The following is a 72,089-nucleotide window of genomic DNA, read 5'->3' on the forward strand; positions in this document are numbered from 1 at the left end:
GTTATTCTGGTTTTTAATGGCCACAAAGACTTGAAATTTACATGGACAATATCTTGAAGCAGTACGGATAAAAGCAGGGAAGCATGTACAAGTGGCTTAAAATCATTCATTTAATGACTGTTAAAAACTACACTGCCACTGAAAAAAGTGGTGTATGACCAGTCTTCACACTTCATAACCATTAAAGATTCCCCTCGCACGTATGTGCTTGTCGTTTCTGGCTATAGGAGGCAGTACTCATCTCCGTTACAAAGCCGAAAAGCCAGCGCTGTCCAAAGATGTCTCCATGGTCATGTGGTTGGCACGACTAAACGCCAAAGGCGCACGGAACACTGTTACCAAAGTGGTTCCTATTTTTCTACTTGCATTTTTACATGCTTTCGAGCTGCTAGGTTGGCAGGAGCTGGGACAAGCAACAGGAGCTCACTCCATTGTGTGGTGCTAGGGATTCGAACCTCTGAACTGCCGACCTTTCTGATCGACAAGCTCAGCATCTTAGCCACTGAGCCACCACTTCCCCCTTCATAACCATTATAGCATCCTATATTATCAAAATTCTGGCTCTAGGCAACCAGTATGTGTACACCACTGTTCCAGCATCTTGGGGATCTTGTGATCACCATTTGGTGATCGTCCCAGCCCTGTTCCAAAAGCAAAGTCAATAAGGGAAGTACTACTACTATATTTGTTTCAGGAGCAGCAAAGTGCTTCCGAGTTGAAAAGATTGAACAGTGATAGCACTGTTGCTCACAGGACACTCAGTTGGAGAACTCTTTTCATGTCCCCATTAAGTTGCCCATCAAAATGGTACCCATTTATTTAGTTGCAGCTGCCTGCTTTCAAACTGCTGAGTTGGCAAGAAGTGGAGCATGTGCTGGGAGCTCACCCTGTCCCACGGTAGAAATGGGATCTCAAACGTGAGCCTGCCGATCTTCAGCCCAGCATCCTGTTGGAAGAAATATCCATCTGGTTCAGTTCCAAATGGGGAGAAAGACATTGGAAACATGGAGGCCAATTGGAAAAATGGTTTATTAGTGAACAGGACCACATGGGTTTGAGGTCCTGGGCAGCTGATGAAGTGGATAACAGATAACAGATAATCAGAGTTGGAAGGGACCTTGACAATGGAGATGCAAATGCTCCGATGGTCGGTAGGCCTCACCCTACTCGATCGCGTCAGGAATGAAGAAGTGCGCAGACGGTTCAACGTCGTGCCCATCCCCACGGTCATGAGGCAGTCCCGGCTACGATGGTTCGGCCATGTGAGTCGCGCAAGGAAGAATCCATCATCAAATCTACGATGAAGGTGATTGTCGGAGGAGCGAGACCGCGTGGTAGACCTAAGCAACGCTGGATGGACACGATCAAGGCCGATCTAGAGACCGCGAAGGCAGACCCGACATACGTGGCAGACAGAGAGGCGTGGAAGCAGTACTCAAGGACATTAGCGGACCTCGCCAGAGCGCGAGACAAACGCTGAAGAAAAAGAAGAAAGAAGAAGAAGAAGGGACCTTGTAGGTCATCTAGTCCAACCCCCCGCCCAAGCGGGAGACCCTACTCCATTTCTGACAAATGGCAGTCCAATCTCTTCTTGAAAGTCTCAAGTGATGGCGCTCCCACAACTTCCGAGGGCAACTTCTGTTCCATGGGTGGATTGTTCTCACTGTCAGAAAGTTTCTCCTTATTTCCAGGTTAAATTTCTCCTTGTTCAGTTTCCATCCATTAAGTGGAGAGTGAGGGTTATTTATACCCTCTCTTGGGCTTTGCCCTTGAGCTTCCTGTTTCTGTGCAAGAAATGTATCCTGTTGGCTGTAGTCAGATTCCCATGGGACCATGTGGGGGTCATGTTCGTCTTGAAGTCAAGTTTGATTGAAGCTTGCTGGTGCAATGAAGGGGCTGAGGGCTAACCCTACCTTTGTTTGACCTTTGCTGCTGGGAGTAATGGATGATCAAATCTGCATTTCTAAAGGCTGCGCTCAGCTTAGTATCTGCTTGAGGGCAGGGAGCTGAGGCTTTGAGTTTCTGTCTTTAGAAACTTGATTCTCCTATAGGGAAATATAATATTCTGCCTTTTTAAATATTTCTCAAAATACTTCATTCTTCTAGGAGGGGTGGGTGCCAGAGCTTGTATTCAGCAGATTCTGACCAGTTCTGGAGAACCAGTAGCGGAATATTTGAGTAGTTCGGAGAACCGGCAAAAACCACCTCTGACTGGAGATTTTACAGTATCCTTCCCCTGCCATGCCCACCAAGCCATGCCCACAGAACCAGTAGTAAAAAAATTTGAATCCCACCACTAGGTGCTAATTTTCTATAGTCGTAAACTTGTGAGCCATTGCGCTCATTATAAGGGGAAGCTGAATTGGCTTAACTACCATGTGATTCACTTAATGTCATGCCCCGTCGGAGTCTGAATCCGAGGAAGATGAAGAACTGACAGGGAGTGGGAGTGAGGCTCTGTTGGCTATGGGGGAAACTGGGGTAGGGCAAAGTCCAACTGGGCAGAGCAGGGAAGAGGTAGAACAAGGGAGAGGGAGTTCAGAGGAAGACCCAAGCCCACCCACTCTTCATCCTAGGGCACGCAGGGAGGAACGGAGAAGGGAGGAACGTGGGTTGCGTGGCTTACGGGGGAGGAGAGGGCCCTGATTCCCTTCCTTAGCCACAGCTGGGAATGAGAGTTTAAAAGAGATGCGTGCTGAGTCTGGCAGCTGCTGGGAGCAAACATGAGCTTATCTTGTGTTGATTTTGCTTATCTGTGTTCCTGGCGTCTTCCCAACCGTATGGAGTTATTGCTGTGTCTTCACATCTGGAATTCTTGCTACTGCCCTGCTGAACTAATTACCTCATCTTGCCTTGATTGGACTTATAGTTCCAGTTTTTGTTGACCATGTTTTGGCCTTGATTCTCTGCAGCCAAAGGCTGTTCCTGGGAGAGATTTTTCTCCAGCCAGAAGGTAACCAGGACATTGGGGGCAAAGTTGGAGCTAATAAAGGGACTCCAACTGATTATCTGACTGTGTTGCTTTTGTGCCATGCCCCTTTGGGTCATCACACTTAACAACCATGAAAAATGTTTGTAAAATCAGATGCAACTCACTTAGCACCCACCTTGCTTAGCAATGGAAATGTTGGCCATAAGTTGAGGACTACCTGTATAGAACTTTATTGATTTACTTATTTCCAAAATGCATACTGCATTCTGATACTTTCAACTGACTACTAATCCAGAGAAGGCTGGATTAGAGCATAGAAAGCTGGTTACCAGTCTCCCCACATTCCACCCAAAAAGGTGATCCAATTTGAGACCAGCTTGATGAAGGAATCTAGAGATCTTAAATATTAGTTCCCCATTTTTGAGTGGTTCTAATTATTGGTACTGCCATTCTGAAATTTAGCTGAGCTGTTTATAGTTTTCAGATCAATGGGGAAAAATTCCTACCATGGCTGATTCTTCTTTCTCTCTCAGATAAACCCAAAAGGATTTGGCTAACTTTAAAAGCAAGTCATGCGATGCAGAGGATTTAATTTTGGGGAGCTGATTTCTCTGCCTCTTTCCTGCAGCAAAACTCTAGCTGAGCCTATCTCAAGCAGCTTTAAACTAGCTGACGACTAAGCTCATTTGCAGCTACGATTTTATGGGGAATGATTACATTACACAACAAAAGCAGGGGTTGAAATGTGCTACAAAAACTTTTCCCTCCATTGTTAGAGACCCCACACACCCACTTCACGGTCTGTTTCTGTTGCTCCCTTCTGGGAGGAGGTTTCAAAGTATTTCTAGCAGGACTACCAAATGCTGTAACAGCTTTGTTCCCTATGCCATCCATCTGGTAAGCTCGTTTTTCTCAACATGTACATGTATACATCTGAACTGGAGTGTGGTGTTTCTGTGTCATATAATATACATATTTTTGTATTTATTTTCTCATGTTTATGTAGTGTATATTGCAGGTGGTGACTTTTGAGAGCTGTATGCAACAAAATTTCATTGTAATGTGATTAGTGTACATTCAAAGTGACAATAAAGCTATTCTATTCTGTATTCTATTCTATTCTATTCTGTATTCTGTATTCTGTTCTATTTTATTCTATTCTGTATTCTATTCTATTCTCTATTCTGTTATATTTTATTCTATTCTGTATTCTATTCTATTCTGTATTCTATTCTGTATTCTATTCTATTCTATTCTCTATTCTTTTCTATTTTCTGTTCTATTTTATTCTATTCTCTATTCTATTTTGTATTCTATTCTATTTTGTATTCTGTTCTATTCTCTATTCTATTCTATTCTACTTTATTCTATTCTCTATTCTATTCTATTCTATTCTATTCTATTCTATTCTATTCTCTGTTCTATTTTATTCTATTCTCTATTCTATTTTGTATTCTATTCTATTTTGTATTCTGTTCTATTTTATTCTATTCTGTATTCTGTATTCTGTATTCTATTCTGTATTCTATTCTGTATTCTGTTTTATTCTATTCTGTATTCTATTCTGTATTCTATTCTATTCTTTTCTGTATTCTATTTTATTCTGTATTTCTATTCTATTCTATTCTCCTTACTTTTGATGCTTTTTAAACTCTGGAACAAAGCATCTGAAAAAGAGCTTTTATCCATTGCTCGCAAGCAGGATCACAATCCTGGGCATCGTTGAATTCTTAGGGTTTTTGAGAGAGAGAGAGAGAGAGAGAGAGAGAGAGGGGGAGCTCCAAACCAGGACACAACGGGTTAACAAACCAGCACATGACAGCATGAAAACAAGACATGCAAAACAAGACCTTGTGTTTTCCAATCTTGGTTTATTTATTTATTTATTTTATTTATTTGATTTGTCAATTGTTTACAAGATAATAAGTACAAGTGTATACATAGTTGTAAATATATGAAATGGGTACATATAAGAAAAATAAAAGAATAAGAGAAACAATAGGACAGGGACGGTAGGCACGTTGGTGCGCTTTATGCACGCCCCTACAGACCTCTTAGGAAAGGGGTGAGGTCAATAGTAGACAGTCTAAGGTTAAAGTTTTTGGGGTTTGGGAAGAGACTACAGAGTCGGGTAGAGTATTCCAGACATTGACCACTCTATTGCTGAAGTCGTATTTCCTGCAATCAAGTTTGGTGCGGTTTACTTTGAGTTTGTATCTATTGTGTGCTCTTGTGTTGTTATGGTTAAAGCTGAAGTATTCATTGACAGGTAGGACATTGCAATGTATGATTTTATATACCATGCTTAAGTCGGACCGAAGATGGCGTAATTCGAGGTTTTCTAGTTTTAGAATTTCGAGTCTGGTGGCGTAAGGTATTCTATAACGGGTAGAAGAGTGGAGAACTCTTCTTGTGAAATACTTCTGGACTTTCTCAATTGTGTTAATATCACATACGTGATAAGGATTCCAGACTGATGAACTGTATTCGAGTATTGGTCTAGCAAATGTTTTGTATGCTCTGGTTAGTAGTGAGATATTACCAGAGAAAAAGCAACGTAGGATTAGGTTAACAACTCTTAATGCCTTTTTGGCTATGTAGTTGCAGTGAGCTCTAGCACTTAGATCATTAGAGGTGAGTATTCCCAGGTCCTTTACAGAGCTTGGGTCATCAACAAGATCTTGACTATTCAGCTTGTATTTTATTTTCTGATTTTTTTACCAATATGTAAGACAGAGCATTTATTTGTTGAGATTTGGAGTTGCCATATGTTAGACCATTCAGATACATAGTCTAGATCTTTTTGAAGGGTAGTTATATTGTCTGTGGTATTGAACAGCTTTACATCATCAGCGAAGAGAACGCAATTGCTCTTGATATGATCACAAAGGTCGTTTAAGAGTTGGTCCTAGAACACTGCCTTGGGGAACACCACTATTGACAGGTACTGGATTTGATAGGGCGTTCCCAATTTTGACCATTTGTTGTCTGTTTGACAGGAATGCTTCTATCCAGTTATTCAGTTGTCCAGAGATACCATAAGATTTTATTTTTAGGAGTAGTTTGTCGTGTACCACTGAATCAAAGGCTTTGCAGAAGTCTATGTAGATTGCGTCTATTGCTTTGCCCTGGTCGAGTTGTGTCGTCCATATGTTTTTTGCAGTGTAAGAGTTGCAGATTACAGGATAGTTTTTTTCTGAAACCAAATTGTTTATTGGAGAGTAGGTTGTTTGTCTCTAAATGGAGGATGATGGATTGGTTAATAATTGATTCCATGACTTTACAGGTGACGCAGCATAAGGAGATTGGTCTGTAATTTTCAACTAGGCTTGGGTCTCCCTTTTTGAAGATGGGAATGACTGTGGCTTGTAACCATAGGTTGGGCAAGGAGCTGGTTCTGAAAGATTTTTCAAAGATTATGCTTAGAGGTTTGGCTATGGCAGCGGATAGTTTTCTTAAGAAGTAGGCACATATTCCATCCGGTCCAATAGATAGAGATGGTTTTAGGTTGCGTAGTGCTTTTTCAACATTGTCTACTGTAAAATCGATATGTATTAGATCATTATTGTTGTTTGTGGTACGGCTAGGAAACATTGGGCATGATCCATTACTGTTTACAAACACTGAGCCGAAGAATGTGTTAAAGATGTTGGCTTTAATGGTGTCGTCGCTGCAGTCTTTACCATCAGGTCCTATCAAGGAGGGATGGACCTTGAGTCTTTTAGTTTGTTGTTTACAAAATTGTAAAAAGCACGGGTGGAATTGGTGCTTAGAAGGTTTTCCTCTTGTTTAATGTGGTAATTGGTGCATTCGGTCTTTATCTGGTGGCATAAATTTTTGTATCGGTTTTTGAAATTAGCAACGTGACCAGATTTGTTTTTCCGCCAGAGTGATCTCTTTTTGGATTGAAGTTTCCTTATTGATATGGGTAATCTGCTTTTTTGTTTTGTTTTTGGAGTTGTTGTTGGAACATATAGTTTGATGACTCTTTTGACTTCAAGTAAAAATATGTTGTAATGGTCTTCAACAGTATTGCATCCAGTGAATAGAGATTGCCAATCGAGGGATGAGAGATCGTTATCTATAAGATCATAGTTGCCTTTTTTGAAGTTACAACTAGGGATGACATCGTTGTGGTGATTTTTGTGTGGACGTATGTTGAGGCAAAAGTCAATCATATTGTGATCACTACTGGAAAAGGGTTCTTTGGTTTGTATTCGGTAAATTAAATTCAAACTATTGCAGAAGATGAGATCGAGGCAGTTGTTCAGTCTAGTGTTGTTGGTTACTAGTTGTTCAAGACCTAGATTTGTAATAGCATTGTAGAAGGTTGTGTGTATGATTTCAGTTGTACAATTATTTAGGGTCCAGTCAATATGAGGTAGATTGAAATCTCCAAGAAAGATAAAAGGGTATGGGCAGGATGTAGCCCATGTTAGTAGTGTATTTAGCTTGTTTACATGTTCGATGTCATAATCAGGTGCTCTGTAACATAGTAAGAATCGAATTGTGATATTTAAGGATAGTTTACAGATGATGGTTTCAGGAAGGGCAAGCTCCTGGGTAACTTGGATATTTTTTTAGATGTAAGGATTTTTTATAGAATATAGCAACACCACCTCCTCGACGATTTTTACGATCTGATCGGTAAACATGATAGTCTCTTACTGTGGTAATGGAGTCGGGAGAGATGCATTGAGCCATGTTTCACAGACAAATATAATGTCGAAGTTAGCCATATTTAAGAGGATGAGAAATTCAGGTATTTTATTCACGAGGCTTCTTGCATTGAGTAGTTTGCATTTAAGTCCGGCAGCAGTTGGGATTGAGGTAGTTGGGGGCGTGCGTGCCTAGTCTTGGGTGATGGTGGGTGGTGGGTAGTTTTGGGTGATGGTGGGTGGTGGTAGGTGGTTGAGGTAGGGTAGTAGTTGAGGGTAAAAGTTGGGTATTGGGTTGCGTGTCTTACTTTTGATGCAGTCAGCATGGTAGTCAATGTACAGGTCCTTCTCTCCATTGTCTAGACGGGTTTTGAGTTCGATGCGGAGTGCACGGGAGCGGGCACGTTGCTGTATGGTTAAGTCAGGGCGGCAACGGAGGTTTTTGTGGTTGGTGTTGGTTTTGGCAAGTGAGTTTATAGTGTAAATGAGTTTACGTTTGCTTGATTCATTTTTGCAAATGATCCTGCACAAGCGGGGCCACAGAGCCGTCTCTATTTTTGAGCTCTCGGTCAATGCGGGAAATGTCAAGTATTTCATCGCCGGAGATGGTTGATGCTTGGTAATCGTTGATGATGTTTCGGACAGTTGTGATGTCATCATTGACAATGCTGTCTTCTAGTCCAAATAAGATGGCGTTTGGACGTTTCCGTTCACGCTCAACAGCTTCTCTGATGAGGATTGGGATATCAATATTTGTCTGGGTTGCGTTTATTTGTGGATTGGGTTTTGGATTGGATTGTGGTTGTTGGGTGGAGATGTGGTTTGTGGCTATTTGATGTTCAGGTTTTTGTGTTGTGTCTTTTTTTTCAAGGTTGGTTATTCTTTCTTTTACGGCGTCCAGGGATGCTAATATGGTTTACTTTAAGAAGTAAAGTAACAACTCCCAGAATTCCCTAGCCAAACGCTAAAATTAAACTAACGCGAACCTTAAAAAAAAATTGCACTGAGGACGCCTAGAATAAAAACAAAATAAAAAAAAACAGGAATTCCCAACTCCCTACGGGCGCTCCAACCAAAATCGCATCGACTCGATCAACGATCGATTGTGCCCTCGGGCACAATCACACACATACACACAAGGCAAAGAGAGCCGGGTTCCCCCTCCTCCCTGCTTTTCCATCGATGTATCCGCTCTCAACTCGCCAATCTTGGAAGGCTTCCAGAAAGAGGCGGAGGAAAGGTGCGCGAGGAGGGAGAAGGAGGGGCTTCTCGGGAACCACCCCTCTTTTGGCTTCTCATTGGTTACTAGAAAGCCGGGGAGCAGCGGATTGGCTAGAGTCTCTCCTTTTTAGCAACGACCCGCCTTCTTTCGGCGCGTTCCGCTTCATTTCGGCTTCGGAGGTCGAGGCGGGCGGAGCTCCGTCGCTTCTCTTCCGTTAGCGCCGCGCTCGCCGGCGGGGCGAATCCGAAAGCGATGGGGCGACCGACGGCCGCCTCGCTGGCCTTCCTGACGCTGCTCCTGCTTGCCTCCCAGCCGCCTGCCGTGGCTCCGGGACCGCCCTGGGGCAGGACTGGCCCCCCGGGGCCCCCCATCGTGCTGGGTAAGGGGACGGAGGGGGGATTAGGGTTAAGTACTACAGGAGTCCCCCCCTTTCTGGATCAGCGGAGGCGGGTTTGCAGGTCGTGGGGATGCCGAACGCGTGTCGGCCCCCTCATTGGGTTGCTTTGCAAAAGGGGGCTCCCGACGTGACAAAAAACAACAACACCCACCCCCGCACCAAAAATAAGGAGTCAGGCCAAATCCCACGCGTGTGCATGGTGAAAATAACTGGACCGCCTCGTCCCCGGGGCCAAAACAAAGCTGCACGCGGCGAAGGGGAGTCGTGGGAAACGCGCTCCGACTGCAACCGCCGCGGCTCTTTTGCAAAAGTTTCAGGGCTCTTTGCGGTGGCTTGCCGAGAAACAGGCTGGGCGGGAGGTATCTGGGGTTTTGTCTCTCTGGTTTTCTCCCACCTACGTAACCGTACTTGCTGGGGGCCGATTTGCCTAATTTGGGGTTGTGGAATAATGGAAGGATGGGCTTCTGGGAGTCGTTGTTGTTGCAACCCTAAATTAATGGGAGCAGAACTGGAGGGGGAACTCACACACACACACTTTTTTTTTTTTAACAAAAGGAAAGTCGGTGGAAATGCAGTAATAGGTGCATTAAATTTGATTAAATGTCATCTTCTATCTGAAGTGGTTTATGAACTTTTTTGGGGTGGGAGAAGAGAAACCAAGAAACAGCTCAGGCTGTCTGTATAGAATTGGGCTGAGAGATGGGGTGATTGATATTGGGAAGGGAAACCAGCCAGGGTTACTTAACTGTACCAAACACCTTGCAGGTTTTACAAGTCATTTATTTCTTCTTGGGAGTACCTTCTACTTTTCTGGATTCAGAAATGGGATTCTTTAGACAATGAGATACTTTTCTTGATTGGCAAAACCTGCAGGACTAATTCTAGCATTAAAAACAGGTTCAGGGCTGGACTTGAAGACCTCCAAGGTTGTTTTTCCAGCTCAGTTCTGATTTTGACCCTGGCCTTTTAAAATACCAGTTTTGCTTTTGTGCTTTAAGGCAAAAGCAGAAATAAAATAAAAGATCTGTTTATCTTTTGAAACTAGGAACAGATGTCTCTAAGTCTGCTAATGGCTATAATCATTATTGATGCAAGAAGACACTTATCAGTGCAAAATAGGAGCCAGTCTCTCTATGGTATCTGGGTATCAGTGTAACTTCTGTGTCATGTTAAAAAGGCTGCTAAACTAAACTCTTTAACTTCTCTTATGGTCTACATCCAGGCTCCTATGTTTCCAAGAGAAATAATGGATTTTTTAAGAGCATCCAGTCTATCTGGGGAAATTCCTATCACACCAGTTTTTCTTTGCAGAAATTTGTGACGCCTGTTGATTTTCAGACTATGACACTAAAAAGAAATCACCCTTTTTATTTCACTTGTAGGCGTTATTGTACTGAGATGAATAGGAAAAATTAGCAAGTTTTTTTTAGCTAATTACAATGTGTTTTACAGGAAGGGTTGTTTTCTTGCTTAAGAAACTAGGTATAACAGGAACTGTATATTTAAATTGTGAGCTGTTGAATTCATGAAAAAGAAAAAAAAACATGGGTGCCTTTTTTTCAGCTATTTTGCCTTCATGGAAAAAAAATGCTTTGGCGTTTAATCTGAGGCTGAAAATGAGATTATATGCATCATGTGATAGGCAGATGTTCAAGATAGGACTGTAATTCAATAACTAAGCATTCTGTTATGAGTAAGATTTTTTTTTAAAATTAACTGGCTTCTGTAAGAATTCCAAATACATAAGTTTTATACTCATTTATGGGACAGTATTAGTTTCTTTTCTCTCAAATTTTTTGAGTAGAAAACACTTGGTAGTTGAGTGCCCAGGAGAAGGGGTTGGTGAATGCAAATATGTTCCAGGTGCAAATAGCGGAACACTAGACTTCTAGGTCTGAAAGTTTTGTCCAAAGCTTAAGCCCTGAAAAGCAAACCTGTTTTTTTTAGGTTGTTATATTTTTATTTAAATTAAATGGTTCATTAGGAAAGTTATGTTTCATTTCTCCAACCAATCGAATGTTGGAAGAAAAATAAGAGAACTACCATTAACAGGTAGAACTACCCCAAAAGAGAAACAGGATCAACTTGATTTGTTGGAAGAAGGTATGGATTTCATATGAAAAGGAGCTGGATTTGAGGGAAGAAAAATTTCAGACAGCTTCCTCACTGGAGTGGGAGGTCCACAATAGTGCCAGAGATTTCTGAGTCCCTCATTCTGAGTACACCACATGACCACAGAAATGTCTTCGGACAGTGCTGGATCAATGGCCTTGAAATGGAGCTGAGCATGCCACCCCCTAAAGTTTGCAGCTTCTAGCGGAGTAAAATCTGTGGGGACTCCTTTTATCTTTTTTTTTACCTGGTTGCCATGGCAATGGAGACCCGAGTTTGTCACTGAGCACAGCAGTCGTAAAGCATCACGCGACAGCATGGCTTAGCGACAACAATCCTGACACGTCTCTACTGTCATTAAGTGAGTACCTGACATGACCGCCCACTTGTGATGTCCTCCCAGCTTCCAACAAAGTCAGTGGAGAAGCCTGCTGGAAGTTGGAAGTCCAGGAGAAGTAGCTCAGGAATGGGGCATGGTAGAGAGGGAGCTGTGGTATGGTGTGAGTCTGGCTGGGCATTGGGGTAGGGGGGCTTCTCAAGAGAAGAAGCAGGAGTTGGCTTCCCCATTGATTTGGCTTCGTTTATCCCTGTTTATGGAACAAAGTTGCGTTTTCTTTTTACTCCGATGAACACTTCTTGGTTGCCTTATTCTGCTTGCTCAGACCTTAAAGGGGAGGAAAAAATACAGGTAGTCCCTGACTTATGGCCACAATTGAGCCCAACATTTCTGTTGTTAAGTGAAACATTTAAGTGAGTTTTGCCCTGTTTTACGATCTTTCTTGCTACAATTATGTGCATCACCGCAATTGATGACAATAACATGGTTGTGGAGTGAATCTGGCTTCCCGGTTGATTTTGCTTGTCAAAAGATTGCCAAAAAAAAAAAAAAAGTGATCACATGACCTTGGGACACAGCAACGGTCATAAGTATGAGTCAGTTCCCAAGCATCTGAATTTTTGATCACACGATCCTGGGGAGGCTGCAGAAGTGGGGAGTGAGAAAAAATGGGCCCTACGTCAACTTCTTTCGGTGCCATTGTAACTTTGAGCACTAAATGAATTGTAAGTTGAGGACTACCTGTACTGGAGATGAGCATCACAGAAGGGGGCATGAATGAATGGCTAAGCACATCATTTTAGGTTACTTTAATGTAACTCTATTCCCACATGCAGGTTTATTCAGCTACCATGTAGTTCTGAAGCAAAGGTATCTCTATTTGTATTTTCTTCCTAGCTAGATGTTGCTTCTTGTTGATACGTTTTTCTACATGTCCCATGCTTGTCCCCGAGTTCTAAAAATAACCTCCTGAGTAACTGTTTGTTGATTCACATACGTAGTTTTGTGAACTGTTCTTGGACAGTGAGGAGTAATGTTCCACAATTCTTGGAAAAAACAGACTTGTGGCATAAGTAAACCTCATTCCAGGGGTGTGTTCCAGGGGAGAATGAATTTAAAGAGAGGGAAGGACAAAACCAAGGGAGACAAATATGTCCTGAACTTTGCAAAGGGATCCAGAAGCTTAAATTCTTAATCAGTTTCAAGATAATAGTTGTCTAAAATTTCTAATGATCTGTATCAGGTTTCTAATTAGCTAACCGCATTGGAGTTTTTCCAACCTTCCTGAAAATAGTTTTCATGAGTTATTCTCTCCAGTTATAGCACAGCTTTTCTGAATATCTGTAAACAAAATGCCTGAAAGTCTTTAGGAATAATTCATATCCACCTTGCTTTTGCTTGAAAGAATCAGAATAGAGCTGGAAAGGACCTTGGAGGTCTTCTAGTCCAGGCCCTGCTAAATCCTGCACCACTTCAGACAAGTGGCTGTCCAGTCTCCTCTTAAAAACTTGCATTAATGAAGCACCCACAGCTTTTAAAGGCAAGCTGTTCCACTGGCTAAGTGTCCTAAGTGTTAGGAAAGTGCTCCTTAATTCCAGGTTGCATCTCTCCTTGATTAGTTTCCATCCATTGCTTCTTGTCCTGCCTTCTGGTGCTCTGGAAAATAAATTGACCCCCTCTCCTTTGTGTCATCCCCTCAAATACTGGAATACTGCTATCATGTCCCCCCATCATGTCCTTCTTTTCTCTAGATTAGCCAAACCCAAATCCTGCCACCGTTCTTCATAAGTCTCCATGCCTTTGATCATCTTAGTTGGTTAGTTTTTCCAAAGTCTCAACATCTTTTTTTTTGTAGCGTAGTGACCAAAACTGGATGTACTATTCCAGGTGTGACTTTACGAAGGCTTTTACAAAGCGGTACTAATACTTCATGTGATTTTGATTCTATGCCTCTGTTTAGAAAACCAAGGATTGTATTAGCTCTTTTGGCTGCTGCCGCACACGGCTGGCTCGTATTTAAGGGATCATCCACTGGGACTCCAAGGTCCCTCTCACAGTTAGTTTTTGAGCCAGGTTTCGCCTAACCTGTACCTGTAGCCTTGGTTTTTTTCCTTCTCAGGTGTAAAAACCTTGCTTTCCTCCACATTAAAATTAATTTTGTTGGATAAGGGCCCATTGTTCAAGGCTGTCAATATATATATTTTGGATCCTGAGCTTGTCTTCTGGGGTATTGGCCATTCCTGCCAGCTTAGAGCAGAGGTCCTCAAACTTGGTGACTTTAAGACTTGTGGACTTCAACTCCCAGAATTCCTCAGCTAAAGTCCCCTAGCTAGCTTTGATGACGAAGGTAGAACTAGGACTCAGTTTCCTGATGATTGGCCCAAAGTCACCCAGCTGACTTTCATGCCTAAGGCAGGACTAGAACTCCCAGTCTGCCGCTTTCTAACCTGGTGGCTTACCCCTAAACTAAACTGGCTGTTTATTAACTTCTGACTTTTGAGAAGCTTCTGTTAGTAGCTTTTGGAAGTACAAGAAGAAACCTCCAGAGCATTCCTTATGACAATTTGTATAAAAAGGTCTACTAAGGAAAGATTTGCAACAGGGTATTTTCTAATGGGATGAGTTGTGTGTTGGTGCTTTGCTATTTGCATAGTAATACGTGGTGAGGCAATGTTCTCTTAACAGAACAGATACATTAATGCCATTTTCTGTTGGTATAGAAAGCCTAACCTCTCTTCATTCAATTAGTTTAGCTGAATGTGCACTGTCCCAAATCTTGAAAAATATAAGGGGAATCTGGCCTGTTTGTTAAATGGATTGGAGGCCACCAGGAGATTTATAAAGCTCTAACCTGGATTGGGACATTACAGTCCACACGGGAGGCGGTGAATTGCCTCTCCCTGCTCACCATTTCTGTCTTCCCTTTGCACACATAAAAACCACAACTCCTGTGTGGGTTTCTGCAGTGTTGAAATCCCATTGACCTGTGTGTGGGAATCCAGAAAAGAAGTATCGGATTGTGACAGTCCCACTTGGTTGCTGCTGTCATCCTGTCAATCCTATTGCTTTGTTTTCAACATGACAGGGATACCCATAAGTTCTCCCATGGAAGCTGTTTATACTGCTAATGTCACTTAGATGTTTTATGAGCTCTGGTTGCGCAGTGGTTATTGCAGGCTAACTCACTGCCGAGCGCCAGCAGTTCGATCCTGACTGGCTCAAAGTTGACTCAGTCTTCCATCCTTCTAAGGTCGGTAAAACGAGGACATAGATTGTTGGGGGCAATAGGCTGACATTTGTAAACTGCTTAGGGCTGTAAAGTACTGGGAAGTGATATATAAGTCTAAGTGCTATCGCTATTATAGTATGTCCTCCTTGGCAGAAATTTTTGGCTTCTAATCACTTTCTGGATGCCATAAATATAATAGATTTCCATTGGAATATTTCAGTGGCAGAGAGAAACACATTGTTGACTTGTTGCCCATTTTCTACTTTGTTTTGTGTTCACGTACACACAAACACTATTTTTTTTAATGATTTTTTTTATCAAAGGTAAAGACGAATATAAAATAATATAAAGTGAAAAGAAAAAAAGTGCAACAAGAAATACGAAGTAGCTTCTGATATTTTTTTTTGCAACAGTTATAAATATGAATACAAAAGTATCTTTTACTGGAAGGTTACAAAAACAACATTTTTTCCTTTTTGTTATATTATTGCAAATCTTGTTACATTATACTGTTTCCAAAAAAACCCCAATGATGTTTATACTCCTTGAAAATAGTCTTGCAATACCCAAGTCTTTTTTCCCCCCTGTTTCCATGCACAATTATTTCTTGCTTTATTCATAAGGCACAATTCGAGTAAATCTGAATTCATTCCAGCAAATGATAGGTATTATTGTAGGTGAAAACCTATTCAGCAGAACCACTGCAATTTGTACATACTGACAGTGACAGTTTTAAACGTAACTGCATGGTATCTGCAATCTGCACAGGTAGAATTTACAACCCACCCTTTTAGTGAACGTTTGACGTTACAATGGCATTGAAAAAAGTGACTTATGGCCAACCTCGCCCTTATGACCATTGCAGCATCCCTACAGTCGTGTGATCAGAATTTGGGCGCTAGGCAGTAGACCTATAGGGTTTTAGTATCATGGGGGGTCCCGTATTCACCCTACCCTATTGACACTGCTTGGTGATCATTTAATTCTGGAACACTGCAAACATCATCAATAGATTCCAATTGCTAAGCCCCTCCCCCCAATTCTGATCACGTGACCCAGGGTATATTCTGCAGATAATACTTTTTTAAAAATAAACTTTGTTAATCTTTTATAACTTTAAAAACAGACAAAAAGTGTACATATCTTGACATTAACAGTTTGTGGCATTCATCTTATACTCCTGTTTTGTGCATTATTTACAAATATATACAGTTTATGCAAATGTAAGAATTTAACCTATATATTGCTTATCGTTAATCTTTCCATCTTCCATCTATCTTAGCTCAATCCAGCTCTACCATTTTCCCCAAATTCTATAATACTCAAACTCCTCTTTCTCTTGTAACATCAAGGTTAATTTATCCATCTCAGCACAAGTCATTATTTTTTGGATAATAAATTCATCTGGTGGTACATTTTTAGGCTTCCAACACTGGGCATAGGCAATTCTAGCTGCCATTAAGATATGTAACATTATATGTTTTATATTTCTCCCATAATTCTTTTTAAATATCCCCAGCAAGAATAGTTTCCGTTCCAGATCTATTTGTTCATTAGTGATCTCTTGTGGCCATTTTTTAAAATTTTTAGCCAGTATTTTTGAGTCTCCAGGCAGGACCACCACATATGGTAGAATGTACCCTCTTCTTACATTTCGAACATGCTGGATTCACGTTGGGATATATCTTCGCCAATCTCGAAGGAGGCAGATACCATCTATAAAACATCTTATAGAGGTTCTCTTTAGACCTTTGTTAAAATCCTAACAGGACTTGTTTTGCCAGCAGAGAATGTGATTCTCTTTGGCTCAAATAAAACACAATCCACTTTGAACCCAATAAAATCCACAGACATGCTTAGGGAATAAACATGGGAGATTTATTGCTGGCCCAGTTCTTTGTTAAGTGTGCCACCTGATTAGGAATGGGGGTGGGGTGGGAAATGCTAAGCTGAGATTCTAAATCTGGCTGGGGAATTCTGGGAGTTGAAGTCCAGGTTTCTTAAAATGGGGTCAAGTTTGAGAAACACTGTTTTGAGGGATACGGGTAGTCTTCGACTGAACAACCCACAGTGCTAAGTGAAACTTCTTGTTATAAGTGAATTTTGCCCCATTTTGCAACCTTTCTTGCCACAGGGGTTAAGTGAATCACAGCAGCGGTTAAGTAAGGCTTCGCTTGTAAGAAGCAAAGTCACTTAACCTTTCCCTATAGACTTTGCTTGTAAGAAAGTCACACCAAGGGATCACGTGACTTCCCCTGGACACAGCCACCGTCATAAACATGAGTTGGTTGCCAAGCACCTGAATTGTGATCACGAGGATGCTTGCAACGGTCGTAAAGTGTGGGAATACGGTCATAAGTCGGGTTTTTCAGTGCCGTTGTAACTTTGCATGGTCACTGAATGAACTGTTGTAAGTCAAGGACTACCTGTATTGCTGGGAATCCACCTGACTGATTTGCTTTCTGAGAAGCCTTCCCCATAACTTTCAACAATTCTACGGTGTGTCAACTAAAAAGATTCTCCTTTGGTCTTTTCAGCTGCCAGAAAAAGGGAGTGGGAGAAAACAGTGCATTCCTTAAGTGCCTAGATAATCACCCTGTCAGCCCAAAGTTGTCGGAGCGCAAAAATATTGCTGGAGAGCATGATTTATGACTCCTGGGGATGGATGTGTCCCATTGGAGAAGTCACATCCAGGGGGTGGGGGAAAGACCAGGGTCTAGGAGGAAATGAAAGATGTATTTTAGTATCGGCTGCACCCAGCTAACACCAACATGGCCACTTCTAATAAACCAACTTTCTTTTCTCTGAGATGTGGCTAGAGACTTATGATTTGAAAGGGGGTGGATTTGTTGGAGTCCTGACACGGCGCCCATGGAGACCAGAAAGAGTTTTACGTAGGAAAATAAAACGCGATGTGTTCCCAAGCATCTAAGGCAGGGGTCTGCAACCTGCAGCTCTGGAGCCACATGCGGCTCTTTTGGTCCTCTGCTGCGGCTCCCTGTTGGCTGGCCCCTCCCCTCCCTGTCACTCCTTGCCTGGCTTGAGAAGGTAAGGGTGATGGCGCGGGACGGAGACTCGCTCCATATTCCAGAGCAGGAGGTGACTGGGTGGGAGTGAGTGACGTCGAGTTGGCCACTCCCACCCAGTCACACCAGTTGTTAAATTATTGGCTCCCGGTGTTTTCTGTGGGAAAGGGGCCCGAACGGTTGTTTAAGGTTGCAGACCCCTGACCTAAGGCAATGTTTGAGAGAAAAAGGGGCTTGGATTAAATTGACAGAATTTCATGTTTAAGTCTTCCTGTCTTGTATAATTACAGTGCCAGGAGATTTGGGAAACCAGCTAGAAGCCAAGTTGGACAAACCATCCGTGGTGCACTATCTCTGCTCTAAGAAGACAGACAGTTATTTTACATTGTGGCTGAATTTAGAATTGTTGCTTCCAGTGATCATTGACTGCTGGATAGATAATATCAGGTGGGCCGCACTGTTGTTTGTATCATTCAGTCAGATACCGGTAGTTCGGGTGGTCATTTGGCCCCTGCCCCTGCCCCGCCCTGCCCTTTATTTCCGTGTGTTTGCAGCTCAGCTGACTTGCACGGCACAGTTCTTTTGCCGCGCCTCAGCTGTTTTACTCACTGGGGCTGCCGCAGAAGGGTAAGTATTAGAGCTGAAAATGGGCGGTTTTCAAACTTTGCATGTGCCCGCAAAGCGCGCCCTCACCAAACCGATTGTTACACTGCTTGAATCCCACCACTGGGGAGGGTGTATGTGTGTGTGTGTGTGTGTGTGTGTGTGTGTGTCAAAAGACTGGCTAGAAATTAAGAACAATCCTGAATTAAGAGAAAAGATTCTTTGCAACCAGTAAGTGGATTTATTTAGGAATTTACAGGTTGTCCTGATTGATTACGAGTCTGGGATGGGGTGAGGTTACCAAGTACAGCAATATTGTAACACCTGATGATGTTACCTAGTTTGGTAGTGAAATGCCTAGTTTGGTAGTGAAAACAACCAAGCTCAGAGAGCATTATTATAAATTAGTTAAACCCTCCAAAGTCTAGAAAAAAAAACAATCATTGATCAGAAAACACTGCCAAGGGTTCTATTACCCACTATAATTCAGGGCCTGGGGATGGAGAAGAGCATACTGAGCAGGGTGGATAAAAATCGATTTAAAAAAAAACCCAGATTTTTTTTTATTTTAAATCAGATTTTTTAAAATCAAATTTATTTTAATAAAATGCTTTTAGAGTAAAATATATATATATCTAAAGATAGTTTTCTATTTAAGATACATTCATAATTTAGCACGAAGTGGGGCTTAATTATGTAGCCTGAGGCTGTATATATTCTGCAATATTTACATTTTTGGGAAATTCATTCCGTGAATCCAAGCTCTGCAAGCTAAATAGGAAACCTTCATTTTGTTTGCAAATAACAATGTTAAAGATTCTAACTACCAGCAGGAACGAGTCCTTGCGTTTAAAGAGCACCTGTCACTTCAGATCCATCATGGCAGCGTCCCTCCCCTTGTTGTGTCCCTTAAAAGGACATTAACATTCCCATTAAAGGGAATGGGACTGTTGGTGAGTCCACAGTCGTCAGAGGAGGAGCTACTGTGGGACAGTGGTGACGTTGCTCTTTAAAAATTATGATTTAAATCCAGTTGATTTTAAATCAAGCCTTTTTTACTAGTGGTTTAAATTGCGATTTAAATCAAATCCACCCTGATACTGAGGGATCCATCATCCCCAATTCAGGTCCTGGAGAGAGAGCCAGATTTTAAGGCTCATGGGAGAATGGTAACTCCAAAAGGATGTGGCATTATGGCAGAGGATGCTTAAGGTTTAAATTTTGTGACATTACATGGATAAACCGTGGCCAAGACTCTTTGAGTTTTCAATAGTTACCCATCTTGCACTGTGCTTTTTAAGCATCTGACTGTGCACGTTAGCTACAGAGTTAATGATCAACTCGGTTGCCACAAGAACATTTAATACTTCAAAAAGAACAAACAATACAGTTGATGTAATGTAGTCTTCCCCCCACCCTGCCCCTAACCAGAAAGTAGAAGCAAGATAATAAATATATTGTTCATTTACTGGTCAAAATGACCAAGTACAGCCATTATGCAATTGATGTAACTAATGGCGTTGTCCAGAAAGAGACAGATTAAGTGAAGCCATTAAAATGGTGAGATTTCAGGATTGATAGGCCATCCATGCTTCTATTGACTTGGATTATAAAGGAGTGGAGAGCACCACTGGCTAAGAAAAATGACCTGGCAATTAAGTTGAACCCAATTAACTAACAGTGTTGGAATAATAATTCCCAGAATTCTTACCTGTAAGACCTGTTGACCATGGTGATTACGAATTCTGAGAACTATAGCTTTGATTGGGAAAGGTGAACTAACGGTAATTCTCAGGATCCTTTTGTAATAGTTAAATTTTAATTTTTTTGGACTTGCAGTGTTAAATGAATACATTTCTTAGGCTACATTAACTCTTCTAGAAAAACTTGGTTAAACTACTCTACTCAAAGCTGACTGACAAATGTCCCAACTCTTTAAGTGGAATGCGCCAAAAAGCAGGCTAATGTTTACAGCGCATTCAACTTACCAATAAATTATTTAAGGAAGCCAGCTTATTTTTGCCCTGCAATGGTAGGTTTGCTCTGATACTGGAAGCCGATGTTGAAGACATGAGTTCAAACAATTCCATTTAACATGTACATTTGGTTTACCTGATAGCTACGGTGTGTAAGTATTAAATAGAATATGGTTAATTTCAAACAATTTTACTTTCAGCTCAGAACAAAGCACCCCACTAGAACATTGTGATACCACTTTTTTCAAACAAAATACCAATGCATTCTGAATGTTTTGACCATTAGAATTCAAACAAGCACCTTGCTCCCTATTGTTTATAACTTAGAGCCAGAACAGTAAATCCATAAAGCCCATGCTGACGGCTACCAGCTAATAAACTTCCAGAAAGATTGGCCTGGGGGATGAAAATAGGCTACAATACACGATCCGATAGGATTCTGTTTCTGTTTGAATTAATGCTGATTTCTCTCTCCAGGCTAGTGTACAATCGAACTAGTGGCGCTACTGTTCCCCCAGATGGGGTCGATATCAAAGTCCCTGGATTTGGGAAGACCTTTGCATTGGAGTTCCTTGATCCTAGTAAAAGAAGCGTTGGTACGTAATTTGTTTTCATCAAGGTATTTGGGTAGCATCAAGTAGCCAAAGCCCGTGTAGCCTGTTCAGAGTATTGCAGTGTAAATTCAGTGCCAGAAAAGTAAACACAGATGACTGAGGCTTCACTTAACTTCTTTATAAACATATAAAGTAAATTTTACAATACCAGTTGTAGATTTCTCCAACATGGAACAAACTCTAAACAGAAGCAGACATCAGTTTCACTTTAGTTCAGCAGGCAAGCAAGATACACAGCCGAGGAGAGAAGCAGTTTCATTTTCAATAGACAGACTCAGAGCTCAACATAGCTTCAGAGCTTCAGAGCTTACTATAGAGCCACACCTAGGCTACTTCTAGTTTCAGTTTCCAAACAGTCCTTATTGGCTGACTTAGTTGCTATGCCTATTCATTGGCTGACCTCTGTTACCATGATCTATTCCAGTTCGTAAATATACTCTGACATAGCCCATTTTCTCAGAGCCCTTTTTTTGTCCACCGTTAGCTTTTCTTGTGCCTGATTAATAAGAGGAGGAGCAAATGAGCACACCTGGAGGTCTGATCATATACAGTTAGTCCTCAACTTACAACAGTTCATTTAGTGACCACTCGAAGTTGCAACGGCACTGAAAAAAGCGACTTAGGACCGATTTCCATGCTTACGACCATTGCAGCATCCCCAAGGACACGTGATCAACATTTGGCCGATTGGCTGTGGACTCATATATTTATGACGGTCGCAGTGTTCCCGGGGTCGTGTGATCCCCTTTTGTGACCTAACAAGCAAAGTCAATGGAGGAAGCCAGATTCACTTAACAACCGCGTTATTAACTTAGCAGCTGCAGTGACTCACTTAACGACTGTCTCACTTAGCAACCCACATTTTGGGCTCAGTTATATCCAACTCTAGGGGGTGGCCTTCACTCGTGTTTCCTAACTGAGGGAGCCAGCGTTGTCCGAAGGGATTTCCTGGGGTCATGTGGCCAGCATGGCTGTATGCCAAAGGCCTACGGAACGCACATACCTTCCTACCGAAGTGGTACCTATTTATCTACTCGCATTTCCATGCTTTTGAATTGCTAGGTGGGCAGGGGCTGGAGCAAGTCATGGGAGCTCACCCCGCCACGCAGCACTCGGGACTCGAACCCGGACTGTTAGCTTTCCAGCTGACAAGCTCAGCATCTTTATCCACTGAGCCACCGTGTCTCGTCCCATCCCCCTCACTGCCTTCAGCAACTAAGGAAAGGTTAAACTTACAGATAATGCCACCTGGTGTGGACATTTGCAGAAACTGAACATTAAAAAATATTTTATAAAAGCTATATACATAAAAGCGAAATACCACTCACGCATCGTCACAAAATCTCCAGAATCGTAAAGCCTAACAAACTTGAAATTTGGCACGTATGTTCGTCTTGGATTCTATGTGCTCACTAAGAAAAGATTTTTCGAAATGACCCATCAGAGCTATTAGTATTTCCTATATTATTATTATTAACACGCTCTGATGCTAAGGAGTTCTACTCTCCCTCCCCACCTGAAAAGAAATCTGTTCCAAATGCAAAACATACGCAGAGGAGAGGAGTTTCAGTTTCACAGCAGCCACCAGCTTTAGTACAGAAACAGTTGAGCTAAGCCGCACCGGCCTTCTTGCTATTCTTGCTCAAACAGCAAATACTGTTTGAGTTTCCAAACAGCCCTCAACTCTCACACACTGACAGGGCGCTAGCCAGATGAATACCAATGGATGCTGGTAGGCACAATCGCGGTGTCCCCCCCCTATTATTTTCCTCCCCAAAAACTAAGCCCGATCACATAGTCTCGTAGCGAAGCATGGGTACACAGCTAGCTAAAAATAAAAGTGAACTTTTAAAGTACGTTTTGTTAATTTAAATTAGTAATAAGAAAAGGAAAAACTTCAAAGTGAGTAGGAATGTGTTTCTGCACATAATAGCTCATTCAATCCATGGTCTCTTTGAAGAACAAGGCATGAGAATTGGCTGCAAAAGAATCTCTGATCTAAGCTCGCTCTGTGTAAAGGGAAGATGGTTGATTAAACTTTTGCTGACTCACAAATTCTCTTTGTCTACAGGCACCTACTTCTACACGCTGGTCCAAAAACTGGTAGACCTGGGCTATGAGCGAGATGAAAGTATTAGAGGTGCTCCTTACGATTGGAGGAAGGCACCAAGTATGACATTCATTATTATAAGGATTTGGGCTCTTAAATCTTTGGATAATAAGATTATTAAAGTTTTTTTTTTAAAGAAAGCTACCGTGCTATCAAGGAAAACGGCGTCTTCTGGAATAATTGTTTTTTCCCCCAAGGTTGCTTCTGGACCTCAAGTAGTCTTAAATACGTTTACTCAGAAAGTTAAAGTTACGGATATTATTTATGGATTTTTGTGCTACCTAATCCCACTAAAAATGAGCAACCTTACAATATATACTTGGAATATCATCCCTTCAAAAGCTGGTTTTGCCAGTGGGCCTGGGGAGCTCAGAGTGGGATGGAGACCATCCAGTGGTTTATCTGACCATGTGTTGTCACCGGGGAAGGGATGGTGGAGGGGGTGTGTGTTATTGTTTTTTTTCTTCTTCTTCTTCTTCTTCTTCTTCTTCTTCTTCTTCTTCTTCTTCTTCTTCTTCTTCTTCTTCTTCTTCTTCTTCCTTCTTCCTTCTTCCTTCTTCCTTCTTCCTTCTTCTTCTTCTTCTTCTTCTTCTTCCTTCTTCTTCCTTCTTCTTCTTCTTCTTCTTCCTTCTTCTTCTTCTTCTTCTTCTTCTTCTTTTTCTTCTTTTTTTTCTTTTTTTCTTCTTCTTCTTCTTCTTCTTCTTCTTCTTCTTCTTCTTCTTCTTCTTCTTCTTCTTCTTCTTCTTCTTCTTCTTCTTCTTCTTCTTCTTCTTCTTCTTCTTCTTCTTCTTCTTCTTCTTCTTCTTCTTCTTCTTCTTCTTCTTCTTCTTGTTATTGTTTGCAAGTGCCTAGAGTCACTGTGGGTGAGTAAATGGCTATGTAAATTTTCTAAATAAGCAATAAACATTTTAAAAAGTGCAAGTAAAATAAAACAAAACGGAATAAAAAGTTAAAAATTACAATTGGGCAACCTGATGCTTGGTTGATAAATGTCCCATGTTTCCCTCCCAAACTGGACCTTGGAGATCTTATAGTCTAACCCCCTTATACTATTTGAGACAAATGTTTATTCAATCTCTTCTTCAAAACCTCTAGTGTTGGAGCATCTACAACTTCTGGTGGCAAGCTATTCCACTGGTTAATAGCCTTCACTTTTAGGAAGTTTCTCCTTAATTCAAGGTTGCTTCTCTCCTTGATTAGTTTCTATCCATTGCTTCTTGTCGGCCTTCTGGTGCCTTGAAAAATAAATTGACCCCCTCTTCTTTGTAGCAGCCTCTCAAATATTGGAATACTGCTACCATGTCCCCCCTAGTCCTTTTCTCTAGAGTAGCCAAACCCAAATCCTTCAACCGTTCTTCATATGTTTTCGTCTCCAGGCCTTTAATCATCTTAGTTTCTCTTCTTTGCCATTTTTCCAAAGTCTCAACATCTTTGTTTGTAATGTGGTGACCAAAACTGGATGCAGTAGTCCAGGTGAGGCCTTACTAAGGCTTTATAAAGCGGTACTGATACTTCCCGTGATCTTGATGCCACTTTTTATACAACCAAGGGTTGTATTGGCTTTTTTTGGCCGCCACCACACACTGCTGACTCATGTTTAAGTGATCGTCCACTAAGACTCCAAGGTCCCTCTCACAGTTACTGCTTTTGAGCCAGGTTTCACCTAACCTGTACTTAAACAAGCTTAGGAATTTGAGATCCTAAGAACGGCATGCAAACATTCTTGAGCTGTTTACCCTCTGATGCAACCGAATGTCACGAGGCTGTTTGCCAATCAATCTTCTCACTTCACCAATCGAATGCTGCAAAAAAGCCAGAAAGAGAGAGAGAGAGACTGATAAAAACAGCTGGAAAAAAAAATCACCCCAACAGTGGAAAATAATGTTCCCTCTGTATTTTACCCAGTCTGCTGCTGATCTCACATATGGAGATTGCAAGTGTATAATGGTGTTTGAACCAAGTCCTGTTTTTTGCTGTTTGTTTATGCCAGATGATAGAACCTGGTTTCTCCTTATTTGAAAGACCAACCTTTTTTTTTAAACCAAGCCCAGAATATATTTAACTTGCTACATGAATTTTTACTTGGTTTGATGAACTCCAGGCAGAAACTTTTAGAAAACTGACAAAACTCTTGTCAGCTTTTTTGGTGTAAATTGTTACAGTTTTAAGCAAGCACATTGGAATAATAGAAATAATAAAAACAATGACAAAGATTAAACATTTCTGCTTTAAAAATATCACTCGATAACAGGGGGTCTTCAAACTTGACAGCTTTAAGACTTGTGGACTACAACTCCCAGAATTCCTTCTCCAGTCATGTTAGCTCAAAAATTCTGGGAGTTGAAGTCCACCAGTCTTAAACTTGCCAAGTTTGAAGACCTTTGTCCAATAAGCAAGGACAAAGGGATTTTTAAACACAAAATTAAATAAGTTATCTACAAGGTATATAAATATCATTCTTTTTAAAATAGACATTCAACACTGAACTCAAATGTTTGGGCTTTAATGCTAAATTAGTTAAAGGCAGTCATGTAAAGAATAAAAACTTTGCAGTTCTAAAAAAGAGTGCATTAATTTTTAAAATTAGTTTTTATCAGAACTGTCAGATTTCACTTCTGTGATTGTTATTCACTGAAGGAGCGTGAGAAAATAAGCAAAGCACTGAAGTCTTAACCAGACTCATTCTGTGATTATATCAGAAGGTGAAATGCAAGTATGTCTTCATAGTTTCGTAAATATTGTTGAAATCAAGATTAACTTTAGGGCCTTCCTAAAAATGTGCTAGAGTGCATATCCTTTATAAAGTCATTGTGTAAATATACATGTTTTCTGGGTGTGTTGCAGTTATTATATCAGTTGCAGTTACAATATCTTACTCTCTGATCATGGGATCAACCCTACAAATATTCTTGTTCTTAAAAAAGTGTGAGAAAGGAGCAAAGGATTCCTTCATTTAGGACAGGGGTGTCCAGCCATGGCAACTTTAAAACCTGTGGACTTCAACTCCCAGAATTCCCCAGCCAACGTGGTCCCAGAATTCCCCATGCTGGCTGGAGAATTCTGGGAGTTGAAGTCCACGAGACTTAAAAGTTGCCAAGGTTGGACATCCCTGATTGAGGGGATCTAAACTTTTAACGCATTTCTTAGAATGATAATTAAATGGGATACCTTGAATCCCAGGTAAAATCTCCCTAATTAAAAGGAATTACTTAGCAAATAGCCAATTCAGAACTTGAGCAATATTCCTGGAAGTGTTTGTGATTGATTGATTGATTAGTTAAACCTTTCTTACATTTCCTTGGGAAGAGCCTGTTTGTTAACGTGTAAGGCTATTTGAAACAAATCACTGCTCTATTAATAATTCTTGCATTTCCCCCCCTAGCAGTTTCAGCTTGTTCAATAGTCAGTCTGAAAGTTTGCAATCTGTTGACAGGTCAACAAAGGTTTCTGAACCAAACGAAGGTAATGACTTCCTTCTTTCCGTTGGATAACTCCTGTGTCTTCATCCTTGCAGATGAGAATGGAGACTATTTTGAAGCACTCCAGAAGCTGATCGAGATCATGTACGAAGAGTATGGAGAACCGGTGGTCCTGATTGCCCACAGCATGGGGAACATGTATTCTCTGTACTTCCTCAGCCATCAGCCCCAGGAATGGAAAGACAAATACATCCGAGACTTTGTGTCCTTGGGGGCTCCGTGGGGAGGAGTAGCTAAAGCTTTCCGAGTGCTGGCATCGGGTAGGTGGGTTTGGAGGGATATGGGGCACTGTGGTACAGCTGGACATGCCCAGCATAATTTGATCCTCAGAGAGTGACCTGGGGAATGCTGTAATTCTCGTATTCAGTTTGGTCTAGTGGTGAAGGCACCAGGTTAGGAATTGGGAGTCTTTAGGCCAATCACCTGGAGACTGGGAGTTCTAGTCCTGCCTTGAAAAAGGCTGGCTGCGTTGCCTTTGGGCCAATCACCTGGAGATGCCACCTTAGGCATGAAAACCAATTGGATGGCTTTGGGCCAATCATCAGGAGCTACAGCTCCCAAGAACCTCTGCCTTTTAATTTGCTAGTCCGACAAGAGGCTACCCAAGTCCTTCCAAGTGATTCAGGCATTCAGATACTTCTGGTTGGTTCACACTGCTGCTCATGCTTAAAAGCATCAAGAAATCTGAATCAGAATAGAGCTGGAAGGGACCTTGGAGGTTTTCTAGTCCAGCCCCTTGCTCAAGCGTGAGATCCTAAACCAAAACAGACAAGTGGCTGTCCAGTCTCTTCTTTAAAACCTCCAGGGATGAAGCACCCACAGCTTATGAAGGCCAGCCGTTTCACTGATTGATTGTCCTCACTGTTACGAAGTTTCTCCTTAATTCCAGGTTGCTTCTCTCCTTGATTAGTTTGCATCCATTGTTTCTTGTCCTGCCTTCAGGTGCTTTGGAGAATAGCTTGACTCCCTCTTCTTTGGGGCAGGCCCTCAAATACTGGAATCCTGCTATCACACCTAGTCCTTCTCATTGATTGTTTTTGAAGGACAGCAGCTTTTCTTACTGTGCTTCAAGCTGTTATAATATCAAACTTTTGCAATATGGCTCCACTCCACATCATTTGATGAGGGAAAGGATCCTTATGTAATTTCTTAGAAAATGCGCTAAGTTCCAAGTCGTGCTTTTTGTTGTGGTTGTTGTTGCTTAAACTGGAACTGACGTGTCTATGATCCACCGCACTCCTAACAAGCCCTTGCTTTAATGTCACAGGGGACAACAACCGGATTCCCGTGATCAGCTCCTTCAAGATCAGGGATCAGCAGAGGTCGGCTGTTTCCACCAGCTGGATGCTCCCTTACAATTACACCTGGTCTCCGGAAAAGATCTTCGTCAGCACGCCTTCCGCCAACTATACGATTCGGGATTTCCAGAAGTTCTACGCGGACATCAATTTTGAAGATGGTTGGCTTATGAGAAAAGCAACGGAAGCTTTGATTTACAGCATGGCACCTCCGGGCGTACGCACACACTGCCTTTACGGCACCGGGGTGAATACCCCGGATTCATTTTTCTACGACAGCTTTCCAGATAAAGAGCCGAAGATCTTTTACGGTAACGGGGATGGGACGGTGAACTTAGAAAGCGCCTTGCAGTGCCAGAAGTGGATAGGTCAGCAGGAACAAAAGGTGGTGCTTTACGAGCTGCCGGGAAGTGAACATATCGAGATGCTGTATAATAACTTAACCATATCCTACGTTAAAAAGGTTCTTTTCGGCTCATGACACAGTAGAGTTCCACCTTTTCCGCCCAAGACGTTTAAATGCTTTTTTTTTTTTTTTTTCCCCCAACGGGGAAGCACAAAAGAATGTTTTGGACCTCTATTTTTAAAGCTGCTGCTGTTTCTTTCTTTTTTCTTTTTTTTCCAGCGAATTGAATCTTCTTGGAAATGTTTTTTTGTCAGTTAAGGGTTACTTGTTTCCTAGGGCAACACTGGTAACGGGCCTGACAATATGCCCTAGGGGCACGTCTCTTCGGTGCCCATCTGTATGAAGGCCGTGTGCCGCTTCTCTAGGATGCAGAGAACGTTCCTCGTCCTATGTTTATTGAGCTAGAACGTCAAGGAGAGGACCTTAGGATGTCCTAGCCAAAAGGTCCCCAACGCTGGGTTGCTGCTGCTAATATGAACCTGGGAACTGCGAAGCCCCTGCGAAGGGTGTTTGACCCAGACAGGCATAGGTTTAACCTTAGATTGGCCTCACCAGCCCAGATGCAAACGGTTCTGGAAGATAACGCAGGAGCTTTAACCAAGTTTTCTGAAGTGAGATGAGCGCATGCGTTGGGTTCCTACTTGATGAGATGAAGACTAAGAGGATAACGAGAGCTCCGTTTTCAATGATTTTCACATTATATTTTAATCTGGAGTTCCAGATCAATTGCAGTAGCTGTGTCTTCAATACTGCCCAGTATTGGTCAAAGGCCAGTTTTTCAGATAGGAACTATTTTACCCAGATGCCTTTCACTTTTGAGATCTGGAGTAGTTCTCTAACAACCCGTTTGTTTTTTTTTGAAATGAGGGACTAATCCCACTATTTTTGCCATTGCACATATTGCCATTGGGGTGTCATTTATGTTTGTCTCAACAGCATCTCTCCCCAAATCCAGAGGTACAGTTGATACAGTATGGACATCTATTTTTTTTCCTGGCGTTTCTCCTGGTGACATCAATTCTGTATCCTAATCCTTTGGTCATGTCTGCTTGCATAAAGCTCAAAAGAAGGAGAAAAAATAGGGCATTACTCAGATCTGCAGCAAGCACCCATAAATTCTGAGAAGTCCTTTGAAGAAACAACACCTAAAATTACCTGGGATTGGAGAAGACCAATGTTTTCAAGGCTGCCATTTGGTTTTTGTAGCTACCCAATAAGACCTTGTAGTCATCTGATCAATAGCAGTCCAGTAATAAAATGACCCAAGTCTTTTTACAACAGGGATGTCCAGCTTTTGCCAATTTTAAGATCTGTGGACTTCAACTCCCAAGAATTCTCCAGCCAGCCATGCTGCTTGGGGAATACTGGGAATTGGAAGTCCACAAGTTGCCAAACTTGAATTCCTGTTTTATAGGAATGCAACCTGGTTTCAGCTGGCCTCGTCCTATTCCAACCCAGAGTTCCTGTCTGTTGAATGTATGATTAGACGATAAATTGGACCTTTACCTGTCGGTGGTTTCATAGAATGCCTTGAATGCAAAACCTTGAGATCTGTGCCAAACCTCCCAGCTGAAATATCAGGACTATAGGTTTCAACGTCCTGATTTCAAACCAAGCCTTCTCCGACCGGAATGTGGAGCACCACTTGAAGACTCCTTGAGCAAATGGTATTGTTCCTGATTCTAAGACCTTTGGCCTGTGGGGCCCAAGAAAACAAAACAGGGAATCTGCACAAAACCTTTCCATCTGCTCTGTCACTAATATACAGTATGTTTATGCCTTTTCGTCACCTTCCATTTATTTTCAGCGTCGATCGTAAAGTATTGGGTTGTTCAGTTCATTATGTTTTAGGACAGACTCGCCAGCTGGTTGCCTGCCAAGGGATCAGGGTATATAACCCATCCTGTTAGCCAAGTCGAGAAAAGCTTTGTAGCATTGAATCGATGTTGGCTTCTTTGTTCAATCTTGCCCGTACTTCGTCAAAAGGTTACTGACAATCATGGCGAACCAGTTTACAACTTCTGAAAGTTTCCACCACTTTATCTTCTGTGAGAAGAACGCTGCAAGCCACGCCTCTCAACATTGTCAGGAAATTTCTCTTTAATTTTTTTTTTAAATTTTAATTTAGTTATAATTGCTAGTTCTTCCAGATCATGGTGGCTCCGCCACCTGAAAAGCTACCTTCCCTAGCCTTGATTAGAAGGCGAACTGTTTCATAGGAATCGTTGCATCATGTCTAGCCTACATTTAAAGCCTCAAGGTATCATGAAGTGGCAGGTGAAGCCCTGGGGCCAAAATGCACTTTTCTAAGCTCCTTTTAAGGGCAGGTCCTTTGTTCGGCCTTGATGGCAAATTCTGCTGAGCTTGGTGGTGGTGAGAACAGGATACGAAACTCCATGCTTGGAAGAAGGATGTGAAATTCCTTCAAGTGCTTGACTGTCTGACACTGTTTACAAGATGCATGGCGCAGGAAGCAGGCATCTAAGCAACTCCCCAAACCTGCATATGCCCACCGTTAATCTCAGTTGATACTTAAGTCCTAATATTAATCCAGTGATTGCACACATGCCCATAGAGGAATGGGTTGCCAAGCAACACTTCTGTGCGTGCCTCAATCCAATTTAATCGTGCTGTCACTATTGTTCCCCTCTGATCCTTCATCCATATAGGCTAGGGTTGTCCAACCGTGGGCACTTTTAAGACCTGTGGACTTCAACTCCCAGAATTCCCCAGCCAGCCATGCAGGCTGGGGAATTCTGGGAGTTGAAGTCCACAGGTCTTAAAAGTGCCCAAGGTGAGGCCTTCTTCTATCCTGCCAGGTAAGTGACAGTTTTCATATCAATATTTGTGTCCACTGCTAGCTGTCAAATATAATTAGGCAAAACTTCCTTAGCTATCTTGTTGGTGCTTCTATAAGTGGTGGTGGTTGTTTTTTCCTTTCAAGAAATCTTATTGTCTGTGTGGTGCCTTTTCGGTGTCATCTTCTGAAAATTCATCCTGGGCTATTTGTGATCAATCTTACTCAGACAACCCACAGTTTATACCTGCGGCCATCCAGGATCAATTAAAAAGTGTGTATCCTTACCACTTAACGTTGAGAATTCCGTTGGCTTGTAGATTCCAACTTGCCCAGTGTCTTAATTTACCCATGAGTCACAGCCACAAAAAACCCTCAAGTAGCGGACTAGTTTTGTAAAACTTGCTTTTCCCAAACCAAGTGTCAGTAGCCACAATGGCTTTTTAAATAGCTTATGGAATTAAGCATTCAGAGTCATGTTTTCACTGACTAAAGATGGTTTTGGTTGGAGGCCCCTAGGATGTGTTTCTTGATTTTATTAGTTACCAAGAGTATCTGAGGGGTTGCATTCCCTCACCAGGCTCAAGGTATGTCTTGCTAATCACAAGTGCTTATAAACAGTTTTTAATCCATACAGATATTTGGACCAAATATAACACTGAGATTATATATGTATAAAATCCAGCATCTCTGGGTGTATGTGAATGTGTGTGTGTGTTTATAAATATATATGTATATATGTGTGTACATATGTATGTGTACATGTGCACATGTATCTATATGTATGAATGTATATAACTGCCGATGCTAAATAGGAGTTTAGCCCTCACTTAAGGTGTTAACTGCTGCAGCAAAGTTTAAAGGTCACTCTGTGTACGAAGCAATAAGTGTAAATTGAGAGTTCTTGCTTTTCAGCTTGTTTGTATTGGGTGTGTTGAGACACTCGAGAGTCTCAGAGGCAGAAGAACGATGTTGCTCTTTGATTTAACAGTATTTTGTACAGAACGCTGACTGCCAAGGCTCCTTGTTTTTATAAATTGTTACCTTTTTGTGTATTAACGAGTAGGTTTTTTTTCAACGTTTGTCATATTTTAATAACTTAATAAAAGTTGAAGAAGTGCTATAGATAGCACCCGATGTGTTTTGATTATGATACTTGATACTTGTGTTTAGATCTAAAGCAGAGGTCTCCAAACTTGGCAACTTTAAGACTTGTGGACTTCAACTCCCAGAATGCTCCAGCCAGCTATGCTATGCTTGGGAGTTGAAGTCCACAAGTCTTAAAGTTGCCAAGTTTGGAGACCTCTGCTTTAGATCTAAACACAAGTATCATAATAGCAATAGCAATAACACTTAGACTTATATAGCAATAGCACTTACACTTATATACCGCTTTATAGTGCTTTACAGCCCTCTCCGGGCAGTTTACAATGTAAGCACTATTTGCATATTTTCCCTAACAATTTCAGTCCTCATTTTCCTGACTTGGAAGGATGGAAGGCTGAGTCAACCTTGAGCTCCGTCAGGATTGAGCTCTGGGCTGTGGGCAGAGTTTGCCTGCAATACTGCATTCTAACCATTGGGCCACCAGAGGTCTATATTGGGTTGTCCCCATCATTTGGCAAAACACATGCAAGCATCTGAATTTATATTTATTTCTACTCCAGTTGGATATTCATGCGGGGCTAGTAAAGGTTCCTCTCGCACATACGTGCTAGTCGTTTCTGGCTCTAGGGGGCGGTGCTCATCTCCGTTACAAAGCTGAAGAGCCACGTTGTCTGAAGACATCCCCGTGGTCATGTGGCCTGCATCACTAAACGCCTCTGAAGGAACATGAAGCGCTGTTACCTTCCCATCAAAGGTGGTTCCTATTTTTCTACCTGCATTTTTTCATGCTTTTGAACTGTTAGGTTGGCAGAAGCTGGGACAAGGAATGGCAGCTCACTCTGTTACGCGGTGCTAGGGATTCGAACCGAATCCTGGGAGTTGAAGTCCACAAGTCTTAAAGTTGCCAAATTTGGGGACCCTTCATCTAAAGTAAATGTGGAGGGCCTGGGTTTAGAGAACTCATCTGTGATAGACAACTAAAATCAGATTTCAGATGAGATAACCAACCAAGTGGACCTCCCCTGGGTTGGCCAAATAAAAGGGGTGTAGTTCACTGAAATTGGCAGACATAAAGTTCTTCAATGAGACACAAGGACTTGAGTAGAACCTCAGTCCAGCTAAAGATAATCTAGTGTGACAAATCTCCATGGTTCCAGATGTCAATGTGGCTATGAGAAGTGGGGAAAGCTTGAAGACCTCACAACACCTGTCCAACACCCATAATTGTTTTATGCAATGTTCTCACTTCTGGGGGGTGTCCAGCTTGTGTTATGCCCTCCCATTTCTTAGCAGCTCTTTTGAGAAGAGACTACAGTCTTTGATTGGCTGAAATCTCTTTGAATTCACACTTGACACCTGGTTGTGCAACAACAGCAATGACTTTTTATGCATCACCAAGGAAGAGGAAATATGTCCTCCTCCCTACTAAAAATAATGGCAGGAACAAATCTGAAAGTATTACACACTCATACGCACCCTGATTAGGAAAGGTACCATTCACCTAGAAATTGGCAAGGTAAATTTCTTGAACCAAAGGCTCATCCTGAGCATCTAATAGAGACTGATGCAGGTTTCAGGCTTTTGTACAGTTTTGTGGCTGGGCGCCTTCTTGGAGAATTTTGAGCTATTCCATCTAGCCCACAGCTCTGAATTTCTTGGTGGTCTTCCATTTGTGGCTAACCATGTCCCACATCACTCACTTTATTTTCCTACAAATGGACCTTGAGCTTAATGGGAGGTTCCAGCAGGAGAGTGTAGGTATCATAGAACGATAAGAGTTGGAAGGAACCTCGTAGGTCTTCTAATGAAACTTTCTACGTGAGCAGGAGACCTACCATTTCAGACAAATGGCCGTCCAGTCTCTCTTTGAAAGCCCCCAGTGATGGGCCACCATAGCTTCTGAAGGCAAGGTACTCCATTGGTTGGCTGCTCTCACCGTTAGGAAATTTCTCCTTAGTTCTAGATTGCTTCTCTCCATGGTTAGTTTCCAACGATTGCTTCTTGTCCTGCCTTTTGGTGCTTGGGGAAAATAGTTGACCACCTCATCTTTGTAGGAGTCCCTCAAATATTGGAACACTGCTATCGTGTCACCTCTAGTCCTATCGTATACCCTTGACTGAAGATCTATCTGAGATGGCCGTCTCTTCCACCGAGCGAGCAGCTTTGGGGAGGGACACACATGAAGTGGTGAGAGAGGAATGGGGTGCCCACCTAGTCAACTGATCAGCTGAATCAACCCTGGCAATCCGTGGAGTGACACGTGGCAGCCAGATCGCCCACACATCCTGCACGTCTCTTTATTCTTTGGGATTACCCAAGGGAAAGCGTCCTAGTCCTTGTTCCTTATGCCTCCATCACCACAGTCATCAACACTGTCCTATTCCAGACCTCAACACAGGTAGTCCTTGACTTAACACACTGTTCTGACCCAAACCTTGTTCCAAGGAAATCAAACACCAAACACAGGTAGCAGCAAAACCTTTTAATGATTCTTTACGATTTCCGTTCCTTCACGGTTAAAAGGCTGTTTCAAACTCATTGTCTCTGATAAGAACGAGCCTTGCCAAGGTTGTGCAAGTCTGCCAAGAACACTAGATAAAGTTGCCAAGAAATATTTCAAACACAAAGAGTCTCCAAACAAACTAAGATAGTCCGAACGTCCACAAGGCTTGAGTGCAAAAATTTCTTTGCTTCCTGCAAAGAACTCCGGTTTCTCAGCTGGCTTTTATCTCTTAAGGGAGGGGCAGCCTTACTCCCAAGTCACCCATGCTGCTGCAGCTGCTCTTTCCTTCGAGCAGCCCTGCGCGCACTGAGCACAGGCGGCTCGGGTCCTTTTCCGCACTGCTGCCAGCCTCCACAGTCTCCGAAGGCAGCACTCCACTCCCTGATGGTCCTGGCCCCATCCCTGCATCACATGCAGGCCCCTCATCTGAGTCCTTGCTCTCCGAGACCTCAGCCGTCCACACCTGCTGATGGCGAACCACAACACACCCATTCATTTAGTGACTGAAGTTAAATGGCACTGAAAAAAACCTCTCCTTTCACGCAACCGTTGAATCATTCCCAAAGTTATCTGATTGAAATTTTGGATGCTTGTCAACTGGCTCATATTTATGACAGTTGCAATTGTCCTGGAATCACGCAACCAACTTTTGTGACCTGACAAGCAAAGTCGAGCAGAATTCATTTAACAACTGTGTCACTGCAGTGATTAACTTAACTGTGACAAGAAAGGTCAGAAAATGGAGAACTCACTTAACTCTCTCACTTAGAAACATTGGGCTCAATTGTCATAAGTCGAGGATTATCTATTCTCTCAGAAGTGACTCTTCCTCCTGTTCTTTCAGGATATTCCTTTTGCCTGTTACAGATGCTCCCATAACATTCTCCTCTCATGAGTTATCCAGCTAAATAGCACATAAATCATGTGCATAAAGTCCTAAATGTATCCTCAATGCAATTAATGCTCGTCTCTTTCTTCTGAATTCCAATTTAATAATGTGGCATCATTGGACAGTTTCTATTAGATTTTTGATATTTTGCACAATGAAAAGCTCTGGAAATTGCATATATCATTTGTTCAGTTTAGGATGATCTTACAGAGCTATGGTTGATCTAAGATTTTTGTTTTTCCTTCTGGAAATAAACCAAGGCAATTAAACTTGGTTTAATCAGTAGCTAATCACTAGCCAGCAGAGGGCAGAGTTTCCCCTGGAATATTTGCTATCCAAACTGAACTCTGATTTTTTTCAACCTTCAGCTGTGAAAGGGTCAAGATGAAATTACTGCTGGTATTTATTATCTGTGTTGTGCCTACCTCTTTCTTCCATCCAAAAATCAATCAACGCGTGCATGACGCGTGCCTCAACTGTAGACATGTCCTTACAGAAAGACGGGAGAGAGGAAGCCCTATGAGAGAAACCAAAAGAAGGGAAAATTCTAGACTCCAGAGTCTAGAATGCAAAAAGCCAATCTCCATATATTTTTTTTATGTTTAAAAAAAAATTAAAGATCAGTAAAGGGCTTTGGCTAACTAAAAGACACAAATGTTCCCATAAATGTTCTTTATATAGGTACTTCTTGACTTATAACAGCAATTGGGACTAGAACTTCCAACCCTAAGTGATGCGATTGTTAAATAAAGTCATTACATAACCGTACTCAATTTTACAACTTTTTTTTGCCACCGTCCTTAAGTGAATCCGCCATCCACCTGCTAACTTTTGCTTGCAACAACTTTGCAACAGTCATACGTGCAAGGACTGGTCATAAGTCGCTTTCTTTTAGTGCCATTGTAACCTTGGAAGTTCACTAAGCAAAGAGTGGTAAGTCAAGGATTATCTTAAACTCAACAGTTTGCTTGCAGATTCTTTGTGCTTGGTTTTTTTTTTTTTTTAATAGCTTATAAATGTCTAGATGGGGAGAAGTTTAGGAAGGAACTTACCAAAGTTTTTCCGGAGAAACTGGAAAACTCCATCTTAGTTAAATCACGATAAATGAGGATGAGAATTTCATCCTACAGTTTTCAAGATCCTGTCTTTGTCCCAGGGTAGCATTAAAGAGACTGTGAGGTCCTTAGTGCTCTGTGAACTTGGTGGTTTTAATGCAGACATTTCATTACCAAACTAGGTAACATCATCAGTGCTAGTAGGGAGTGGTGTTTGCTCTCTGTTTATATACTAGCTTGCCCTGTCACTGTTGATGGGAGTGTTCTCAATTGGACTGTTGTTTAGTGTTAGCTCGTTTTTTGGCATTGATAGTTCCTTGATTGGAGTATTGTTTATTTCTTGGAGGTTGGTCTAGGGAATAGAAGCAGTTCAAAAGCATGTACAAATGCAAGTGTAAAAAAAAAATACAGAGTTGATCAGGACCTAGAACAGACCCACTGAAAACATGGAATGGTTCTTCGCAGTCTCATTCAATCTCAGTACAAATTGATTCTTTTTTCTTTCTTTTTTTAGTATTTGATATTTGACCTGCAATAGCATTTGGGTGCCATCCTTGGAAGTCTTTCAAAACTTTTAGCATTTTTTTTTAAAAAATAGTATCCTTCCTTCCTTCTGTAGTTTGCTTGTGGCTATGTAGGGATGCGGTGGCTCATTGGCTAAGAAGCTGAGCTTGTCAATCAGAAAGGTTGGCGGTTCAGCAGTTCGAATCCCTAGTGCCGCATCGTGGAGTGAGCTCCCGTTACTTTTCCCAGCTTCTGCCAACCTAGCAGTTGGAAAGCATGTAAAAATGCAAGTAGAAAAATAGGGACCATTTTAGTGGGAAGGGAACAGCGTTCTGTGGGCCTTTGGAGTTTAGTCATGCCGGCTACATGACCACGGAGATGTCTTTTGACAGCGCTGGCTCTTCGGCTTTGTAACGTAGATGAGTACTGCCCCCTAGAGCCGGAAATGACTAGCACGTATGTGCGAGGGGAATCTTTACCTTATGTAGAGATGCTAGGCTGATCCCTTTTTTGATTCCGCCCCCATGTTCTACCACTCCTTCCTCTACATGAAAGTCACCATAACAATGTGACTGAAACTCTGTCCTTTTCACACTATTGTGGCCACATATATATATATATTCTTTCCTTCCATTCTTTCCTTCTGTTCCTTGCGAGAAAAAGGGTGATTCAGGGGCGGGATCCTACCGGTTCGATCCGGTTCTATAGAACCGGTAGCTCTGAAAAGCAACTGACACTGAACTGGTTACTGGGATGAGGTTTTGGTCTGCTGTATGGCCCACCTGCCCGCCCAGGCTCTAGGCCATTCTTTAGTGGCTGTGTTTTCCTCCTCACCTACTTTGCACAGCATAGCACAGCTGAGTGCCGCTCGTCAGCTGGGGAAGGTAAACGCTTGCCGGAGCCAGTAGCACACTCTCCCCAAACTGGTTGTTATGCCGGTCGGATCTCACCCCCTGGGGTGATTTCCAAATATGCGTCATCAGTGGGACAAAAGCAACAACAACCTGCTTCTCAGGTGTACGCCACGTTAAAGGGCATAGAAGCCCGGCCAAGAAGAAATGTCAGCTGTGACATTTTCTTTTTTTTTCTGGAAGGTTGGCTGGGGATTTAATTTATAGCAATCTGGCCTAGATTCCCCAACACGCGTACCTAAAGTAGCCTTCAGTTTGATGTTTTTGAGCTGCTTCTGCAAGAAGCAAATTGTGCAACCTCTTTAAGAAAAATAAAATGTAGAAGGAATTTTTGATTTCCCTTTTTGGCTTCTTCGCAGCTCCTGGTTGTCTTCTCTGCCAGAAAACTATGACGGATCTTTCTGATCTGTTTTTTTCTCCCCCTCCTCTGCAATTTCCTCTTATTACAATATGAGTGTCTAGTAGCAACAATTTCTTGCTTTTTGCATGTGGAGATTTTATTCACACTGATGATAGGAGTTTGTTCTGGTTCAGGAAACAGACCCGGAGAGCATCATGGCTCAAAGTTTCTCTTCCAGTCAGCGTCTGTTTCTGCTCCTTCTGGCTCAGAGCTTCTGACAACGTGTAAAATCAAACATTGGCAAAAGACCCAGCATGTCAGAAAGCTAAAAAATAATGACTGAGCAACATATTTCATAACCTTCCTATTTCAAGAGACAAATGGGATGGCTGCATATCTGTACATTCACCATCCTCTCCAAACACATCGGAAATGCCACAACGGACCTTCCTTCCTTCCTTCCTTCCTTCCTTCCTTCCTTCCTTCCTTCCTTCCTTCCTTCCTTCCTTCCTTCCTTCCTTCCTTCCTTCTCTCTTTTCTTTTCTTCCTTCCTTCCTTCCTTTCTCTTTCCCCTTCCCTCCTTCCTTCTTTTTCTTTCTTTCTTTCTTTCTCTTTCTCTCACACTCTTTCTTTCTTGCTCTCTTTCCTCTTTCTCTCCTTTCTTTCTCTTTCCTCTTCCTTTTTTCATTCTTCTTTCTCTTTCTCTTCTTCCTTCCTTCCTTCCTTCCTTCCTTCCTTCCTTCCTTCCTTCCTTCCTTCCTTCCTTCCTTCCTTCCTTCCTTCCTTCCTTCCTTCCTTCTCTCTCTCTCTCTCTCTCTCTCTCTCTTCTCTCTCTCTCTCTCTTTCCTTTTCTTTCTCTCTCTCTTTTCTCTCTCTTTCTCTTTCTTTCTTAAAAAAACTATCCCACTCCAGTCCAGTAGGTAATATTTATTCAGATTATTATTATTTCATGTGGCGTAACAGAATACGGCATGAATGCATAACACTCAGGAAAACAGCGCATAAAATATGTACCAGAATATAAAACACCACAACAGTGAATTAATACTGCTCACTTTTGGGGGGGGTAGGTGGGGGAAAGTCTAGACACTTGGGAGTCCAGAAGTATCAGTAGCATACGAAGGCTTCTTTCTGAATTGTTTTGAAGTCAGGTAAATCTATTTGCCCATAGCTTTTAATAGAGTGGGACTAAGGAGTAGAAAATGGAGGCAAAGATTAATCAGGGCTATTCAACTGGAGGTATTCTGGGAGTTGAAGTCCACAAGCCTTAAAGTTACCAACGTTGGATACTCCTGATTTAAATGAAAGTATCGAGGGGATGTGGTGGCTCAGTGGCTAAAACTTTGAGCTTGTTGATCAGAAAGGTTGGCAGTTTGGTGGTTCGAATCCCTAGCGCCGCATCACAGAGTGAGCTCCCATTACTTGTCTCAGCTTCTGCCAACCTAGCAGTTCGAAAGCATGTAAAAAATGCAAGTAGAAAAATAGGGACCACTTTGGTGGGAAAGTAACAGCATTCCGTGCACCTTCGGCATTTAGTCATGCTGGCCACAAGACCACGGAGATGTCTTCGCACAGCGCTGGCTCTTCGGCTTTGAAATGGAGATGAGCACCGCCCCCTAGAGCCGGAAACGACTAGCACGGATGTGCAAGGAGGGGAACCTTTACCTTTACCTTATTCAATACACAGGGTTGTTTTCTGGAAACAGAGTTGGCTATCTCTTCATGCTTTGCCCTCTTTCCTTCTCTACAGCTTGATGAATTCTGCTTTGAGATGTTCTTTAGCAGCAATTGTGGCTTTTGTGCTTCCATAAAGCCAGAAGTAAGGTACTTTTATGGAAACGGACAGATTGCTTCTTTTATGTTAGATAATTCTTTTGTGTCAACTCACAGATTATCTGGCCAACGCTATTATTTCACAGCCTATGCGGAGATACATTGCCAATGGGTTTATTTTGCCAGAGGCTGGTTGTAAAAGAAAGAGAATTTTTTTTAGCAATCATTGGACATGCTGATCTCATAGAATTGGAAATTAAAAAGTGCGTTATCTGTTGATTTCCCTCTTTTTTTTCTTTCTTTAAAAATAACAAAACCCATTTACGGAGGAGCAAGCAAATGAGGTTCGTTTCGTTGGTGTGGTGGACAGATAATGAAGCTCTGATTTGCTTCCTCTTAGAAAGATTGCACAGGAATGCACAAAAATTGGAGAAGGGAACAAAGTCTAACTGCTAACAGAATGAAGAAGTTCAAAGGCAAAAGTAGACGACAGAGAGGAATAAGGAAAATATTAGGATTAAAAAAAAGAGGAATGATTAGGATAAAAAGATGGAAAAAAGGGTGAGTCTGATTGTCTGATCTAAAATTTGCCAAATGGGGAAAAAGGGGCTTTCTAATTGTCTTGAATTTGGCTTTAGATGGATTTTTTTCTGAAATTAATACAAGGTTCTTTGTTCATCTTGAGACGTGGTGGCTCAGTGGCTAAGACGCTGAGCTTGTTGATCAAAAGGTCGGCAGTTCAGAGGTTCGAATCCCTAGCGCTGCATAATGGAGTGAGCTCCCGCTACTTATCCCAGCTTCTGCCAAACTAGCAGTTCGAAAGCATGTAAAAATGCAAGTAGGAAAATAGGGACCACCTTTGGTGGGAAGGGAACAGCGTTCCATGCGCCTTCAGCGTTTAGTCCTGCCAGCCACATGACCACGGAGACGTCTTCGGACAGCGCTGGCTCTTCGGCTTTGTAACGGAGATGAGCACCACCCCTTAGAGCCAGAAACAACTAGCACGTATGTGTGAGGGGAACCTTTACCTTATCTTAGGAAAGAGAAAAGGAAAGGAAAGGAAAGGAAAGAAGGAAAGGAAAGGAAAGGAAAGGAAAGGAAAGGAAAGGAAAAGGCTGTCAGGGGACACACATGTACTACAAAACTCTACCCCAGATAGGAGCAAAGGTTTAGATTTTGGGTCATGTTTGTTTTCCCTCTCCTATTGGTTGTCCTGTTTTATGCACCCCAGATTGACAATTTTTCATTGTGGGTGACGAAAAAAAATCCCTGTATTTGCTCTATCACCGTTTCTGATGTTTGATTGATCGCTGCTGCTTGTCAAGCTGGCCCCTGTGATAAGTTGCTCTGAGGGAAGTCTGAGGAGAAGCTTCATTTAGTTGATAAGGAGAGAACTTGATTCTCTCCTGATTTGGTGGGAAAAGATTATTATTTTTTTCCTCTACATTTATCACTACAGTAGCTCTGGGCAGTGCACGCTGGATTTCCGCACTGCCGCCATAACGGGGACTCATGAGAGAGGCCTTAAGTGTCCTCAGCTGCTCCCTTTCCAGACACTCCTGTCAGGCCCATCTCACAGGAAGATTTAAGTTAATTAAAAAAGTGCAACAGGGGAAGAGAATATGTACAGGGCCATTTTTTATCTTTTATTATCATTATTTTATTTTGCTGGTAAGCGAAGACGGCATGAGTCATGCTTCGTTGAGCGAAACAGATGACATTTGCACGGGCTACCAAGGCAATTATTTTTTTATCACAAACAGTTCTCCCCCTGCATCTCTCTCTCTCTCTCCATCTCTCTTTCTCACTCTTTTTGCATTTCCAGCACTCTTTGACAGTTCGCTCCAAAGGCCACTTGCACTAAAGAGGCTGCCGGGAAACGCACAAGCAAACACCTTGCGAATGAATCTCTGGAGCATAAAAAAACAAAAAACAAAATGGAGAAACAAAGGTGACATTACAACAGGACGAGAAAGGCAGTTCTCCTTTCTTCTTCCTTAATTGCCCTATCTTGGTTGCCAAGAGATTTGCTGATCTCTAACTTGTTGATCTCTAACTTGCTATTTAGTGGCACAAGAGATTTGTTCAGTCCAGGTCTTTCCTTCATTTTCGGGTATCCTGCTTCCTTTATGTCCGTGATAGTGAACCTCTGGCACACGTGCCAGAAGTGGCACACAGAGACTTCTTAGTGGGCATGTGTGCCATTGCCAGCTTCCCTTCTGGTTTCTAGGGTGCTGGCCAGCTGGTCTTCGTGGATGCCGGAACACCAGAAAATGGCCAAAAAATTGGCCAAAAACCAGGCTGTTTTTTGGGCCATTTTCCAGGCTATTTCTGGAGCAATTTCTGGGGTGTTTTTCGGGCCATTTTGGCCATTTTGGGGGCTGTTTTTGGTCCAAAAATAACCTGAAAACAGTCTGGAAAATGACCTGAAAACCAGCCCAAAAACCACCCCCCAAAATAAACGGCCTGAAAACGGCCCCCAAAATGGCCAAAAATGGCCAAAAAACAGGCATGTGGACCAGCCAGCTGGTCTTCAGTTTTCCAGCACTCTGGCATGTGCAAATGCATGCGCATGCATACGTGTTCCAGTTTGGGCACTCAGAGCCGAAAAGGTTTGCCATCACATGTGCTTTAGCCTCCAGATCCCCAATCAACTGTATTTCTCTTCTCTGCACTCTTTCTAGAGTTTCAACGTCTTCTTTGTATCATGGTGATCAGAATTACTGGACACAGTATTCCAAGCGTGGTCTTACCAGTGCAGTATAAAGTGGCACTTATCATGATCCTGAAACTATCCCTCTGTTATTTCAGGCTGGCTTTTCTTTCAGGGTTTACAGAATCCTAGTGTTGGAAGGGATTTTAGCAGTCATTAAGTTCAATTCTGTGCATGCTGCAGGATTTACTACAGCATCTGTGGTAGAAGACTATCAAGCCCCTGTTTGAAAATGTCCAGGGAAGGAGAAGAAACTTGTTCCCCTAGTGGAGTCTTCCTGTCAAGCAGATTTTTCTAATAGCAATAGATATCGCACTTAGACTTATATACCGCTTCACAGTGCTTTATAGCCCTCTCTAAGAGGTTTCACAGAGTCAGCTTCTTGCCCCCAACAATCTGGGTCTTCATTTTACCCACCTCGGAAGGATGGAAGGCTGAGTCAACCTTGAACCAGTGAGAATCAAATTCTGAACTGCTGGCAGCCGGTGATCAGCAGAAGTAGCCTGCAGAACTGCATTCTAACCATTGGCACCACCACGGCTCAATTGTTTAATTTGCATCAAAATCATTGAAGTTTCCTCCCATTTGTCCTAGACTTACCTCTGGAGCAAGTAAGAAATTTTCAAACCCTCTAGAACAGGGTTTCATAACCTTGGCAATTTCCAGATAAGTAGACTTCAACTCCCAGAATTCCACAGCAGCATAGCCATTGCTGAAAATTCTGGGAGTTGAAGTTCATTCACTTTCAATTTGGCAAGGTTGAGAAACACTGCTGAAAAGGGTGACAGGCCTTTAGGTATTTGAAGACTGCTATGATGTTGTAGGAGAAGGAGTGGCAGAAGCTGGAGATGGAGTTAAAAGAGCGATCAGCCTAGTATCCTTAAGTAGCCACAAGCGAATTAAGTCCAGCTTCCCTTGAATTCCACTGACTCTTATCTAACTCCAAGCAGGTGCTGTGTAATAAATCAGTTTAATTGGATCTTCTTGTATGGACCAAAGAAAGTTGGGGTTTCTGCAGCCCAGATTTGACAGCTTCTACCTTCTTGGATTTTGAGCATGCTCAGAGCAAACCTGGTCAATGAATGTTAACCGCGCCACAGAAAATATAAAAGATCACTCTGGATGCTTAATGGTATGTGGAGGTGACCTTGGGAGACAAGAGGAAGAGCTGCAGATTAGACAAACCTCAGGCAAGTGGCAGCTGAGTCCACAGAAGGAATGGGGCTTGGCAAACATCTGAGAAGGGACCCTGCCTAGTTTCTTGAAATGTAAAGGCGAAGAGGAAGGGATGTATTTTCAGGCTTGCAAGTTTCTGTTCATGTAATCTTACAGTTAAGATAGAACTAGGACTATCATAGAACACAAAACATGGTATTAAGGGTTGGAAGAGACTTTGGAGGGCTTCTAGTTCAACACCTACTCGAGGAGAGGAACCTGTACGATTCTGAACAATGGCTGTCCAGCCTTTTCTTGAAAAAAACTTGTAGCACCTGCAACTCCGGGAGGCAAGCTGTTCCACTGATTAATTGTTCTCCCTATCAGGAGATTATTTCCTGCGTCCTTGCAAGGCTGATATCAATCTTGTACGTCTGAAAGTACATCTCTTTCTTCCTCTCCTTTACAATCCAAGAAACTAGGGAGGGTCACTTCTGAGTTATTTGCCTGCTATTCCTTCTGCAAGCTCAGCTGCCACTTGACTAGACTGCAGCTCTTCCACCTGTCTCCCAAGGCCGCTCGCAATGCCCTTACAGGATGGCATATTTAGGCCCTAGAACTGATTGTGAGGGGGCCATTAATCCATTTAGTCGTTCTCTTGGCCCCTTCCACCAAAGAAGAGGCATTAGCGATCTGTTCAGAAGAACCAGAAGTTATTCACAAAAGAGGGAAAACTAAGAGGAAAAATATAGAACAGTGAAGCTTGATCTAAAAAGGGAGTAAAGTCTTCTGGAAGGAGGTATGATTTGTTTTCTGACCAGCTTCTTGGATAGAGAAAGGTGTCATTTTATTTAGCAAAGCAAAATAAATTGGAACCAATCTGTCCTCTTACTATGAATATATACAAGAAGGATGTTGCAGGTGTATTTTAAAGAACAGCTGTACATCCATAACTGGTGGAGTTTAAAATTGGTTTGTGTCTAGATTGGTTAAGCCTGGACTGCTGGTGATTTTTGTGCTTGCAACTATTTCCGGTGCATGTATAGTACACACGAAACAATATTTTGTGACATGCCAGCTAAATAGAGAAGCATTTTTCTTTTAAAATTCAAAGCATCTGCAAATGTAGATCAAAAGCAGGATTAGATGTGTTAATTTCTGATCTCCAGGGCCAATCAACGCATACACCATTTTTTTTTAATTAAAGATTTTTTGGCAGATCACTATAGAAACAGTGGCTGTCTCTGAGTCTGATCACAATGGAGCTTGGCTTTGAAGTATTTTTAAGACAGGAGACACCTGCATACTAATTTGTGTATTCGATTGCTAAATTTAATCTCGAACGTGTACAAAAGGAATATATTTGACCTGTAACTGGATGTGAAGGACGAACTAGGTGATTCTCCCTTCACCTCTCTATACATTCTCTATCCCACCCAGTTATTTAATCCAGTGATTTTACTTCATTATATTTAAATGTTGTTGTTTTTTAAAGATCAGGTAAATCTCCTATTTTTTAAATGGGATCTGAGCCCCCTGAAATTTTAGATTTGAATAGGGTGTCCATTGGGAGGAGGGAAGTGGGAGAGGAAGGCTTATAAACAGTCGTTATGGCTGCCACAACCATGTGATTGAAGTCCCGCCCCTTTTAAATGTGCATGCAAAAAAGGGTGGGGCTTTGATGGCATGGCTGTGACCGCCATCTTTCTCCTGCCAAGTTGTCAGTTAACAACATCGCTATTGGCCAATTTTTTGAACATGTGCTGTTCATTTGTGTGTGAGTAGGGTGAGGTTCATCCCTGCATTTTTGACATTTACTATAAATTGTATGTCAGGGTTCCAGAAAAATGCAACTCCAATTAAAAACTCCAAGACAGGCATTTTCTCTCAATAATTCATAAGTCAAAACCCAACCCCTGCACCATCAGTCCATCCACATGGTCCAATCACCAACTGTCCCAACTAGAGACATCCTTTCAACCACTCCTCCAGGTGCAGGAATAACATGACCTTGACCAAAAAGAAGAATGCTATTATGTCTATCAACACTCTAAAAATCCCCCCCCTCCTACTTTCCCAGGCACAGGAATGTGGTAGCGTGGAAGCTTCTGCTTCTAATATGGCTTCCAAAGCTGACATTGTGTTTATTATAAATTATACTTTGAAATGTTGAGACTCTGGAAAGAGTGCAGACAAGAGCAACAAGAATGATTAGAGGACTGGAGGCTAAAACATACAAAGAACGGATGCAGGAATTAGGTACGTCTAGTCTAATGAAAAGAAGGACTAGGGGGGGTCATGATAGCACTGTCCCAATATTTGAGGGGCTCCTACAAAGACGAGGGGATCAAACTATTTTCCAAAGAACCAAAAGGCAAGATGAGAAACAATGGATGGAAACTAACCCGGGAGAAAAGCAACCCAGAATTAAGGAGAAATTTCCTAATGGTGAGAGCAATTAACCAATGGAACCATTTGCCTCCAGAAGTTTGGACAACCATTTGTCTGAAATGATATAGTGTCTCCTGCTTGAGTAGAAGGTTGGACTAGAAGATCTCTGAGGTCCCTTCCCACTCTATTATTCTATGTTCTATATTTACATTTACATGGAAAACCAAAATAGGTCATCTTGCCTTTTTAAGAAATAGACCTCCTCTCTGGTATTTGTGGCAGATCTGTCAACGAAATATGTCTACTAGGGAGTCTATATCAGAAAGGATATTCTAAACAAGAGACTGAATGAAACATTGCACTAAGCAGAATTGTTTGCAAAATTCAGGTAAATTCTGCATGTCCAAGAATTGTATAGGAAAGCACATTAAACGTTTAGTAGTGCAAATGTTTTAATAGGCTTTTTTTTTGTTTTTTTGCAAGCTTGACAGCCTAAAATTGACAGATTGCTGAAAGGAGAAATAGAGAAAAATTGAAATTGACAGATGTCTCTCCCTACAGCCCAGGGCCTTTCCCACATTTTCAGTTTTCTCACTCATGGCCTGACTTGTGGCAGTTAATAGGGATGACTAGCAAGCACCAGTCTCAGTAAATTTCATCAGGCATTTGTCAGATTTTGTCCATTCTTCACTGTACCATCGGAGTATGGAAGCTATTTGATAGCAGTTACTTCTCAACCATCTTGAACTTCTGAATTCGGTTTCTGAATTATTAGACCAGTGTTTCTAAACCTCAGCAGCTTGAAGATGTGTGGATTTCTACTTCCAGAATTCCCCAGCCAGCCTGTCCACAAAACTTAAACAGTCGATACCCAGATAAGTGGGGATTAACACCAGACAAATGATCAAGAAGAAAACAATATCCCAATCAAGGAAACTACCAACCTAGATAAACAATTGAGCATTAAACAACAGCTTAATCAAGGAACTATCAACAGAGAGGAAACTTCACTTTCTTCTAGCATTGAAGATGTTACCTAGTCAGGTAATGAAATTTCTGGATGAAAACCACCCAACTCAGAGACCACCAAGGCCTGACACCCCAGGTTATTAAGATATCTTATCTTATAGAGACAATCTGTTGCTCCATCTTCTCAATTTTACTACAGGATGTTATTTTAATACAATATTTATGGAATATGACCAACTAACAATTCTTTGCAATTCTTCTCTATATCCAGAAAAGAAATTCAGCTGTACATGCTCTCAGTTCATTGATGCTTCCAGAAACTTTCAACTGTGGTCATTGGCTAACCCAGGATTGTCTTCTGGTTTAATTGGATCTCAGCCCTTTGGGAAAAGTTGAGTCTTCCTCTAATTGAGTCTTTCTCAGTTGTGTTTTGATAGCTTTGGACTTCAATACCAACTGATCACTGCTCTTAGGGAACATATAGTGTATATCTTCACTGCCAGATTGGGGACATAAGGTTATTCTCTTTTCCCAATACAGGGAGATTGGACTAATTGGATATTTTTTCCTTTCCTGTTTCTAGAAAAAGATGCCACCATGCCTTCCTTCCTTCCTTCCTTCCTTCCTTCCTTCCTTCCTTCCTTCCTTCCTTCCTTCCTTCCTTCCTTCCTTCCTTCCTTCCTTCCTTCTTTCCTTCTTTTCTCCCTCCCTCCCTCCCTCCCTCTCATCAGCTTAACTGCTTTACTTTTCATGTTTATCCCTTTGGGATCAACTGATTAGAAGAGATTAAGGGTATTTTTGTGACATGGGATACCAAAAATCTTATCCCTTTAACTAGTTCAATTGCACCCTGAAAAATATACAGCAATGTTCAGCCTTCTTCCATTCTTTGCAGCGGCGTTTTATCATGGCCAACAGTGGTAAATTGGGAAGGAGAAACTTCATCAAGGATGTCTCACTTTTCAAGATGTGTGTGTATGGGGGAAGGCATATAAGTTTCATTGGTCAATGAAGAGATAAGGAAGTGGCTGAACTCTTGAATTTTTTAAAAAAGGACAAATATAAGCAAGAGCCCTCCTTTGTTTCTTCGGTGAAATATATTAAAGTAGGAACTTCACCCTCTGGTTAATTTATGCAAAAGGAAAATGAACAAGGGGGCGGGCGGATTGGAGATTGGAAGGAAGGGAATAACAGAACAGAATGATAGAATAATAGACTTGGAAAGGACATTGGAGGTCTTCTAGTCCAACCCCACTGCCCATACCATTGTGGACAAATGATTGATCAATCTCTTACTAAAAGCCTTTGGTGATGGAGCACCCACAACTTCTGAAGGGAATTTGTTCCACTGGTTAATTGTCAGGAAATTTATCTTAGTTCTAGATAGGTTCTCTCCTTGGTTAGTTTCCATCCATTGCTTCTTATCCTGCCTTCTGGTGCTTTGGAGAATAGCTTGACTCCCTCATCCTTGTAGATTGTCCTGTTCATCCTTGTAATTTGGCTGTCATATAAATAATATAATAATATACATATAATGTATAAGTTTATATAGGTCTACATCTTTCTTCTCTTCCCTTTGCACACCTTCTTTTTGTAAATGCATAATAATTGACTGTATTCATGAAGAACTAGCTGACCAAGGCAATGCAGTCAGTGACAGATACTGAAAGCCGACACTAGATGGAGGCAGAGATTACAAAATGCAAACTGAACGCAACTGGTTTCTACTACAGGAGACATTCAGTTAGTACTACAATCAGGCCTAGCAACTTGGTTGTTAAGTGAAACAGTGGCTAAGTGAAACCATGACTGTGCTTACCATCTTCCTTTAGCTTTCCTTTTGCTTTACAGATTTGCAAAGTTCATAAATGCACAGATTGGTTGCAAAGTTATTTTTCATCATTGTCATAACCGAACGGTTAGTAATGAGGCGGCTGCTAAGCAAGGACTACCCGTATCAAGACTGTTGTGGCTCACCAGATTGGGACCTCCCCTCTTTGCTTCTAATTGCCATCCATCCCCTTCCATTCTTAATACTCTAGGAGAGTAAAAGCACTTTGCACCAGAAGTATTTCATGAGAAGAGTACTACACTCCTCTGCTTGCAACAGAATACCCTACACCACCAGACATGAAATTTTGGGCTTGGACAACCTAGAACTACACCGCCTATGGTTAGACTTAAGCGTAGTACACAAAATTATCTGCTCCAATGTCCTACCAGTCAATGACTACTTCAGCTTCAACTGCAACAATACAAGAGCACACAACAAGTACAAACTCCAAACTTGACTGCAGAAAGTACAATTTCAGCAACAGAGTGGTCAATGCCTGGAATGCACAACCTGACTGTTGTTACATCCTCTAACCCCCCCAAACTTTAACCTCAAACTATCCACTATTGACTTACCCCGTTCCTAAGAGGTCTGTAAGGGGCGTGCATAAGTGCACCATTGTGCCTCCCGTCCCTGTCCTATTGTCCCCATTTATTCGTATCTATTTCCTGTATTCATACTCATGTTATCTTGTAAGCGATTGACAAATCAAATAAATCAAATAAATAAAACTTTAAAAGCCACGGGGTATCTCTTGCAATATTCTCATTCCTTGCCAGCTTCTATTTTGCAAACTGTGCAGCAAAGTTTCACCTTAATTTACTTTGATTAATTTTAGAAAGTAAGGATTTTGAGACAAGGAATAAGGTTGTTGTTTTTTTAAGCAAAATTAGAATTTCCCTCCTTCTTGAATGGGTTGTGGAAGTCTAAATTTATCAATTAAAAAGAAGAAGGATTGTTTTAAAATCTCAGTCTGCATTTTATTAACTGCAGTGCTGTGGGTTGCAAATGACATTGTCCCCCATAGGTTCTGTCCAGCAGAACCAGGATTTATTTACTACAGAGGAAAACAAACGGACATTTTGGACCATCCACTGCAAAGGTCCCTCGATATCTTTTCTTGTTTTCTGTCTCCCCAACTTATTACCAGATTAACAGAGTTGGAAGGGACCTTGTAGGTCATTTAATCCAACTCCCCACCCACACAGTCTAGTCTCTTCCTGAAAGCCTCCAGTGATGAAGCTCCCATAACTTCTGAAGGCAACTTCTCTTCCATGGGTTGATTGTTCTCACTGTCAAGAAATTCCTCCTTATTTCCAGGCTGAATCCCTCTTTGTCAGTTTCCATCCATTATTCTTTGTCTGGCCTTCAGGTGTTTTGGAAAATAGCTTGGCCCCTTCCTCCTCTCTGTGGCAGCCCCTCAAATATTGGAAGACTGCTATCATGTCTCCCCTGGTTCTTCTTTCCATTAGACTAGCCATGCCCAGTTCCTGTAACCGTTCTTCATATGTTTTAGCCTCCTTCCCAATGTGAGGGTGAAATAATCCTTGCGTTTCCCTCCATGGATGTCCTTTCCTTTTTGAACCTTCCCTGTGAATATGAGACAGGATCAAGGGAAGAAAATTTGGAAACAAAGACATCAGAGAAAGATGCTTAAAACCTATGTGCAACAGAGAGCTGATTCATGCTTCCTTTTGCTAAATTTAAACATGCTTCTGGGCGAGGTGTTTTAAGAAGGCTGATTTTGGTTAAATCTGTTGCTCTCTCTCTTTTTTTTTAAATAAAAAGGCCTCAAGGATAGTTTAGAACTCTGCTATTAAAAATAAACAGCAATATACAACAGGGGAATCCAAGAGACCGTACTGCAATGATTTCCTTTTTATTATGGAGAGATGGCTAAGAGAATTGCTGCTGCTGCTGCTGCTATTATGTTTGATCAAGACAGGAGACCTTATAGCATTTTGGTCAAAGGATGAAGGTCCAACTTAGGGTCTCTGAGCCCTATTACCATGTACAACATGGAGGCATAGATAACTCTGGGTTTGGGGCTGATCAGACGCTTATGCAAAGCTTGTTCTCCTAAGTCTACAGAATAATGGAGTTGGAAGAGACCTTGGAAGTCTTCTACTCCAACCTTCTGTCCAAGGCAGAAGATCCTATACTCTTCTGGACTCTTATTCTTTAAATGACTATCCAAGTTCTTCTTCTTAAAAACCTCCAATGTTGGAGCATTCACAACTTCTGGAGGCAGGCTATTCCAATGATTAATTGCTCTTTGTGTCAGAAAATTTCTCCCTACTTCTAGGTTGGATTTATCTTTAATGGTCTTTCACCCATTACTTCTTATCTTGCGCTCAGATGCCTTGGAGCAGTGGTCACCAAGCAGTGGGCTGGGGACCACTGGTGGTCCACAAGAAAATTTTGGTGGTCCACAGAGAAATGTCACCCCCCAAAGCAATTAATCCAGGCTGCACAGGAACACAAGGCTGCAATGCCCACATGGCCCGTGGGAACACAAGGCTTGCATCACTTGCATTGCAAACAACATGAAGTAGTGAGGGGAGGGGGGAAAGGGCGGAGGGGGGAACTTGCCCCACGTACCCCACACACCTGGCCTGGCCACCGGGCTGCTTCTTTCTGCTTCTTTCTTCTGCTTTTGGCTGTACATAAGGAAAGCAGCAAAAGTCTTTCGTTTTCTCCCCCAAACTCCGCCAGAAATGGGTCTTTGGGACCCTGCAAGGCCTCCTGCTCCAAGAGGCTGCACTGGTGTGACAAGTCTCACAAAGACTCATTTCTGGTGGAGTTTGGGGGAGAGAAAGAAAGACTTCTGCTGCTTCTGCTGCTTTCCTTGCATGAAGCCAAAAGTCTCTATTTCTCTCTCCCTCCCTCCCTCCCTCCCCCTCTCTCCTCTCTCCTCTTCCCTCTCCCTCTCCCTCTCCCTCTCCCTCCCTCCCTCCCCCTCTCTCTCTCAGAACAGAGAGCTGAAGAGGGTATCCTGCAATCCCAAATAAAGAATGATCAATCGATTGGAAAACAGGGTGGGGAATTTTCATGCAGACTTTTTGTGGGATTTTCCCAGGGTCTCTGGTCCTCGGGATTTAAAATTATGAGTTTGGTGGTCCCTGAGGTCCAAATGGTTGGTGACCCCTGCTTTGGAGAATAAATCAATCCCCTCTGTGACAGCACCTCAAGTACTGGAAGACAGTTATCACGTGTTCCACCCCTCCCAAGATCCTTCTCTTTCTTAGACTTGTCCACTTTTCTACGATTGTGGCACTAAAAAGATGAAATTCTTCGGCATACTGCGGCTGTTGAAGTGAGTGTGGGTAACTCTATACGGCACCCTCGGTTGGATGTACTGAAACGAAATATTTAGGATTGTGAACCTTGGAATGGAAATTCAGCAATGCGAGATGCTTTAGTGGCTGTGATTCTGTTTGTGCAGCTGTGGGTCCAGATGTTACCGTTTTCCTTTGCAGATGTAAACACTGCTATTAAGTTTTGTTCAGCTGCTGCTATTTCGGGAATGAAAGCTTTGCTGTTGAAACGTAAAGATTCCCAGAAAAGGTTTGCTTACATGAGTGTGCTCTTTCTGTTTGCATCCATGTGGGCAGTTGCTGGGTAAATATTTTATATCTGCCAATAAATAAATACCAGTGGTTTAATCACACCAGTGTTACATTTGCAGCTTCACCAAGAAACTGATATAGACTTTAGGTTCCCAGTAGATGACAACAGCAAGGTTAGAATATTGTGAGAAGTTGCTAATGAATCCTTTCTCCAAGAGCCAGATGTTAAATTAAGGAAGCATTAATATGTAAAATAGCAAAAGCAGATTTGAATCCATATTTGAGTTTCAGAAATATGTAAAAAAAAACCATTTGTGTTCTTACCATCAACTCTCCTTGCAGAGGGATTTCTTTGTAGGCAAGCAGACTTTAAGGCAATGATAAGTCTCATTTATTTATTTATCTGTCCAATTTATTTGCTCCCAAGTCTCTGAAATCAAACAAGGTAATATAAAACATTGAGACGGAGAAAGCAGGAGAAATTGTATATCGGTCTCTTTCTTTATCTCTATCTTTACAGTTCCATCTCTGTCTGTCTCTATCTCAATAACAGAGTAACAGAAGAGTTGGAAGGGAGATCTTCTAGCTCAACTCTTCTCTCCATCTTTATCCTTACGTCTAATCCTATCTCTACGTATTGGGATGTTCTGCAGTTTGTTAAAGTGGCAACATTAATACCCAATAATATGATATAATCATATGTATCGTAATAATACAGATTGCACAAATGGAAAGGAATGAAATAAAGCAGAACTTCTGAGTATCCTTCAAGCAAAGGACCTTCCTCCAAAGTACTTTTCTGGAAGCAAGCTTAAAGCATTGTTTGCTCTCTTTCTTATGCACACACCCCCCCCCTCCAACATCCCATACAATGTAATAAATGTTTCACCCCGAAAACATGGACCAGAGGGTTCCTGACTCTTTGCTATTCAGCCAGAGGTCCACGAGTGATGCTCAAAAGATGCAGAGGCTTCTGCAGCACCACTAGATGTCTCTTGTGGACTTCTTCAGTCTTAGAAGAAGCTTTTCCATTTAGGTTTCAGAAAATTAAAAATGGCTGCTCTTTTGTGACATTGATAAATCTTCAAGAGCTTGGCTCTTGCATCAGAGCTCATGAGATTGGGAAGATTTTAGTGCTTTAATTGTTTTCAATGATTTTTAAAACTTAGACACATTGAATTAGCCTTCTTTCCTTCCTTCCTTCCTTCCTTCCTTCCTTCCTTCCTTCCTTCCTTCCTTGTGTTTCCTTCCTTCCTTGTGTTTCCTTCCTTCCTTCCTTCCTTCCTTCCTTCCTTCCTTCCTTCCTTCCTTCCTTCCTTCCTTCCTTCCTTGTGTTTCCTTCCTTCCTTGTGTTTGTTTCCTTCCTTCCTTCCTTCCTTCCTTCCTTCCTTCCTTCCTTCCTTCCTTCCTTCCTTCCTTCCTTCCTTCCTTCCTTCCTTCCTTCCTTGTGTTTCCTTCCTTCCTTCCTTGTGTTTCCTTCCTTCCTTGTGTTTCCTTCCTTCCTTCCTTCCTTCCTTCCTTCCTTCCTTCCTTCCTTCCTTCCTTCCTTCCTTCCTTCCTTGTGTTTCCTTCCTTCCTTGTGTTTCCTTCCTTCCTTCCTTCCTTCCTTCCTTCCTTCCTTCCTTCCTTCCTTCCTTCCTTCCTTCCTTCCTCCATTCCTCCTTCTCCCCCTCCCTCCCTCCCATCACCCATCTATCCATTCTAAATTCTAGGCCTTCCTTCCTTCCTTCCTTCCTTCCTTCCTTCCTTCCTTCCTTCCTTCCCCTCCCTCCCTCCCTCCCTCCCTCCCTCCCTCCCTCTTTCTTTCTTTCTTTCTTTCTTTCTTTCTTTCTTTTCTTTCTTTCTTTCTTTCTTTCTTTCTTTCTTTCTTTCTTTCTTTCTTTCTTTCTTTCTTTCTTTCTTTCTTTCTTAGAATAATTTGGTGGTTCCATGAGCTGGGGTAGCTCAAGAACAAATAAAAAAATGAAATCCAAGCATATTGTAAGAAAGGAGATTTATTTTATTCCCAAGAGCAATTTTGGGGTTAGCTACAGAGAAAATGGGGTGCGGAGACTTGGTTTTATAGGGGGTTGGTCCTTTGTGTAGATGCGAGATTTAGCGTGTCCTTCCTTTTCATGCTGAGGTGTGTCCCCCTATGGAGCTAGTGAGATGCTAAAAGGGGGAAATCAGAGCTTTTAATTTCTATCACTTCCTTCCTTTCATTGTTTTAGCAACCTCTAGCATCTTGTGATGCCTGGTACTGAATTATTGTTCTTTGTCTAGACCTTAATGGTGATGCATTCTCAGAGTCTTTCAGATGCTCATTTAGCACCCAGTGAAGCAGAGGGTTCTTACTTAAGCCAGCCTGTACCTAGTTTTATATTGCAAATGCCCCACTTTGGAATATAGATTTATTAACATTTTATCCATAATTATTTCAGATCGAGAAATAAAAGATGTCATTTCTCATCCACAACAGTGCTGGATCTCCTGGCAAGTTGGACATTTGTGATGAATTTGTGATGAATTTGATTATGATGAATTTGTCTTTTTTTTTTTTTTTTGCACTTTCCATTTTCCAAACAGCTTCATATCTATTTTTTCCTAGTTTCTTATTTTTAAATTAGCCTATTGGATTTTTTTTTAAAAGAAACAAACTGTCTTTTCCACTTGGTTTTGCAAAACTTTAGTTCTGGCTGGTATAACTTCTTTATTTTTTTAAAATTCACTAATGTATTTTTTTTTTTAAATCCTGGCAAAACACAGTGAGATCCATTTTTAAGAATGTCTGAGCTTGGGTTTGAAACATGAAAAAAAAAAAGTATCAGTTTTGCATTGAAACGATTGTTAAAAATGTCTTCTCCATGCTTAGCATCTGGTGTCATGTGCATATTCCAGCTTTTGGCACTCCAAAAGGTACATCTTGCACATGCCATCTGCTTCTGGCAATTAAGGATATGGCAAATAAAAATAGGGAAGAAACCGTGACCTGACCTTTTGATTATACAGACCCATAAGCCCGTTGGATCCAGAAGGTTTTATGAGGATTCAGGGTCCAAATGTCCAAGAGTCAAGATCTCATGGCAAGCTTTCCCTGAAAGAAGCACATTTTCTATTCATTTATTCACGGATTCTTCTGAACAGGGAGAACAGGAGGGTTTTCAGTCCAGACTGGCCACTGAGATTAGAAATGACAGTTTGCTGCACAGTAGAAGCCTATAACCCAGGTTATTGAACCTCTTTTTACACAACAACATTGTACCATGAACAGTGATTGCACAGATTTTTCAGCTGCCATTGAATGGGCTTCTCCTTCTCCAACTATCTCCATTTCCATCCCCTTCTCCTGGGGATGAGACCTCCTCCTCCTCCTCCTCCTCCTTGTTCTTGTTCTTGTTCTTCTTGTTCTTGTTCTTCTTGTTCTTCTTGTTCTTCTTGTTCTTGTTCTTGTTCTTCTTGTTCTTGTTCTTCTTTTCTTCTTGTTCTTCTTGTTCTTCTTCTTGTTCTTCTTCTTGTTCTTCTTGTTCTTCTTGTTCTTCTTGTTCTTCTTGTTCTTCTTGTTCTTCTTCTTGTTCTTGTTCTTGTTCTTCTTGTTCTTCTTGTTCTTGTTCTTCTTGTTCTTCTTGTTCTTCTTCTTCTTCTTGTTCTTGTTCTTGTTCTTCTTCTTGTTCTTCTTGTTCTTGTTCTTCTTCTTCTTCTTCTTCTTCTTCTTCTTCTTCTTCTTCTTCTTCTTCTTCCTCTTCCTCTTCCTCTTCCTCTTCCTCTTCCTCTTCCTCTTCCTCTTCCTCTTCCTCCTCTTCCTCCTCCTCCTCCTCCTCCTCCTCCTGGAGATGAGACTGCTTCTCCTCCTCCTTTTTCTCTTTTTCCATCTGGTGGCCTAGAGGTGGAGCTCTCGCCTCACAATCAGGAGGCTGTGAGTTCGAGTCTAGGTAGAGGCTAATATTTGGAATAGACTCTCCTGCTGGAGCAGGGGGGTTGACTAGATGACCTCCAAGGTCCCTTCCAACTTTATGTTCTATGAACCTATAATCTCCATCCCCTTCCCCATTCCTTCCCCTTGTCTGGGAGATGAGAACGTTTTTCCTCTTCCTCCTCCTCCTCCTCCTCCTCCCCCCTCCTCCCCTCCCCTCCTCCTCCTCCTCTTTGTAAGTAAATGTTCAAGAAAGTGCCTACTTAAACATGATATCCGACATAAGCTGCAAGCAAGCTGTAGAGCAGTTTTGGGCTGAGGATAATTCTAACAAGCATTATTGCCTAATAAATATTTTGAAAAAAATATTCTTCCTTTGGAAGGCGTGACAACCTCCTCCCTCCCCCCTTTGTTTGTATTTAATTGCTTTAATGTTTCATGGAAATGAATATTACAGTTGGAGTTACCAGTTAATAGAGAAGTTAATATTCTGCTATTATCAGGCATTTCCAAAGTCCTTCCAAAGAAGAGTCCTCTTCTCTCTCTCTATCATCTGGCATCCCTGCCTCTTTCTACTGGATGTTTGACAAGAGATTAACATATTTGCCCGGAAGGAAAAAATTATATATTTGCTAATTCTAGCAGGCCTGGTCACTGTGGAGTAGCCTCAAACCAAGAAAAAGGATGCCTCAAATCTCTCCATATGTACCAGAAACAAATCATGGCTTAGTGTGCAATCATGGAAAACACAATAGCAACCTAAGGGCAGGATGTACCACAAAGCCCCCCCATCCCCAATGTTATATTTAGAGTAGGGGTCTCCAACCGTGGCAACTTTAAGCCTGGTTGACTTCAGTTTTGCTGGCTGGGGAATTCTGGGAGTTGAAGTCTGCCAGGCTTAAAATTGCCAAAGTTGGAGACCCCTGATTTAGACGATTAGCAATTGATACAATCTTCATCTGGAATTCAGCCAATGACTTTTTAAAAATCACCTGAATTTGTGGCCATCCTGGAGAGAGAGAGAGAGAGAGAGAGAGAGAGAGAGGGAGGGAGGAGAGAGAGAGAGAGAGAGAGAGAGGAGAGCATCAGACTGCGAAACTATGAGTTCTAGTCCTACTTCAGGCACATAGGCAGCTGGGTGACCTTGGGCCAGTCACACTCTGTCAGCCCTAGGACATAGGCAATGGCGCATCCCTTCCAAAATCTTTCCAAGAAACCTGCAGGGATGAGTCCAGGTAGTTGCCAGGAGGACAAAATCTGACTTGAAGTTATATGCATAAGACATTGGAAGAAAACTAAAAACTAAGGAGAAATTTCCTGATAGTTAGGACAATCAGTGGAACAACTTGCCTCCAGAAGTCGTGAATGCTCCAACACTGGAAGTTTTAAAGAAGAGATTGGATAACCATTCGTCTGAAATGGGATAGGGTTTCCTGTCTAAGCAGGGGGTTGGACTAGAAGACCTCCAAGGTCCCTTCCAATTCTTCTATTCCTATTCTATTCCTGTTCCTGTTCCTGTTCCTAGTCCATTCCATTCCATTCTATTCTATTCCACCCTACCCTACCCTAATCTAAAATGCATTTGCTCCCATTTATAAATGCATCAGGTGTGTGTTGCACATACAAAGGGATGACACTTTAATAGCACACTCTTACCTGCCTTCCTGCCTTTTTAAAACAATCCTCTTTGCCTGCAAACATGCTGATATATTGGCTTAGTGGCATACAATCTTTGCCAACCTTTGAGGAACATATCAAACAAATACGTGTCTACCGACAGCAATCAAATCAAGTTCTTTCTTCAAAGTGTTTTTTCCATCTGAAGACCACATAGTTAGTACAAACAACCTCAGTAGGGGGAAAATTACTGTCAGGAAACCTCAGACAAAACCAAAATCTCTTCTTTGAAAACACTTGTTATTCTCCCACCCACCCAAAGAAGCCTTTAAAGCTAGTAGAAATGCATAGCTAAACATAGTCACTGGCCAATTATAGAAAATAATTTCAAGCTTGATCTTGGCTCAGGTTTGGGCATCATGTAGGCTACTATTAAACTGAATTAAAGTTCCCAAGGAAACTTTGCTTTTCAAAGATGGAAACTGAATATTTCCCACTTGCAGTTTAGCATTCAGTTAAAGTTATATTGCAAAGTAATTCTGCTGTTCTTATTGGCTTCTTGGTGTGAATTGGATTATTTTATCAACGAAATACCACTTCAACATTTTGTAACCATCTAGCTCTTTGTTTGTGTGTGTGTGTGTGTGTGTGTGTGTACAAGATATATTTTGAACAGACTTTATACATTTGTTGTGTTTCTTTCCTCTTTCCCTTCCCATCTTCCCATCTCTGTATTACTGTCTTTTGTGATTGTGGTTCCATTGCCCAGAGTTCTATGTATCTCCAGTAGCTAAATACAGGATAACCCTCTTATGTTTAGGAAAGGTTTTATATGCGTGTGGTGCTTTTTTGGCATGTTGCTCTGTTGCAGGAGGATGTCTGAAGTTCTCTTTAAAACAATTTACAGAGGTACAAAAGGTCCGATGAGCTTTGATTATTTTCCATGGAGCCACACCAATAAAATGTCTCTGTGTATGTACACAGATAAACCCCAAATTTAAGGAGAATATTGAATTGAAAACTTGTAGCATAGTTAGTTAAATGTTGTTTATCTCTATGTGCTTGTCGATGGCTGATTTGCTGAGTGTCAGGCTTCCAGGAGTTCTCCAGGATTTTTGGACTTGGTTTGGTCTAAGATGCTCACATTAGAAATTATAGAAAATATTTGAAGCCCGCATGGTAGATGTCACGGATGTGGTGGCTCAGTGGCTAAGACACTGAGTTTGTTGATCAGAAAGGTTGGCAGTTCGGCAGTTTGAATCTCTAGCGTCGCATAACGGAGGGAGCTCCCGTTACTTGTCCCAGCTTCTGCCAACCTAGCAGTTCGAAAGCATGTGAAAATGCAAGTAAAAAAATAGGGACCACTTTGGTGGGGAGGTAACAGTGTTCCATGCACCTTCGGCAAATAGTCATGCCAGCCACATGACCACGGAGTTGTCTTCAGACAGCACTGGCTCTTTGGCTTTGTAATGGAGTTGAACACTGCCCTCTAGAGCTGGAAATGACTAGCACGCATGCGCGAGGGGAACCTTTATGGTAGATGTCAGTGGTGGTTTGTTCTCTGGGCTTGCTGTTTAACTTCCAAACGTTTCATCACCAGGCTAGGTGAAATCCTCAGGAAACTTCGGTTGAAGCATCACGTTTCAGTTCTTCTCTGCTTTTATTGATCTCATGGGGTCAAGTAGTCGGTGGGTCATGCCAATGTGGCATGCCATGTGACTGGCTGGTGATGTTGTGTGAAGGTCACCCCATGTGGAAGTGATTGGTGCCATCGATGATTGGTTGCTCGGTTGGTATGTCTCCTTTTCGATTCATCGGACGGTTCCAAATTGACAGGTTTGTTGATCAATCGATTGGTTGAATACCAGGTTCTGATGAATTCACATGCATGGCACGGGATGGCATGGGCAATGATTTTTGTTCCATCCCAGTAAAAAAACAAACAAACCATGCTTTGGAATGTTCATCCCTTCTGAATGTGTATGGAGATTCTTAATATTCCAGGTCATGGTTCTCGCAGAAGTACTTTTTCCAAAAGGCAAATTGACTTCCTTGGGGGTTTTTTGTTTGAAAATAATCTGAGAAGAAGCTTCTTGGATGAGAAGAGAAATATTTTGAAAGGAAAAACAAAACAAAACCAAAAAAGTCCATTTGCCTTTTGGAAAAAGCATTTTTGGCATCATCCCTTCTTGAGTTGCTTTGGACCAAAATTCTATTTTGACTTTCTGCTTTATAATACACTGTCACTTATGATTATGTCACTGTGGTTTATGCCCAAACTTCTGCTGACTGTGGTGGGAACACTTTTAGTTTTCCATGTACGGAAAGTGCTCTTGTTCTGTAATTTTTGCTAATCAGTAAATTTTGTAACAAATATTGGCATTTATGCTTTGTGATTAATTCAGACTGTCACCTTAATCAAACTGTTTGGATCAAAGTTCTAAATAAGATTAGTTAATTAATGTGTGGGCTTAATAGATTGGGCTGTTCATTTTCCAAAGCCCCATTAAATCTTTTTTATGTCCTCCTTCCCTTCTCCAGAATAATTAGAAGAAGAAAAAAAACTTTTGTAACTTTTTCATAGCATGGATGAAAGAGCGCTCTGAAGTTATTTCTACTTTGGTCTTCTTGGTGCCCTGTAATGAGTCAGACCACAATTTCTATTATCCTCAGATAGCACTATACTTTCCACAAAATTAGATGGTTTTGTTGTATTTCATCTTGCGGTTGGTTTTTTTCTTCAAAAACTCCCTTATGAAAATAGTCTATATCATAAAAGTTTCTCCTTCAAGAAGACAAAGGAAGATGATCTTGTTCTGTTTCTACTAATTTGTTATCTACTTTTAGGACATTTTTCAAAAAAAAAATATATATGGACAATTTAGATTTCCTGAGATAGATGGATTTCCTTCTTTGGAAAGAAAGCCTCAAGTCTTTGGGATTTGTATCAATGCTTTGTTTTTCCCAGGCAGGTCCTTCAAGGCTATTGTTCTGTTTACTTCTCACTTAGCCACTGGGTGAGATTCTTTACAACTGTTGGAAGACACACACAACCTTTTTTAAAAACACAAAGGAGAGGGTTTATTTTACTTTTCCTAAATGGCTGTTGATATGTTAGGCACTATTCGCTATGCCCAGAGCTTCTCCTTCTCCCAAAAAACCCAAGGTTTAGGAGATTGTCTGGGTTAGAGTCTAACCCAAGAAGGATCAAGCTCCTTTGTGGGAACCATGACTAATTTCATGATGTGATTTAGACTTGCAGAGTCTAAATGACCTCTAGCATTGCTGCAGAGAAACCAGTTGTACTGTTGAAGCAAGAAAGATCAGCTGGTTTTCCAACATAGATGATAATATGGATGATATTGTACCTTTAGAGTGTGAAGTCTTCCACAGAACACAGATCTATACAAAGTCTTATCTTTCTCTTTCTCCTTCCCCTTTCCTCTCCTCCTCTTCCTCTTCTTCTTTCTCCTTCTCCTTCTCTTTCTCCTCCTCCTTCCTCCTCCTCCCCTCTCCTTCTCCTTTTCTTTCTCCTCCTCCTCTCCCTTCCTCCTCCTCCTCCCTTCTCCTTCTTTTTCCCCTTCTCCATTTCCTCCTCCTCCTCCTCCTCCTCCTCCTCCTCCTCCTCCTCCTCCTCCTCCTCCTCCTCCTCCTCCTCCTCCTCCTCCTCTTCCTCCTCCTCCTTGAGTTGTTAGGGACAGCCACTGTTTGTCATGACAAGGCTAGACACTATAATTTTGCAATATGTCCATAGGTACTAACAATTGCTGTGTAAGCTACCAGCAACTTACCACCAATACCCACTTTGCTAAAATCTTGCATTGGGAATATTTTTTTAAAGAGACCCCTGTGTTTATGCGCTACGTATAACTGATAGAAATGCTGGTTTCTATAGTAACACAAGTGACAGCTTTGATCGTAACCTTAAGAAGGTAGAATGTGGCTGTTGCTTTTTTTAGCAATTGCATTTGGAACAGAGCATGGCTGAAAACATTCAATATGGTTTCATTTGGGAGGCTAAATTCGAGACACAGTAACAAGAATGTCTAAATAATGGCAATAAATACCCTAGGGGCATGTGTGGGAAAGGATTTGGAGCTGACTATAAAAATTATGGGATGGACGTGAATGCAGCAAAAAATCTTTATAGAACAACAGAAGTGGTCTACCACCTTAATGAGATTGCAAATACAATTTCCTCTACTATCAGCCATACATCTTATATCCCTGTTTATTGGACTTTTAATCCCTTTTCATTGCTTTTAAAGCTTGAAATAAAAAAAAAAATACATTTCTTTAAAAAGGGTCTGTCATGCCTGTGAGAGGAGGAACATTCAACTAACAACGCTCCATATCATCCCAATATGTTTAGCTAGATAATTTTTTACAGGATGGCAGGCAAGCTTTGGAGTTTGCAAACCTGTTCTCCCAACCAAACAAATTCATCAATAAAAGCAGCAAAACATATGGGGAAGGTAAGAGGGATCAGATGTATCTTTTTAGAAGTTAAAGAAAGGCAATTGGCCTGCACCATGCCAATTAAGTGAAAAGGAAAAAGTGGGCGGGCCACGGAAGAGGAATATTTGATAAATTAATATTGGTCAGAACAGAGCAAACAGAACAGAACAGAACAGAACAGAACAAAACAGAGCAGAATAGAAAGAACAGGACAGAAATATTTATTGGCCAAGTGTGATTGGAGACACAAGGAATTTGTCTCCGTGCAGAAGCTCTGAGTGTACATATAAACAATCAAGTGATAAGTCATAGGTCATAAATCATAAGATACAACCATAAATCATAAGATACAACAATGATGGATAAATCATAATATACCAATAGGAGAAGGTAGTAAGCAAGATGGGAGAGGAGAAAGATGAGAAGATGAGAAGGATGAAAAGATGACAAGGGTATTAGAAGATGAGAGATTGGATGAATACGCATGACAACCAGGGCACATAGATACAAACCAAAGTAAACCGCACCAAACTTGATTGCAGGAAATCGACTTCAGCAATAGAGTAGTTTGGAATACTTACCCGACCATCTCAACCCACTTACCTGCGCCCCTCCTTCCTAAGAGGCGTGGGCGTGCGCACCAACGGCCCGTCCCTGTCCTATTGTCTCCTTCTTTTTTCTTGTACCATCTCTGTATTCACCTTGTATACACTTATTATCTTGTGGACAATTGACAAATCAAATAAATAAATAAATAAATAAATAATAGCAATACAGCCTTACTACATGGGTAAATATCCTTAGACATAAGAGAGTACTGTGGTAATTAGGTGTTCTGCAGAGTGGTGGCACAAGAGAAAAAATGTCTTTGTGTTTAGTTGTTTTGGCATACAATGCAGTGTCCTGAGGGGAGGAGTTGAAATAGTTTATATCCAGGATGTGAGGGGCCTGTAGATATTTTCTCAGCTCTGTTTTTGACTCGTGCAGTATAAAGGTCATCAATGGGAGGCAGGCTGGTTGCAATTGTTTTTTCTGCAGTCCTAACTATCTGTTGAAGTCTGTGTCTGTCCTGTTGGGTTGCAGAACCAAACCAGATAGTTATAGAGGTGCAGATGATAGACTCAATAATTCCTCTGTAGAACTTTATCAGCAGCTCCTTGGGCAGTTTGAGCTTTCTGAGTTAATGCAAGCAATTGTAATTCAGCCAACATCCTCTTAAATCCAGTATTCAGTATCCAATGTTTGCTTCCAAACTTTTACAGAAAACTTTGAGTTGCTGTGGCTTATTTCAAGACGATAAGAAGTCTGGAAGATAAAACATTTGGAGAATGTCAGAGACATTGGATCGTTTTCACTTGGAGAAGAGATGTCGGGGAGATCTGAGAGTTGCCTTCAAGGATCTCAAGAACTTCATGCAGGAGATGAGGCAGAACTGGTTGCAATTGTTCCAGAAGTCAGAGAATGAAACAATGATTTAAATTATAAGGAAGTAGATTTTAGCAGGATGGCAGGAACAATTTCTTTGCAAGAGCAATTCATTAGTGGAACTGACTGCCCCAAGAAATGGGGGATTTCTCCTTTACTAGAGATGTTTAAACAGGTACTAGATGATCATTTATCTGGAAACTATAGTAGCGGATTCTTGCACTGAATAAGGATCAGAGCAAATGATCTTCAAAGTATCTTCCAATCATTACACTCTAGGATTAGAAGACCCCCAAGGTCCTTTTCAACCCTATTATTTCATGTCCTAGAAGATAATATTTACAGCTCAGAGATGAATTGTGGAGTCTCTGATACTCTCTGAGTTTGATTATTTTCTTGCAGACATTTTATGACCCTATAATCATTCTGGAAAAAGGTCTGTCTAGTCTCTTCTTGAAAAGCTTCAGGGATGGAGCACCCACAACTTCTGGAGCTTCTGAAGCCATTCCACTGATTAATTGTTCTCACGGCCAGGAAATTTTTCCTTAGTTCCAGGTTGGACCTCTCTTTAATCATTGTTCATCTGATACTGCTTGTCCTGTCCTCAGGTGCTTTGGAGAATTTTACAGACCACCTCTTCCCTGTGACAGCCCCTCAAGTACTGGAAGACACCTGATCCTTCTTTTTGTTGGACTAAACATATCTAGTTCCCTCAGTAGAACACCAATTCTATTGGTATTCAATTTCTCTCTTTCTAATATTTGATTCTAGAATAAGACGTTCTTCACTGTGAACAATTCACATTTGGTCTGAGAGATCACACAAGTCATTAAACCATAAAGCATTGTTTACAAACCACAATGGTTGGCTTTGCACAGCACACCAAGCCCACAGTCAAAGAAAACTATGGAATTTCTTTCTTTCTTTCTTTCTTTCTTTCTTTCTTTCTTTCTTTCTTTCTTTCTTTCTTTCTTTCTTTCTTTCTTTCTTTCTTTCTTTCTTTCTTTCTTTTCTTTAAAGCATTTTTTTTTATTTTTAATAGTTACAATAATTCCATCTTTCATTCATACAGTGGGTTGACTGGGTACATAAATTTTATGCTAACAATCATAATTCATATTTTTAACCAATATAACTTTAATTGCGTTTAATCTGTAAGTTGTAAGTCATTTCCTCTTATATTTGTTTTCTTTATAACCATCTTAACTACTTTCTATATATATTTATCTATACAATTTTAACTCATTTTATTTTCTAACCATTGATAAAATAAATCCCATATAATATTCAGTTTCTTCTTTTTCTTTAATTTCCAGTGTTAATCTATTCATCTCTGCACATTCGAATATTTTCTCAATCATTTTTCCCTCTGCTGGTATATTATCGTTTTTCCAATTCTGCGCAAATACAATCTTACAGTAGCTGCTGTTAATATGTGTATAATTAAATATAGTTCTTCTTTGCTATAACCTTCAGGTACCATCCCTAATAGGAATATTTCCAGTTTCAAATCATATGTTTCTTTAATCATTTTCCCCAACCATGTATGTATTTTTGTCCAATATCTTTTAGCTTCTATACATGTCCACCACATATGGTAGTATGTTCCAGGTTTGTGATGACACTTTCAGCATTTAGCTGATTTACCTTTAAACATCTTTGCTAATTTTGCTGGTGTCTTTCTATGTTGGGTGAAAACCAGCCCCAGGTTCTTCGTTCTCTATTTTACAGACTGCAGGATTGTGGATGGAAGTCTCCTCTGCGTCAGAGAATATGCTATAGTAGCCATCCTAAGTTAAACCTGCTTTGGATTTTCTACAGCTAATACAGTCAATGGAGGCGTCAGATTGGCTGCCTGCCCTAAATCCTATTTTTGCAGCCTTGAAATCTGCTTCAGCTACAGCAGCCAGAAAAGAGGCAGCTGAGTTTCTCACCTTTTGAAGCACATTTTTTTTTAAAAAAAAATGAGTGCCAAGCTTTAAATGAGGGCTCACCGAGTTTGAAAAACAAATACTTTAAACCTAAGACAAATTGTCATTTTTTTCATAGCTTTAGATTGGTTCTTTATTTAATGACTTCTTTGATCAGTTTATATCCTGCTCCCTCCCTCCTTTTCTCTTTTTCTCCCAAAATTCTGTGAGGTTCATTGAGCTGAAATAAAAATGGATCCAAAAACTGAGAATCCAGTTGGGCGATGAGAAGTGGGAAGTGGGAGTTTGGGGGAGAGTTGGAGAGTTTAGCGGAAAACTACTTCCTGGGCCAATCCATTTCTTTGACTTTAACACCAACCTAAGTGTTGAAGTAGAGAAACCAGAGGTGGTATTCAGCAGGTTCTGACCAGTTCTGGAGAACTGGTAGCAAACATTTTGAGTAGTTCAGAGAACCAGCAAATCCCACCTCTGACTGGAGATTTTACAGTAACCTTCCCCTGCCACGCCCACCAAGCCACACCCACAGAACTGGTAGTAAAAAAAAAAATGAATCCCACCACTGAAAGAAACCCCTTATTCTTACTGATCTCCCATCCAATTACTCACCATGCCTGATCCTGCTTAGCTTCCAAGATTAAACGAGATCAGCTATTTTCAGAGTAGTTATGGACAAACCAGGGAAATATGGCCTCAGATTTAAAATGGCATTAACCAATATAAAAGAATAGAATATTTTATTGGCCAAGTATGATAGACACACAAATAATTTGTCTCTGATGCATCAGCTCTTAGTGTATATGCAAAACAACAAAGTAATAATAATCATAATATCTAAGTAATAATCATAATCACAATGAGTAGGGACGTGATGGCTCAGTAGCTAAGATGCTGAGCTTGTTGATCAGAAAGATTGGCAGTTTGGCGGTTCAAATCCCTAGTGCAGTGTAATGGAGTGAGGTCCTATTACTTGTCCCAGCTTCTGCCAACCGAGCAGTTCAAAAGCATGTAAAAATGCAAGTAGAAAAATAGGAACCACCTTTGGTGGGAAGGTAACAGCGTTCCATGCACCTTTGGCATTTAGTCACGCTGGCCACATGACCACGGAGACGTCTTCAGACAACTCTTCGGCTTTGTAATGGAGATGAGTACCGCCCCCTAGAGCCGGAAACAAGAGGAGGGAGTGGAACAGATGAGAAGGATAAAAGTAATACAGCCATACTACATGGGTAAAGATACTAACACATAAGGCAATACTGTGGGAATTAGATGTTCAGCAGAGTGATGGTACGAGGGGGGAAAAAACCTCTTCCTGTGTCTAGTTGTTTTGGAATGCAGGGTTCTATGGTCATGTCCCAGGGGGAGGAGTTGAAACGGTAATAAAATAAAATATTTATATTTATAATTTATTTATTAATATTTATATTTCCAGAACGCCATCACTCTGCTAAACAAATAATTCCCTCGACACTGTCAAACTATTTACTAAGTCTATTACTATTAATCTTCCCATCCTTCCTTTCACCCATCTCCTCCCACTTATGACTGTAGGACTGTAACTTTGTTGCTTGTATCCTTAAGATTTATATTGACTGTTTCCTAGTATGATTTGATTGCTTATTGTGCCCTATGACTTGCATTAAGTATTGTACCTTATGATTCTTGGCGAATGCATCTTTTCTTTTATGTACACTGAGAGTATTTGCACCAAGACAAATTCCTTGTGTGTCCAATCACACTTGGCCAATAAAGAATTCTGTTCTGTTCTGTTCTACTCTACTCTACTCTACTCTACTCTACTCTACTCTACTCTACTCTACTCTTATTCTACTCTACTCTTATTCTACTCCTATTCTATTCTACTCCTATCCTATTCTAATTCCATTCCATTCCATTTTAAAAACGTCTCCTCTAAGCCATGAAGCTCTTTGCGTGAACTTGAGCCAGCCTCTCTTTCTCTGGGCATCGGGACTATTAGGGCAGTCCTGCATCAGTGGAAACTGCTCATGAGTCTCCCCTGAGCTCCTCTAAGGAAAGACAGGATAAATATAATAAATAAATGACAAACCACTATTGTGCCATTTGGAATGCTGCATTGTTTTTTTTTCAGAAAAAAAAACAAAAAAAGAAACAGTGGCGGAATTTGCTGACAAGAGAGAAAAAAACTGCATGCACCAACCTACATCCATGTCAGGAGCTTTAAAATCATACGTGTGCACAGGGCAAAAATAAGTAAATAAAATAAATTCGGACGTTCTGCCACGTCCGAAGAAGATGGCATTTTTCTGCATTTGCTCTATAACTTTCAAGGGCTAGAATGATCCTCCGTTTCCTGGTTAACCACGAATGTACCAGAGTGTATTTTAAAACTGCTAATGTATACTTCTGCAAGAAGCCGCCTTGTTCCTTCAAAGAACTTTAACATGAAGTCGTGTCAACCACTGTCACCGGCATGAAAAGGCCCTGTAGTCTATTTAAAGATAAAATGATGCTTAATTATAGGTTTGTTAGAGGCAGGCAATTTGGAACTTGAGGTTGTTTGATAAATTCCTTTGGCCCACAGGACATTGGGGACTTCTGAAGGGGTTCCAAGCTGAGCGATCTTTTTTGAACACACCAACTTTTGTGGAACAAAACAAAACAAAACAAAATGGCTTTAAGGTTGTACCTTTTTGGAGCAGAGTCGCTTCCGATTGTTTTGCTGCATTAAGGTTCATGCTGAGGTCCTTATCTCTGGCTTTTTGAAATGGCAAAAGATTTTGCCTGTTTCATGAAACTAAAGAATGTCACAGCATAAGGAAAGTTGTCAAGTTCTTACACACCACCTTCTCTCTCTCTCTCTCTCTCCCTCTCTCTCCCTCTCTCTCTCTCTCCCTCTCTTTTAGATAGCACCTCCAGATCAAATCAGCATAATGAGCTACAAAAAAAATCCAGAGCTAGTTTAGCCTCACTTCTTTCCTGTGGTGAGCTCAATCATGGTTTGTCAAATTAAGTCATTTTTCTGTTTCTATATTTGCTAAGTCATATAACTTTCCTAATATGCTTACTGAACTAATCATTCTTTTTCCTGGGCAAATATCATTAAGCCACAAGCTTACCCAAGAGCCGAGGTTTCACACATCATGCTAAACCACAAATCTAACTCGGCTTAATACTAATCAAGCCTATAATGTTCTGCAGCATTAGATTCATAATCAATCCCATTAAGGTTATCTTAATAGAGCAGATTTGGTTGTAGGAATCCTGTCCTAGCATAGAGAATTGAGCTTCATCCCTGGAAGCTTTCAAGAAGAGACTGGACTGCCATCTGTCAGAAATGGTATAGGTTCTGCTTGGGTGAGGGGTTGGACTAGATGACCTACAAGGTCCCTTCCAGTTCTTTGAATCTGTAAATAAATCAATCATAAATGGATCACCTAGTCCAGGTTTACCCACCTTACTGGGCTACAATATTTAATTTGAATTGCATTTCATTTGAAATTTGATTCCTTGCACAGCTTATCTACAGAGAATGAAAGTACAGAGTGAAGCTTGAACCAAGAAGTTTGCATTGAGAACCAGAACGGAACCTATTTTGTTTTATTCTTAATAAAACTCTGCCAACTGGTTGCTCTAGGTTTTCTTAATTTCAGCAGCCTGTAACGTTACTGTTGCTAAAAGCTGGCCACTTGACGTCCAATCATCCAGAGATCTACTTCTTTCAGAAGGAATTTTGAGAAATTGGAACTGGTTCAGAGAACAGCAACGCTGGGCTTGATCAGAGGCTAGGGATTATGTCGTCGGAAGAGACATGGAAGGAGCTGGATAAGCTTAGCAGGTCTGTGCAAATCCTTTGCATTTGATTTCCAAAAGATGTTTCAGAGACCAGAGACACCCCAGCGATTGCCAGCTACTTCTCAAGAGTTGCTAAGAAAACATGAGGGACAGATCACCAGGGGTTGTGCTTTAGCTTAAATAAAACTCAAGAGAGTTCTATTTAAATGGAAATGTTCCCACTTCACATACTTTCTGAAGGATGGATCCCCAATGCCTTCCATGTATGTATAGTCTAGTGAAGAGAAGGACCAGGGCAATGGTGGGATTCAAATTTTTTGACTACTGGTTCTAAGTGCTATTGCTATTGCTATTCTACACCTGTGCTTTTGGTTTTTCTTGCCTAAGTGCAAAACCTTAACTTTTCTCAACACCGAGTTGCATTTTGTTGGATAAGCTTCGTGTTGTGCCCTCAGGTGCTTTGGGGGAATAAGTCACCTTCCTCTTCTGAGTGACAGCTCCTAAAGTATTGGAAGACAGCCCTCCCCCCCAATTCTCCTTTTCAAACATGTGTTAAGATGTTTTTCAGGGATCCAAAAGTTTCTTTCCTGAGAAATTTCAATCTCAATGGAAGAAAACTATTTCTTTTTCTGCTTTAAAAAAGAACAGCTTCTTCTATCTGAACACAGATCGTCCTTGGCGTTTGTGTCAAGAGAAATTTCTTTCTACTGTACCTAGTATTCCTTAGTGACTTCCCATGCCTGGTATCCCTAAAGAACAAATTAGTTTCTCCTTTGATTCCCAGAATCGCTGCACAATTGTCTTTTTCACACTTTCTGTTCCATCCGGAGACATATTGGTGTAAAACTCTTCGGGAAAAGATTCTGACTAGCCAGCCATAACCTGCTGAACAAAGAATGGAATGAAGCCTTTCCATTGCATTACCAAGATTGATTTGAAGGGTTCTTGTTAATCATATCAACCTCAAGTAGTCCTTGACTTTCGTCCACAATTGAGCCCCAGATTTCTGTTGCTAAGCCAGACGGTTGTTAAGTGAGATTTGGTCCATCTTACAACCTTTCTTGCCACCGTTGTTAAGTGAATCACTGCAGTTATTAAGCAAGCAGCAGGTGTCAGGGTTCCGGCAGTTACTCCAATTAAATCATGAGCCTCGAGCCACACTCTCAAAATAAAAAGGATTTATTTGAAGTTAACATTCTACGTCCGGCACTAACCTGGGTGTAGCTGACTCTGAGATACGTACTTCACTGTCACCCTTGATCCTGCTCCCCCCCCCCCTCTGGGTGTATCATCCAATGAAAAACGTCCATAGCCAATAGTCGTCAATCATGCTTTCCAATTAGATTTTTGCGTGGCAGAAGCTTCAGTCGTCTAATCAGTCTTTGAAGAAAATATGAATGGAATCTACTTTCCATTCCACACTGTTGCCTGCTCTTTGAAACTACCCCACTTCTTTCTGTTGTCAACTATAAAACATGTATACCAAATGTTTTATGAGTTGACAGCAGGATTGTTAAGTGAATCATGGATTTTGCTTGTCAGAAGGTCACTGTCAACTCATAAAACATTTCTATGCCTGTTTTAGGGTTGCCACGAACAGAAGTGGCGGGGGGGAAAGAAATTTGAAAGAATATTGCAGCAGTTTGGAACCGAAAGTGCATTCCATTCTTATCTTGCAAAGATTGTAACTAAGTGACCAGAGTTTCTCCCGGCAAATCTCTTAATTGGAGAATGTGATTGATGACTCTTGGCTATGAACGTGTTTCGTTGGAGAATATGAATTATGATGCACCCAAAGGGGTGGGGGAAGCCAAGGTCAAGGGTGACAGTGAATTACATGTCTCAGAATCCGGCTTCAGGTCGTGCTGACATGTTCGCTCCTAATAAATTCTTTATAGCTGCAAAAGGGGATCGCGTGGCCCAGGGATACCGCAACCGTCGTAAATACCAACTAATTTACCAAGCATATGAATTTTGATCGCATGACTCTGGGGATGCTGCAAAGGTGGGGAAACCAGTTAGAAGTCTTTTTTTTTCCCAGTGCGGTGGTAACTTCTGAACAGTCACTAAATGAATGGTTGTACGTTGA

At 41.4% G+C, this 72,089-nt stretch overlaps 1 protein-coding gene across 1 annotated transcript; it reads left to right on the top strand.

Annotated features, from left to right (window-relative positions):
- Nucleotides 1-8,964: 8,964 nt before the first annotated feature.
- PLA2G15 (phospholipase A2 group XV) lies at nucleotides 8,965-30,509 on the top strand. Its single transcript, XM_026672082.2, has 6 exons — nucleotides 8,965-9,191; nucleotides 18,204-18,360; nucleotides 20,970-21,088; nucleotides 23,178-23,276; nucleotides 26,731-26,955; nucleotides 27,963-30,509. Exons 1-6 carry the CDS (start codon nucleotides 9,065-9,067, stop codon nucleotides 28,472-28,474), a joined length of 1,239 nt encoding a protein of 412 aa, XP_026527867.2. The 5' UTR covers nucleotides 8,965-9,064; the 3' UTR covers nucleotides 28,475-30,509.
- Nucleotides 30,510-72,089: the final 41,580 nt, after the last annotated feature.

This window comes from Notechis scutatus, chromosome 9 (assembly GCF_049901735.1).
Source record: "Notechis scutatus isolate UNSWTSFEM ecotype Mainland chromosome 9, rNotScu1.2, whole genome shotgun sequence".
In the NCBI taxonomy this organism is placed as follows: domain Eukaryota; kingdom Metazoa; phylum Chordata; class Lepidosauria; order Squamata; family Elapidae; genus Notechis; species Notechis scutatus.

What these genes read in the sequence shown, in the direction of transcription:
- PLA2G15 (XM_026672082.2), top strand. Translation starts at nt 9,065, where the DNA reads ATGGGGCGACCGACGGCCGCCTCGCTGGCCTTCCTGACGCTGCTCCTG. An exon ending in TGCTGGATAGATAATATCAG is followed by an intron (nt 18,361 to 20,969) that starts GTGGGCCGCACT and finishes TTCTCTCTCCAG; the next exon opens with GCTAGTGTACAATCGAACTA. An exon ending in TCCTAGTAAAAGAAGCGTTG is followed by an intron (nt 21,089 to 23,177) that starts GTACGTAATTTG and finishes CTTTGTCTACAG; the next exon opens with GCACCTACTTCTACACGCTG.